This window comes from Ovis aries, chromosome 1 (genome assembly GCF_016772045.2).
Source record: "Ovis aries strain OAR_USU_Benz2616 breed Rambouillet chromosome 1, ARS-UI_Ramb_v3.0, whole genome shotgun sequence".
Taxonomy (NCBI): domain Eukaryota; kingdom Metazoa; phylum Chordata; class Mammalia; order Artiodactyla; family Bovidae; genus Ovis; species Ovis aries.
This window is the reverse complement of record NC_056054.1, coordinates 240069124-240141212: the sequence shown is the minus strand read 5'-3', so window position 1 is coordinate 240141212 and position 72089 is coordinate 240069124. Positions and strand designations below refer to the sequence as shown.

General features: G+C 39.3%; 1 protein-coding gene across 1 annotated transcript; it reads left to right on the top strand.

Moving 5' to 3' along the window:
• The first annotated feature begins 17996 nt into the window (after positions 1-17996).
• On the top strand, positions 17997-63687 carry CPB1 (carboxypeptidase B1). Its single transcript, XM_004003272.6, has 11 exons — positions 17997-18226; positions 18333-18408; positions 27692-27816; positions 36100-36199; positions 36288-36389; positions 37236-37337; positions 40195-40305; positions 40392-40482; positions 41635-41837; positions 55098-55182; positions 56901-63687. The coding sequence occupies exons 1-11, from the start codon at positions 18156-18158 to the stop codon at positions 57086-57088; spliced, it is 1254 nt and encodes a 417-aa protein (XP_004003321.1). The 5' UTR covers positions 17997-18155; the 3' UTR covers positions 57089-63687.
• Positions 63688-72089: the final 8402 nt, after the last annotated feature.

The following is a 72089-nucleotide window of genomic DNA, read 5'->3' as shown; positions in this document are numbered from 1 at the left end:
GTGCTTGTTCAGAAGAAACAAACACTAAGGAACTTGAAAGAACTCAAGGTATTTCTAGTGAAAAAAAGCATCTCGCTCAGTAATTGCCACCTTCTTTGTACTCAACTGCTGCTGCTTTCTAGTTTGTAATATCTCAGCTTCCACTTCTCAGGCCAAGTTTCAAGGTTTCTTTTGCCCTGGGTACAGTTGTTCTGGGGTTTCCCTGATGGCTCAGCAGAGAAGAACCTGCAATGCAGGAGACTTGGGAGATGCAGGCTCAATCCCTGGGTCTGAAAGATCCCCTGGAGGAGGGCATGGCAACCCACTGCAGTATTCTTGCTTGGAGAAGCCCAGAGAGAGAGGGGCTGGTGAGCCACAGTCCATAGGGTCACAAAGAGTCAGACACGACTGATGTGACTTACATGCATGCACAGTTGTTCCACTCACTTCACCTCACAAAACCACAGCTGCCTACAAAGCCACCAACCTCTCTGCACTGCTCAGTTCCAGAAAAATAATCTACTGGAGCAAGCATTGTGCTCCAGGGCTGGCATGTAATAATCTCACTATCACTGATATTGTCTTGTGACTGAATGCTCGAATGAGTTCTCACAGATGCTGATGGAACCATCAAAAAGTCATGACTGATGTCTAATCTAAACATATTACACGTATGCCTTCTTCCTGATTTGCCTCTTCATCTAGGTCTATAGTCTTACTAAAGCTCAGAAGCCTTAGCTTGACTTGGAAGCAAGCTCATCCATCAGTGGATCAGTGGTTCTCAACAGGGGAGGTTTAGTCCTGGATGGGGACATTTAGCAAAATCTGAAGACATTTTTAGCCGTCACAATGCAGAGGGCATAGGACGGGTTACTACTGACATCTAACTGGCAGAGTCCAGGAATGTTGCTAAACAGACTAAAATGCACAGGATAGTCCTCAAACAGAGAATGACAACCCCAATTAAAAAAAAAAAAACAGACTGGTTCTAAATAGGAAAAGGAGTACATCAAGGCTGTATATTGTCACCCTGCTTATTTAACTTATATGCAAAGTACATCATGAGAAACACTGGGCTGGAAGAAGCACAAGCTGGAATCAAGATTGCCGGAGAAATATCAATAACCTCAGATATGCAGATGACACCACCCTTATGGCAGAAAGTGAAGAAGAACTAAAAAGCCTCTTGATGAAAGTGAAAGAGGAGAGTGAGAAACTTGGCTTAAAGCTCAACATTCAGAAAACGAAGATCATGGCATCTGGTCCCATCACTTCATGGGAAATAGATGGGAAACAGTGGAAACAGTGTCAGATTTTATTTTGGGGGGTCCAAAATCACTGCAGACGGTGGTTGCAGCCATGAAATTAGAAGATGCTTATTGCCAACATCCACTGGATCATGGGAAAAGCAAGAGAGTTCCAGAAAAACATCTATTTCTGCTTTATTGACTATGCCAAAGCCTTTGACCGTGTGGATCACAATAAACTGTGGAAAATTCTTCAAGAGATGGGAATAACAGACCACCTAACCTGCCTCTTGAGCAATCTGCATGCAGGTCAGGAAGCAACAGTTAGAACTGGACATGGAACAACAGACTGGTTCCAAATAGGAAAAGCAGTACATCAAGGCTGTATATTGTCACCCTGCTTATTTAACTTATATGCAGAGTACATCATGAGAAACTCTGGACTGGAAGAAACACAAGCTGGAATCAAGATTGCTGGAGAAATATCAATAACCTCAGATATGCAGATAATACCACCCTTATGGCAGAAAGTGAAGAGGAGCTAAAAAGCCTCTTGAAGAAAGTGAAAGAGGAGAGTGAAAAGTTGGCTTAAAGCTCAACATTCAGAAAATGAAGATCATGGCATCTGGTCCCATCACTTCATGGGAAATAGATGGGGAAACAGTAGAAACAGTGTCAGACTTTATTTTTGTGGGGCTCCAAAATCACTACAGATGGTGACTGCAGCCATGAAATTAAAAGACGCTTACTCCTTGGAAGGAAAGCTATGATCAACCTAGATAGTATATTCAAAAGCAGAGACATTACTTTGCCAACTAAGGTCCGTCTAGTCAAGGCTATGGCTTTTCCTGTGGTCATGTATGGATGTGAGAGTTGGACTGTGAAGAAGGCTGAGAGCCAAAGAATTGATGCTTTCGAACTGTGGTGTTGGAGAAGACTCTTGAGAGTCCCTTGGACTGCAAGGAGATCCAACCAGTCCATTCTGAAGGAGATCAGCCCTGGGATTTCCTTGGAAGGAATGATACTAAAGCTGAAGCTCCAGTACTTTGGCCACCTCATGCGAAGAGTTGACTCATTGGAAGACTCTGATGCTGGAAGGGATTGGGGGCAGGAGGAGAAGGGGACGACTGAGGATGAGATGGCTGGATGGCATCACGGACTCGATGGACGTGAGTCTGAGTGAACTCCGGGAGATGGTGATGGACAGGGAGGCCTGGCGTGCTGCGATTCATGGGGTCACAAAGAGTCGGATATGACTGAGCCACTGAACTGAACTGAACTACTCCTTGGAAGGAAAGTTATGACCAACCTAGATAGCATATTCAAAAGCAGAGACATTACTTTGCCAACAAAGGTCCGTCTTGTCAAGGCTATGGTTTTTCCAGTGGTCATGTATGGATGTGAAAGTTGGACTGTGAAGAAAGCTGAGCACTGAAGAATTGATGCTTTTGAACTGTGGTGTTGGAGAAGACTCTTGAGAGTCCCTTGGACTGCAAGGAGATCCAACCAGTCCATCCTAAAGGAGATCAGTCCTGGGTGTTCTTTGGAAGGAATGATGCTAAAGCTGAAACTCCAGTACTTTGGCCACCTCATGAGAAGAGTTGACTCATTGGAAAGACTCTGATGCTGGGAGGGATTGGGGGTAGGAGGAGAAGGGGACTACAGAGGATGAGATGGCTGGATGGCATCACCAACTCGATGGATGTGAGTTTGAGTGAACTCCGGGAGATGGTGATGGACAGGGAGGCCTGGCGTGCTGCAGTTCATGGGGTCGCAAAGAGTCAAGCACGACTGAGTGACTGAACTGAACTGAATCAAAATGTCAATAATGCTAAGATTAAGAAACCTTGCAATAGTCCAACAAAATATCATTAATTCCATGACTCTATGCTCAGTTCTCATTTGTCATATATTTTTGATGTGTAGACTACAGTGTGTGTTAGTCATGTCCAACCCTTTGCAACTAATGGACTGTATGTAGTCCACCATGCTCCTCTGTCCATGGGATTCTGCAAGCAAGAATACTAGAGTGGGTTGTCATTTCCTCCTCCAGGGGTTCTTCCCAACCCAGGGATCAAACCCGCACCTCATGTGTTTCCTGCATTGCTGGCAGATTCTTTACCTGCTGAGCCATTGGGAAAGCCAGAGTTCCAGTACCTGCCTTTAAAGATTGAACAATAATATGAGCTAAAATATAAAACTGCTCAGTATACATACCATGCATACATTTAAACCATATTCAGAGATCACTGACATCAGATAAAATAATACATGCCAAAAACATTGCTCTTTTTTAATTCCCAGAATCCATGAAGCTATTAAGCTATGCATAAATCATTAACAATTCATTTAATAAGTGCATGAAAGAATAAAGTCCTGACAGCTTCCATAGTTTTCACCTATGAACCTGTCTCTAGACTCTTTCTCAGCCCCTTTAAAGTCTTATCTACATTAAACATAACATCCCCTCCCCTAACCAAGGTGAATATATGGAGTCACTCTTTCACATCACCAGATTTGAGCCACACACCAGACCCTGCATGGCAGGAATGGACACTGTATTCTGAATCTGCTTGATACCATTAAGGTAATCTCATGAGGGATTAATTTTTGTAAAATTTTCATTTGATGGACAAAAGGCTAATCTGAAATGAGGAAAAGAATGAGTTTTAAAATGGGTATGAGGGCTTCCTTGGAATTCCAGTAGTTAAGACTCTGCACTCCCAATGAAGGGCACACAGGTCTCATCCCTGGCCAGGGAACTAAGATCCTGCATGTTGCATGGGGCGGCCAAGAAAAAAATGTGGGTCGGTGACAGAGCTGATTCACTTTGCTGTACAGTAGAAACTAATGCAACATTGTAAAGAAATTACACTGCAATAAATAGGTTTTTTTAGAAAAGAAAGACTGGAAACAGAAAAAAAAGAGAAAAAGAGAGAGCTTTTTAAAAATCATCACCAAAAAAAAAAAAAATCATCTAGTCTTATGTCAAAAAATGTTAGGGAATAATTACTTCAACTATGCCCTTCTCTCAGCACCTGAAGCCCTGCCGTTGTCCACCATGTGTCACTTGGTCCTGTATCACTCTTGATCAACTTGTCAGTCGGTTACAATTTGCCATCAAACAAAACTTTTACCAACTGCTACCCTTATGCCCATTGGACTTAAACCAGCCACTCTTTCCCATATTTTATACTCTGGACTAAATTGTGCATGAAAATTACCTTTTATTGACTTTAGCAAGAGTCTTATATAAACAACCGAGGGCAGATTTCAACTGCCCACTGCCAAAACAGTCCTCTGTCCCATCTGTTGGATGCACATATCATTAAGACTTTTATTAGCCTCAGAAACAGAGAACTCATTTTATGTGTGAGCTAAAAATCTACAAAAGTCCTTGAAAAGCAGTTCTTACTCATCCTGGTAACCACTGCGTATGAACAAATGCTGCTAAAGAACAGGAAACAGGTATTAAAAGAATGATAGCGCCAAACTGTAATTTCAGGTCTATAAATTCCTACTTTATATTAACTGCTCAAAGATAATATACCTGTTGTCCTTACAAAATGGAGACTTTTTAAAATTTAGGGTTTGAAAAGAGATAAGAAAATTTCCTCAAAAACATTTGGAAAAACATCATTTCTTAAAGAAACCATGGTGAAGGAAAGACACGGTGTAAGACTCACCAGCAGAAGAAATCAAGAACTTTCTTGGAAATGGAAACGTTATAAGAGGCTTAACCATTGGGAGCCCAGGGAGAAGTAATGATCTTTCACCAGAAAAAGAGAATAAAATCATGAAAGCCTAATATGGCTTTTTACAGTTCTACTTACAATTACGCATTAAACAATTTACCCCTTGTGGATGAGTTCCTAAACCCTGCTGAGATGTTGCAGTTGGAGAAATGAGTACATGCTGTTTTTTCTTCTGTTGAGGGTTATTTTTATTAAAACAAAAAACTTACAACAACTGAAAACAATTCATTTTTGCTGAATCTTCCTCTTTCTAAGAAGACCAACAGCATGGATGAACATTTGTCCAATGTTTGTGGTAAGTCCAACAATAAAAGACAATGGCTTATACATTCATGCCCAGTCAATGTCCTATGGGCTGGAATTCATAAAATAAAGGCAGCAGATGGCATACCTAAATTTAATTTGCTATTTGATTCATCCTTGTGTTACCACTCTGAAATGCAGGCACTGAATGTTTATCTAACACTGTCAGAAAACACAAGACCATGCTTTGAGCAAGTTTATCATGTAATCTGATGTTGGATCATCAATCCTGAGAATGAAAACTGCAGCCCATCCACAGAAGCACTCTCTTCAGATTAAGAGGGACCTGTCAACAGCCAATACTCCGTGTATCAGAGATGGCATTTCATACGGTTTGGAATCACTACCAGAGACCATCAAAAGGAAGAATGTGCTTGGATTCTGTTGTTCTAATTTGACATTAAAGAGGATATTTTTGTGTGTTTCAGCCTTAGCTCCCAGTGCTCCATTAATGTGATCACTTTTCCTCATAGATTCTTCTCTTAAATACTGTGCTACTGCCCTGGATTGTCCATGAGTATGTATATACCAGACCAATATTCTACACCACCACAGTCTAAAATGAAAACCTCCTGAGTCTTATGTTACTGCTTCTGGCAGCTGTCAAAATAATTCCTGCTGACATCATGTTTAACAGACTTGCCTCCCAGTCAGATCAATGTTGGGGAGCAGCATGCAGTGCTGCAAAATTAGGTCATTAATTGTGAAGCCAGTTCACCCCTGCTTGCATTTGGAGACCAAAACACTCTGAGGTTAAAAAAAAAAAAAACTAAACAATCAAAGATTCTGGAATCTTCTTTTAAATCTCAACAAAGGTGTCAATTTAGCTATTCATAATTATTCTCAGAGTTCTTTGGAAGAATTTTATTATTTAAAAGTATGGTAATATAGAAAGGAATGAGTTTGAGTTGGCTCTAAGTGAGGTGGATGAACCTAGAGCCTGTTATACAGTGAAGTAAGTCAGAAAGAGAAAAACAAATATCACATATTAATGCGTACATATAGAATCTAGGAAAATGGTACTAATGAACCAATTTGCAGGGCAGGACTAGAGATGCAGACATAGAGAACAGACTTGCGGACACAGTAATGGAAGGAGAGAGGGTATGAATTGAAAGAGCAGCATTGAAACACGTACATTATCATATATAAAACACCTAATGACAGGGAGGGCTGGTGTGCTGCAACTCATGGGGTCGCAAAGAGTCGGACATGACTGAGCGACTGAACTGAACTAAACTGAAATGGGAAGTTACTATATAACACAGGGAGTTCAACCCAGTGCTCTGTGACAACATAGAGGGGTGGAAGGGAGGTTCAAGAAGAGAGGTTCAAGAGGGAGGAGACATGTATTCTTATGGCTGATTCATTTTGTTGTATGGAAGAAACCAGCGCAACACTGTAAAATAATGTAAAACATTGTAAAACAATTATCCTCCATTAGAAATTTTAAAAAGTGAAAAAAAAGATTTTTAAAAAGTATGGCAATATAATACCTAGTCCTCCAAAGGGGCTAGAAAATAAGCCAATATTAAAATATACACATTCCTAAAGGGTGAAAATCCAAGTACTAACATTCATTGGACTGATCATCTTTTTGAGAACTCAAATGTTGACTTTCTCAAATGACTACAAGAGAATCTGTTGTTAACTTTTTCTCTCAAGTGTCAACCTGAGTGGTTGGCATAGGATTTGCTTATAAAATTACCTCATAGTAATATAAAAGAAACACAAGAGTCTCAATGACTGAGAATCTGGGAGCAGGAAAAACCAACCTGGTAGTCAGAACCAGATTGCCAAATGACAGCATCGGCTGTATTATCTGTGTGCCTGGCGGCTGCCCTTCCAAACTAATTTTAAAAATAAATTGAAATTGAACTGAAGCCATACAAAGTAGAACACAAACCTTTTTGAAGATTCATATCAGGTAACAAGTAAACAGGTTGTCAGAGGATATTGACATTTTCTTTTTAGAATTGATTTTATGCTTTTATTTTTCTACCCATATAGCATTTCATATTATTAACATTTATTTACTAAAACCCTGCCCTTTCCTCCAAAGGTTTTAAGGAGTCTTAATGTTCTGTTACAGCATTTCAAGATAAAAACAGCTCTCCACTACTTTAAAAACTAGAATAAAACAAATATTTCTCATATTTGAATTAAAGGAATAATTGTACACCTTACAAGTTTGTTTCCTGTAAAGTAAACCTATTAATATCAAAATGCAAAAATTATTAATTAATGTAAAAATTCAAAATACCTGAGAATTTTCCCTAAAATCTATCAACAAATACACAAATCAAAGATCAAAATTTTAAGGTGGTCTATAAGAATTAACAAAGATAAAGGTAGATGGAAAAACAGGTTGATTTCTTTGGCATCATTCCAATTTATCTCCCCACTCTTCTGATTAATTGCCCTCAGCAAGGAGCTAGAACCCAGTTATGCTGTTTTCTTAATTCCTGTTGATGGGGTGTTGACATAGGATAAAAAGAGAACCAACTGCCTTTTAACGAACCCATTCTTCATGAGCTAATCAATCATAACTTGTCCATTTTAATTATCTCCCAAATTCCAAATAACGATATGCTTGCAGTTTCCAAATATTTTCATGATTAAAGATGTTTTCCTTGTTTCAATAGGAACTTTAATTTGATGAGTCAGCTGGTAAGATTTATGGGATGAAGTTGTCCTGTTTATCTCCCAGCTTTCAAAAATACTGGTCTGCAATTCAGTAACAAACAACACTCACATCAAATATGCAGACTATGCTCATTCACAATGATGAACATGTTTACATACATAGATAAATACACCAACAGCAGTAGATGCCAGAAAGAAAAGCCTCCGAGCAAATGTTTACTAGCCTCCCATTTCATATCTATAAAAAAGCAGTCTATTTGAATATTAAATATAATTACACAAAGCTAACAGGCCATTGGTACACCTGGATAACATTTTCATGTTTTACCCTCCTTGGATGGGGAAACAGTGGAAACAGTGTCAGACTTTATTTTGGGGGGCTCCAAAATCACTGCAGATGGTGATTGCAGCCATGAAATTAAAAGACACTTACTCCTTGGAAGGAAAGTTATGACCAACCTAGATAGCATATTCAAAAGCAGAGACATTACTTTGCCAACAAACGTCCATCTAGTCAAGGCTATGTTTTTTCCAGTGGTTATGTATGGATGTGAGAGCTGGACTGTGAAGAAAGCTGAGTGCCAAAGAACTGATGCTTTTGAACTGTGGTGTTGGAGAGACTCTTGACAGTCTCTTGGACTGCAAGGAGATCCAACCAGTCCATTCTGAAGGAGATCAGCTCTGGGATTTCTTTGGAGGGAATGATGCTGAAGCTGAAACTCCAGTACTTTGGCCACCTCATGCAAAGAGTTGACTCATTGGAAAAGACTCTGATGCTGGGAAGGATTGGAGGCAGGAGGAGAAGGGGATGACAGGGGATGAGATGGCTGGATGGCATCACTGACTCAATGGACATGAATCTGAGTGAACTCTGGGAGTTGGTGATGGACAGGGACGCCTGGCATGCTGTGATTCATGGGGTCGCAAAGAGTCAAGCACGATTGAATGACTTAACTGAACTGAACTGAACCCTCCTTGGAGCAATACCACAGACTGTCATCAATCAGTTATACTCCTCAAATTACAGGGAAATTCTGGCTGACTCAAACAACTGGACAGATCATTTAAGACAGAATTCTCACTGAATTGACTATTTTGATTGGGTGCAAACAGAAACAAAAGCTAACTCTTTTCAAAACTAGATTCCCATTTAGGGGCTTCCCTCTTCCATCACCTAAAATCCCACCACATTTGAAATGTCAGAATTGAAGCAATAATGTCCCTCTTTCATAGTAAATTGTCTAGCAACTGATGGCAGAATATGGGGAGATGATGGCAATGATGATGATACAGGGTTTCTGAGCGAATAATTTTTATATAAAAATTCTCATATTCAGTATCCAATAGACACTAATAAATGTACAAAAGTACTTGTACTCCTCCAAGTCATTAGAATTGTTTTCTCTGATTTAACAGAAATTGCACATTCCCTGATTTCTCTCTCTTCCCTTATATCATCTGGTCCTTTAACAGTGAAGAGTCCTCTATTTAATCCTCACCCATCAGTTTAAGGTAGCACTCAAGTTGAGACAATGGTTTGCCCAGAATAATCAACTGACCCAATTGTTAAACCTTGTTGTTGTTGTTTAGTCGCTCAGTTGTATCAGACTCTTTGCAACCCCCATAGACTGTGGGCCTGCCAGGCTCCTCTGTCCATGGGATTTCCTAGGCAAGAATACTGGAGTGGGTTGCCATTCCCTTCTTGAGGGCATCTTCCCAACCCAAGGATCAAACCTGTGCCTCCTACACTGGCAGGTGGATTCTTTACAACTGAGCCACCTGGGAAGCCTGCCTTGTGAAACCTGGGTGAGCCTAACATCCATGACAAAGTCATCCTGGAGGCAGGATACTATTCAGAAACCTAGAGAGTGCAGGTCCATCTCTCTTCTTCGTAGACCTATCTCTCCTTAACTGAAGTTTTATATAGCTCCAAAATCAGTTATACTTCAATATGAAATTATACAATCAAATGTATGTGTATATATATATATATATATATATATATATATATATATATATATTTGTATATATTCACTGACACTTAAAACTTCCATGTAAAGAATATAACTTATGATCGAAGGCGGGTGTTCAAAACATAGCTGTAAACACTCTTCTAAATACATACTTGTCATTGTTTAGTCGCTAGGTTGTGTCCAATTCTTTGCAACCCCATGGACTATAACCCGCCAGGCTTCTTAGTCCACGGGATTTCCCAAGCGAGAATACTTAAGCGGATTGCCATTTCCTTCTCCAGGGGATCTTCCTGAGCCATGAATTGAACCCACAGCTCCTGTATTGTAGCCAAATTCTTTACCACTGAGCAACCACGGAATTTTGTAATTACACTGATAACGCTTAGCCAGTGACCTTAACACTGAAGTCACAATAAACTTTTTAGCCTTGAACAAAAACAGACCATGAATCCACAAGTTAATGTGATTCTATTTGTGAACTTAGTCTGGAGTTTCCCAAACTGTGTTCCCTAAACCACTGGTCCTAAGTGATGCTTTTGAGGAAAATGTTCCACATCCGAACACAACGGAATGTGGCAATAGTCCTAAACCTTCTAACTTAGCTAGACTGAGCCAACCTGGCACTCTACTGTGAGATAAGTTTGGGAAATGCTGCATGTGAGTCCCTTTTTGATGATTTACAATGCATGTTAAAAACTCTAAAAAGCCCTACACTAAAAGAGTTTGTTTATTTTAGTTTAAAGCAAACACACTTAACCTTAGAGCCCTTCCCTATTTAACACCAAGGGGTATGCTTGGGGAAGTCATTCTCCAGAAAGCAAGACCTCACATAGGATGAATCATAACTCCACAGGGCAGTTAACAGAATCTCCAAAATCTCATGCTGTTAGATGAAACACAGACAGACACAAAGGTGTCTCTTGGCTTATTCATCACCAAAACTGTGTATAAAAAAGAATTTAAATATATAAACATGAGACAGGAAGCAGGAATTTTAGTATCTCTGAAAGTTATTACAACTAACAAAAACAAATTTTAATTACTAACTGAAAATCCTAACTGCCCTCCACTTGGATTCACAAAGCATCAATTGAAACAAATTCTCTAGTATGTTTATCAATCCACAAATGATTATATCATTCTTTTTTAGCCATCCAGATCCAAACCTCTAAGTTTGGAGGCAGCTCTAGCTAAGAAGCCAAGGGAGGCAGAGATCCTTCCCACTATCAAAGTTAAAAGGCAGACTTCCACTCACCGAGTCCTCTTTCGTAGCTAGGCACTGACCTATGACTTTGACTTGATATGGGATCTGTTGACAAACACAAATGACAACTGCCCAAGATCCATCCTGGAAAAGGCAGCAGCAGCAGCAGTGATAGTTTTATAAACATTTTAATTGGGCTTTATTCTAAGGTTCTGGAGGTGATCAAATGACTTAGCACATTGCATCATCCTGACCACAGAACTGCTTCAAGGATAGGGATGTACCAAGCTGGGCCACTGAGATTCATTCTGAAGATCTGTTAGATTTGGGGGGAAGAAGAAATTATCTTGCCATTAGCACTGTCAATCCATTAAGATGCTAACCTGGATCTATTTGAGGCATGGCCTTCCCTGGTGGCTCAGTCAGTAAAGAGTCTGTCTGCAATGCAGGAGACACAGGTTCAATCCCTGGTCAGGAAGATCCCCTGGGGAAGGAAATGGCAACCAACTCCAGTATTCTTGCCTGGAGAGTTTCATGGACAGAGGAGCCTGGCAGGCTCCATGGGGTCACAAGAGTTGGACATGACTGAAGCAACACACACATGCAGACTCCCTTCTTGGAGCCAATGGTGGAATTTACACAATAGCTAATATTTCCTGTTGTAACTGTACTATTGTCTCAGTGGAAGAGTCAATACTGAAATTTAAGAAAGCTACCTTACTTTCTAAAACAGACACTGATAGTTTATGGAATTTCTTCAGCTTGTTAGGCCTGTTATCCTAGGGAGGCATGGCTGAGGTCAATACTATAGACTGGTTTCATCATATTACTGGGAGTCCCATTGAAATTAACCTTAATTAAATGGCACATTAGGCAAACTGAATGGATTCGATCCCAGCCCCTGTCAATCAAATTAGTAAGAGTGACGAACAGAGTAGCATACTCATGGAAAAATTCAGCAGAAGTCAAGAGTGTATATAGGAATTGTTGAGAGACAAGTCTTCATGGATCCCTCTATTTCTGCATGTCCTGAAACAGCTTTTACTTTGGACTATCTTTTCAAAGATGTTTGTATAGCAAACAGCTTAAGAGACAGAATGACATCTCCCTCTAGGGCAAATGAGAGTTCTGCTTGCAATTCAGGATATTAATGCTAATGTGTCCTCTGGGGCAAAAGCTAGGCAGATTTGCCAGTGGTTCCCTCATAAGATTGAGAGTTTCCTAAATTTGGTATACCTCAATTGTGACACAGACCTGTGAACCCAACAGCCACCAGGGCCCATAGAGTAAAAGAAATGAAACAAACATAAAGCCTATGCTGCCTGCTGTGCTTGCATAATAAGGTCCTTTGATTCTGATCAAGGAGTTTATCTTCCACCAGCATCTATGAAACTGTAGCTGGATAATCTTTTATCTTGTAGGTAGGATAACATCTCAGACCCTTCACACTTTCTGACAAAGACCAAGATTAATAAACAGAGGTAACATGCTTGCAAATTGGAGGACTCAAAATTATATCAGCTCTTCCAAAATTGATCTATAGATCAATGCAGTACGAAGCAAAGTTCCACAAAATTTTTCATAGAAATTGACAAGTTGACACTGATAGCCAAAGCAATTTTGAAAAAGAACTAACTTGGAGGATTTGTACACTCTCTGATCTTAAGACTTACTATAATGTATAGTAACTAAAGACGTATTTCCATACAAATTGTGAAATTATTTGTTCTAGCTCTGTGAAAAATACCATTGGTAGCTTGATAGGGATTGCATTGAATCTATAGATTGCTTTAGGTAGTATACTCATTTTCACTATATTGATTTTTCTGATCCATGAACACAGTATGTTTCTCCATCTATTAGTGTCCTCTTTGATTTGTTTCACCAGTGTTTTATAGTTTTCTATATAAAGGTCTTTTATTCTTTTTGTTGCAGTGGTGAGTGGAATTGTTTCCTTAATTTCTCTTTCTATTTATTAGTGTCTCTAGTAATTTTCTGGTGGAGTCTTTAGGGTTTTCTATGTAGAAGATCATGTCATCTACAAACAGTGAGAGTTTTACTTCTTTTCCAATTTGGATTCCTTTTTTTTTTTCTTCTGCTCTGATTGCTGTGGCCAAACTTCCAAAACTATGTTGAATAGTAGTGGCGAGCGTGGGCATCCTTGTCTTGTTCCTGACTTTAGGGGAAATGCTTTCAATTTTTCACCTTTGAGGATAATGCTTGCTAGGGGGTTGTCATATATAGCTTTTATTATATATGCTGAGGTATGTTCCTTCTATTCCTGCTTTCTGGAGAGTTTTTTTTTTTTTATCATAAATGGATGTTGAATTTTGTCAAAGGCTTTCTCTGCATCTATTGAGATAATCATATGGCTTTTATTTTTCAATTTGTTAATGTGGTGTATTACATTGATTGATTTGCAGATATTGAAGAATCCATCCCTAGGATAAAGCCCACTTGGTCATGATGTATGATCTTTTTAATGTGTTGTTGGATTCTGATTGCTTGAATTTTGTTGAGGATTTTTGCATCTATGTTCATCAGTGATATTGGCCTGTAGTTTTCTTTCTTTGTGGCATCTTTGTCAGGTTTTGGTATTAGGGTGATGGTGGCCTCATAGAACGAGTTTGGAAGTTTACCTTCCTCTGCAATTTTCTGGAAGAGTCTGAGTAGGATAGGTGTTAGCTCTTCTCTAAATTTTTGGTAGAATTTAGCTGTGAAGCCATCTGGTCCTTGGCTTTTGTTTGCTGGAAGATTTCTGATTACAGTGTCAATTTCCATGCTTGTGATGGGTCTGTTAAGATTTTCTATTTCTTCTTGGTTCAGTTTTGGAAAGTTGTGCTTTTCTAAGAATTTGTCCATTTCTTCCAAGTTGTCAATTTTATCAGCATATAGTTGCTGATAGTAGCCTTTATGATCCTTTGTATTTCTGTGTTGTCTGTTGTGATCTCTCCATTTTCATTTCTAATTTTATTGATTTGATTTTTCTCTCTTTGCTTCTTGATGAGTCTGGCAAATGGTTTGTCAATTTTATTTATCTTCTCAAAGAACCACCTTTTGGCTTTGTTGATTTTTGCTATGGTCTCTTTTGTTTCTTTTGCATTTATTTCTGCCCTAATTTTTAAGATTTCTTTCCTTCTACTAACCCTGAGGTTCTTCATTTCTTCCTTTTCTAGTTGCTTTAGGTGTAGAGTTAGGTTATTTATTTGACTTTTTTCTTGTTTCTTGAGGTATGCCTGTATTGCTATGAACCTTCCCCATAGCACTGCTTTTACAGTGTCCCATAGGTTTGGGGTTGTTGTGTTTTCATTTTCATTTGTTTCTATGCATATTTTGATTTCTTTTTTTATTTCTTCTGTGATTTGTTGGTCATTCAGCAGCGTGTTGTTCAGCCTCCATATGTTGGAATTTTTAATAGTTTTTCTACTGTAATTGAGATCTAATTTTACTGCATTGTGGTCAGAAAAACAATCTTGAGAAAGAAGAGCAGAACTGGAGGAATCAACTTGCCTGACTTCAGGTTCTACTACAACCCACAGTCATCAAGGCAGTATGGTACTGGCACAAAGACAGAAATATAGTTCAATGGAACAAAATAGAAAGCCCAGAGATAAATCCATGCATCTATGGATACCTTATCTTTGACAAAGGAGGCAAGAATATACAATGGAGAAAAGACAATCTCTTTAACAAGTGGTGCTGGGAAAACTGGTCAACCACTTGTAAAAGAATGAAACTAGAACACTTTCTAACACCATACACGAAAATAAACTCAAAATGAATTAGAGATCTAAACATAAGACCAGAAACTATAAAACTCTTAGAGGAGAATATTGACAAAACACTCTCCGACATAAATCACAGCAGGATCCTCTATGACCCACCTCCCAGAATATTGGAAATAAAAGCAAAAATAAACAAATGGGACCTAATTAAAATTAAAAGCCTTTGCACAAAAAGGAAATTACAAGCAAGGTGAAAAGACAGCCTTCAGAATGGGAGAAAATAATAGCAAATGAAGCAACTGACAAAGAATTAACCTCAAAAATATACAAGCAATACCTGCAGCTCAATTCCAGAAAAATAAACAACCCAATCAAAAAACAGGCCAAAGAACTAAATAGACATTTCTCCAAAGAAAACATACAGATGGCTAACAAACACATGAAAAGATGCTCAACATCACTCTTTATCAGAGAAATGCAAATTAAAACACAATGAGGTATCATTTCATGCCAGTCAGAATGGGTGCTATCCAAAAGTCTACAAGCAATAAACGCTGGAGAGGGTGTGGAGAAAAGGGAACCCTCTTACACTGTTGGTGGGAACGTAAACTAGTACACCCACTATGGAGAACAGTGTGGAGATTCCTTTAAAAACTGGAAATAGAACTGCCATATGACCCAGCAATCCCACTACTGAGCATACGCACCAAGGAAACCAGAATTGAAAGAGATACATGTACCCCAATATTCATCGCAGCACTGTCTATAATAGCCAGGACATGGAAGCAACCTAGATGTCCATCAGCAGACGAATGGATAAGAAAGCTGTGGTACATATGCACAATGAAATATTACTCGGCCATTAAAAAGAATACATTTGAATCAGTTCTGATGAGGTGGATGAAACTGGAGCCTATTATACAGAGTGAAGTAAGCCAGAAAGAAAAACACCAATACAGTATACTAATGCATATATATGGAATTTAGAAAGATGGTAACTACAACACTGTATGTGAGACAGCAAAAGAGACACAGATGTATAGAACAGTCTTTTGGACTCTGTGGGAGAGAGCGAGGGTGGGATGATTTGGGAGAATGGCATTGAATCATGTATATTATCATATATGAAATGAATCACTAGTCCAGGTTTGATGCATGAGACAGGGTGCCAGGGCTGGTGCACTGGGATGATCCAGAGGGATGGGGAACACATGTACACCCATGGCAGATTCATGTCAATGTATGGTAAAACCAATACAATATTGTAAAGTAATTCACTTCCAATTAAAATAAATAAATTTATATTAAAATAAATAAATAAAAATTTTTTAAAAAATAAAAACATTGTGATGGTTGTATGAAATTAGAGAAATACATCAGTGGAACACAATATGAAGTCCAGAAATTACCCCACACATGTATGGCCAAATGAATTTGACAGACACCAACTGTAATTCAATGGGGAAAAAAAAGCCTTCTCAACAAACAGTACTGTATCTACTGGTTATCATATTTTCTTTAATGTGTTGATCCACACTTTACATCATGCATAATGATCTAAACCACAAAACTCCTATAAGAAAACACAGGCAAATATGTTTGAGGTCTTGGGATAGCCAAAGATTTCTTGGGAAAATGTAAAAAACACAAATTATAAAAAAAATAATAATAACAGTAAAAAGGAAAACAGCCCATTTCTTTTAAAATGCAAAAGATTTCAATAGATGCTTCACAAAGAGGATTTACAAATGGCCAAAAAAATTCATGACAAGATGTTTAACTTCATCAACATCAAGGAAATACAAATTAAAACCACAGTTAGATACCACTGCACACTCACTAAAATTATCAAAATTAAAGACTAATACTACCAAAACATTGGAGAGAATGCAGAGTAACTGGATACTGGTGGAAGCTTAAAATGATACAACCACTGAGGAAAAATGTTTGTCAGAATCTTAGAGTGTGAAACCATAACCTACATTATTATTTAGCAGTTCCATTCTTAAATTAGGGGCTTTAAACAGTGGCAAAGTATCCGCCTGCCAATGCAGGAGATGTAAGAGACATGGGTTCAATCCCGGAGTTAGGAAGATTCCCCTAAAGGAGGGCATGACAATCTACTCCAGTATTCTTGCCTGGAGAACCCCATGGACAGAGGAGCTTGTCCAGGGGGTCGCAAAAGAGTCAGACCCAAGGGAAGTGACTTTGCACACAGCACATTCTTCAATAGCTATGTAACCTATCCCCCGCAAAATGAAAACACATGCCTACAGAAAGACTTGCATACAAGGTTTATTGCAGATTAACTCATAATAATACAAAATTGGAAACAATACAAATATCCACCAACAGGAAAATAAACTGTGATGTACAATAAAATATAACTTGCTAATAGAAAGGAAGAAAACAATAATAAAAACAAAACACTAATCACTTTCAAAAACAATATCACGAATGAAAGAAACCAGACACAAAGAAATATATACCATATGATCTCATTTATATTGTTTTAGTATAGACAAAATTAATACATGAAGCTAGAAATAGGAACAGTGGTAGCCTGAGGGAAGTACAGAAATAGATTGAAAAGATGCTCAAAGGAACTTCTTAGGGTGATGAAAATATTCTATACCTTGACTGGGATACTGGGATATATATACATGGGTATATATATTTGTCAAAACTCACCAAACTTTATACTTAAATCTATAGAATTTGTTGTATGTACTTCTCAAATTTAAAAAAAAATTAAAGGCTACAAAATAAATTTTATTTAAAACTTCTTGGGACTTCCCTAATGGTTCAGTAGTAAACAAAAAATCCAATGAATTGAATTCATTCTGCCAATGAAGGGACATGGGTTGGATCCCTGGTCCAGGAAGATCCCACATGCTTCAGGGCAACCAAGCCTGTGCGCCACAACTGAAGCTGGAGTGCCTACAGCCCGTGCTCCACAACAAGAGAGTAGCTGCAACTCGCTGCAACTAGAGAAAGCCTGCACACAGCAACAAAGACCCAATGTATTCAGAAATAATAAAATTAAAATAGTATTTTATTAAAAAAAAAAAGTAAAAAGCCCCTTTTCCTCCAGATATTCAAGTTCTGACATCCAAATTAGATAGGCTGAACTTCATATTATTTGCTCTGTTTCCACAGGTGTTGGGAGAGATAGACTTCTCAACTTTACACAGCTACCAAGGCAACAACGCTAGGAAAACCATTAATCAAGATCTGACAGTGCCTATTTGCAATCAGAACACAGAGAACCCCCTGGATTATAAAAGCAGGTGAAACCTACCTAAAAGACCTAGTCAGGCACAATGCTGGCATTCTTGATTCTCGTGACCGTGACCCTAGCATCTGCTCATCATCCTGGTGAGCACTTTGAAGGGTAAGTAGCCTACAGCTTAAATTAGCAAGTCCTTCCTTGTTAACCAAAAAATTTGAACACATTACCCAATTTTAAATGTTCTCTTCTTCTGTATCTCATTGTTCAGTGACAAGGTGTTCCGTGTCCATGTTGAAGATGAAAATCACATCAGCTTACTCCATGAGTTGGCCAGCACCAGGCAGGTAAATGCCAATCTATGCTGATAGGTTTCCTATAACAATATTTTTAAAATCTTAGATTATTTTTTTAAAATCTTAAGATTGCATTGTGATTCCGTTAAGGGGAAAATGACATGAAATATTAACTACTGCACTTTTGTAGCAAGAAATAAAAACTTGAAAAACATTTAGTGCCACCATGCCTTCTTTGTCTGCCTAAGTTCGATTGCCATAAGCCCTACAGTATTATAAATCTAGGGTAACTTTTTAAAGAGCTGCCTGAGCATGACAACTGGATGAGTCAAAATTGTTGCAAAGGTCAAAGAACATCTAATGTATAGCAACTTCCCTTCTAAGTCAAAAGAGAAAAATGATCAACTTGGATATTGCAGAAAAACTGGGCTTTGGTCCAACTTGAAAGTCATTTCCACATCCCATGTATCATCTGTTCTCTTTGATTTTCTTTCATTCCAAATCAAACAGCTTGAGTTTTCACGACCTTGACTCAGGCCCTCTTAATGATAGGACTTGAAGGGGGTAAAAATGATAAAAAGTCATGAGTGATTTTTATTTTACTATTAAGAAACCAAAATCTCTAGGCTACTTTATTTTTTAAAAACTTACTGTATTATGGGATTAAAACTGACATTTTAAATTATATATATATATATCTCTAAGTATATGTGTGTATATGTATATTAGTGTATGTATATATATATATGTGTGTGTGTGTGTGTATATATATATATATATTAGTGGCAGGGAGCTATTGTAGACCATTAATAGTTTACTTGATCCAATGCTGTCTTTTCATTAATATAAAAATCAAAACATTCTACCAGCTCCTACGTATCTATCTATCCATCCATTATCTTTTTATAGTTATCGTTTTAGCTTTTAAAATGTGGAGGGGGAAAAAAAGGTAGAGAGTGTCATAAACTGAAACATTCAGAAGGTTAGATATGAAGGAGAATTTAAAGTCATCTATTGCATGCTTTTTAACTGTGGTGTTGGAGAAGACTCTTGAGAGTCCCTTGGACTGCAAGGAGATCCAACCAGTCCATTCTAAAGGAGATCATCCCTGGGTGTTCTTTGGAAGGAATGATACTTAGCTGAAACTCCAGTACTTTGGCCACCTCATGCGAAGAGTTGACTCATTGCAAAAGACTCATGCTGGGAGGGATTGGGGGCAGGAGGAAAAGGGGACGACGGAGGATGAGATGGCTGGATGGCATCACCAACTTGATGGACATGAGTTTGAGTGAACTCCGGGAGATGGTGAGGGACAGGGAGGCCTGGCGTGCTGCGATTCCTCGGGTCACAAGGAGTCGGACATGACTGAGAGACTGAACTGAACTGAACTGACTGACTGCAGGCTTCCACTTATATTTGAACTTCTTTGGTAGAAACAGCATCTCTTGTTGCTAGCCCTAATAAAACCTGTTTGAATACTTTCAAGGATAGTAGGAATACTTCTTTTTCAAAGTAGCATTTGCCTTACAGACCACTCAAACCATTACACCGAACTGAAAACTACCTTAACTGTGACCCATTGGACCTAGCTGAGTCAAACACTGTCTCACTTCTGAGATTTATCAATGCTCTTTCTGTCTATATTTCTTTCTTTTTTTTAATGTAGCTCTGAGAATGGACAATGGACCTCCAGGTGTACTCTGATTAATATATAGTGTAGGGCCAATGTCTGCTTCATTTGTAAAGCAGACACTTACTAATGGGATATAAGATTCTTTTTACAGCTTGAACAGTTAGAAGGCTCTTAGCTTATAGTAAACCTAATTCCGATCAAAGCAATCAGGGTATTTTTTTCTCACATGAATCACCCTCTCACATGAAGCAAGGTATTCTTCCTTCTATACTTGCCTAATTGATGTTTTAACCTAAAGGCACGATTTTATTATATATTTAGTCAGTTAAAAATTATCTTTATTGCATACTGAGACAGTTTTAAAAATGAATTTACTCAGGGAAATAATTTGCCCTAACCACATCACCAGCAAGCTTGATAAACCTGTCTTCTTGACTTTTACCTTTGTCATGGATAGAGTAAAAATATTAAGTAAAGGGTCAGTACAGAATTAGAGGCATCTCCCATGAGTCATTCTTTTAATATCTATTTATCAAGTCTCCAGTGTGCCAGATGCAGTGTTAAGTAAGCACTGAAAGTGACTGATAAATCAACGCATCTCAGATGAGTTTTCTCTCCTATCCATGTTACTGTGGTGTTACCTACAGCTAACACTGTGCTTTCCAGCTTATAAAGAAGAATGTAAATGTAGAGGCTTGGTCAAACATTTTGCTAAGATACAGATTCAGCACTCTGGCAAGCTAGTGTTTTCTTTCAATCATCACATGAAGTTAATTGGGCTTGACTTACTCTTGCTGTACACTGTGCTGGCTCCCAAGGATCACCGGCTCCCTTTTCTGAGCACTCACAACCCATCTGCTTCCAGTTAACTTTGCTAGTATCCATGCCAGGCCCTGGGAGATTCTGCTTCTGAGATTCACCTGTCTTCTTGTTTATGAAATCCAAGACATGCCCCCTCCACTATTCAGCGATCCCATCAAGCTCTGACTCCTCTAAGATTGCTGAGAAAAGTTTTCAGTCACATCCTCTGCCTTTTTAGTTCCCTAAAATTCAGCATTTTCTAGTAGTCAAGAGCAGAGAATCTGGACTCAGATTTCCTGGGTTCGATTCCTGACTCTACCACTCGCTAGCTGGACCTTGGATGCCTCTCTGGGTCTCAGCCACCTCAAGTGCCAAATAAGGAGACTAAGAGCATCTACCTTACAGAATTTTGTGAGATTTAAAAGAACTAATATAAGTAAAGCACTTGGAAAGAATTTATATAGTAAAAACTATGTGTTTGTTATAATGAGCACCATGAGATCCAGGATTCTGAATGTAATTTACATGACCAGTATAACCCCTTATCTCCTTATCTACCCTGGGCCTCAAAGTTCTCTTTCCAAAGAAGGTATTTCTGCTAAAATCTTAACATGTGAAAAATTATTTACTTAGAGTAATTTCATCTCTCAGTAGAAGTAGGAAAAAATAAGAGATAGTGTAACTCCTTAGAAAAGACAAAAGCCACACAAGTTAAATAAGGTTACTTAATTTTTCAGCTGCAAACATGGTTTAGCTCCAAGCCGTGAGACAGCATGTTTCTTCTTTATTCGTTCTATTTTCAATATGATTGAAAAAAAAGGTTTTACTCTTCTTAGTAATCTTGCAAGTATAGCATATTCTGGACTGTAGCCTTCCTGATAAGATCATTACAAGGGCATTTAGTCTTTGTATTCATCCTTGCCGATGTGTCCTTCCTCCCAGCTTTTGAACATGTCCTTTTAAAAGTTGAATGTATTGAAGAGACCTGTGACCACACTGGACTTTAGTAGCCTCCCTCTTTTCATATTTAATTGTATAATAAAGGTTTTATTTTACCTCCTTGTTTCTTTATTAGAGGCATTCACCACAAAACCTATCCCTTTCTCTCTATACTTTCCTGAACTCTGTTTCTCTAGCTTCAGGTATACAACCAAAGTAACATGGTTACAGTCTTCTAATGTTCCATCACTCCTATTATACTTGCAAGTTCCTCCCCACTGTCTGGAACTAGACCTAGAGTAGAAGTTATTGCCTCTTCCAACAAGAAAGGAAAATTCCATCAAGATAAATAAAGAGTTAATCCTATGCTGAATTTACAGTCAAACACAATGTGAAGAAACAAATATGTGTAAATATGTGAAGAATAGAAATTCTCCAACATAATTATTAATTTGTTTGCATGTCCTTCTTATTCCCAAAAGAATTTAAGGTGAATACACTACTTTATCTTGCTTTTGCGCTGGTTTTGTATCACATTTTAGGACGGACTCTTTGGTTATTAGCCAGATGGATGGTTTAGTTGACATTCTCACAGTGCTATCACTTAAAGTTATTCCTTTATCTTCCAACAAATATTCTTTATGGTTCTTTGTTACTCAGATATGCAGATTTATAAATTTATAACCTCAATCTGTGTGTCTGTGTGTGTGTATACGTGCTCAGTTGCTCAGCCATGTCTGACTGTTTGTGGCCCCACAGACTGCAGCCCACCAGACCACTCTGTCCACATAATTTTTTAGGCAAGAATACTGGAACGGGTTTCCATTTCCCACTCCAGCGTATCTTCCCAACCCAGGGATTGAACCTGTGTCTTTTATGTCTCCTGTATTGGCAGGTGAATTCTTTACCACTAGTGGCAACTCCTTAACTTATAATTCAATTCCCCACAGCTCAAATCATATATTTTGGTCTACCTCCATATTATAAACATAGATCTCACTCACAAAGTGTTGGTAATTATTAAAATTTATATATATATCTTTGTGCTAATGTTTTAAGTTTATTATTTGTAACCATACTTAATGCATTAAAAACCTTTTTGGGGCTATGATCTTCCTGTTTTTTGACTCCATGTCTCTTAAGAAGCATTGGTTACTAAGCCCAGGTTAGTAAGTCTCCATCATATTTATAGGACTCCATAGTGTTGGATGTCAGTATGTTTGCTGACCAATTTTCTCCTTATCAAACTGACGGTTTTAAGGGACCTCAGGTTAGGTCAGCAAGTCCTTTGTCAAACATGTTTATGAGATTTCTCTATCCCATTTGTAATATATATTTATTTACATTTATATTTATATATGTGTGTGTGTGTGTGTATCAGTTCAGTTCAGTTCAGTCACTCAGTTGTGTCCGACTCTTTGAGACCCCATGAATTGCAGCATGCCAGGCCTCCCTGTCCATTCCCAACTCCCAGAGTTCACTCAGACTCACGTCCATCAAGTCGGTGATGCCATCCAGCCACCTCATCCTCTGTTGTCCCCTTCTCCTCCTGCCCCCAATCCCTCCTAGCATCAGAGTCTTTTCCAATGAGTCAACTCTTCCCATGAAGTGGCCAAAGTACTGGAGTTTCAGCTTTAGCATCATTCCTTCCAAAGAACACCCAGGACCGATCTCCTTCAGAATGGACTGGTTGGATCTCCTTGCAGTCCAAGGGACTCTCAAGAATCTTCTCCAACACCACAGTTCAAAAGCATCGATTCTTCAGTGCTCAGCTTTCTTCACAGTCCAACCCTCACATCCGTACTATATATATACACACACCAATATTTGGCAGAGCCAAGACAGATGGACAAGAGGTTAAAAGTATAGGGAAGGCAACTTTCAATTTAATATCAAAAAGGAAACTATAAGGCAATTAGGGTGTTCTGAAGTACTACTAGATATATTCAAGATTGTATTAGAACCATCACCAAGGATGTTGTGCTACTCTAGGTGGAAAGCTAATGTCTTAACATAGATTCTTCCAGACCAGATCCTTAGACAAAGATTCAGTGGCAGACTTCACTTGGAAAGTATAGGGAGCCTGGGTAGAGAAGTGAGGAGTGATGCAGAGAAGGGAGGGCAGCCAACAGAAGGGACACTACAAAGTCGGCTAGCATAGAGGATGACTAGAGCTTCATCCTACAGAGAAACTCTAGGAAAGGGTGCAAACCACACACTTCAAAATGATCCCACCTGAGAAGTGAGAGAATTGGAATATTTAGACACCTACTTTCTAGGGTCATTGATTAAGCAACTCTCTGGAAAGTGCTTCTTTGGCAGCTTCTGCCTGCTGTGAGCTGTTAGGCCTTTTCCAGTTCTGAGAGAGCTTTCAAGCTCAGATATGTAGATCTTGGCAGTGAGGAGTCTCCTGAGCAACACTAAAAGATCCCAGGGTTGTGTGAGAAGGGCACTGTCTAATTGCCTTCATGTTCTTGGAGAACTTTATGTTCTTTACCAATTCTAAACCTCTGTGTCTGTAATCAAGACAGACACATCTCCCATCCCACCATAGAATGACGGATATTTATGAAGAACACACATTCATGGTTAACTTTTTTGGGGATTGTTGTTTATTTTATTTTGGCTGTATTGGGTCTTCATTGCCACATGGGCTTTCTCTAGTTGCAGTTAGTCGGGGCTACTCTCTAGTTGCAGTGCACGAGTTTCTTATTGCAGTGGCTTCTCTTGTTGAAGAGCACAGGCTCTAGGACACATGCGCTTCAGTAATTGTGGCTCGTGAGCTCAGTAGTTGAGGTTCCTGGGTTCTAGAGCACAGGCTCAGTAGTTGTGGTACATGAGCTTAGTTGCCCTGGGGCATGGGGGACCTTTGAGGATCAGGGATCGAACCCTCTGTTTCCTGAATTGGCAGGCAGATTCTCATTCTCCAGAGAAGCCCCAGAGTTAACTTCTAAAAACTTCCCCTATAATGTGCTTGTCTTGATGGCCCTTCTTTCTACAGTGCTGGCTAACTAGAATTCATCACCAGCTCTTGCTTTCTCTATCTTTATCATGATAAGCTTTTATCCTTCCTTCACTGTCTTTTAAACTCTCATCTTTATCTTCTCATCACATTCTGTAGCCAATCCTTATCAAATTAGCCATACTCTCTCCTTTCAGCAACTTAATGACAACCACACTCACTCTCTTTCTTCTGAAATCCCTCCTATGTAATCCTAATGTCCCATCTCCCACCGTGCTGACATTCCCTATGACCCTGACTCATGATTCAGCATCCTCTAGACATCTGCAGTAGCTGGAAAATTACCAGGACAGGAGATAGGCAACTGGGTTCTCCACAGGCATATCTAAAATTGAGTCATCTTAATATCTTACATCATCAGTTTCTATTTAACAACCTCTAAGTCTGCCCAAACTCCCAAGTTCCAAAGCAACAATCCTAAATATCACCACCTGCCACATCTCTAGCCTGAGATTAGCTCATAAATATCTGAACAGGTACCGGGGAGACAAAGAGCAGAGAATGATCCAATGTCAGGGTCACCTTAGGCTTCTAGGTCTTTATTCAGCTCAAGGAAAGAACAGAAAATCAGAGACCTGTTAGAGGCAGGATGTCCTTGGTTAATATTTTCCCAAGATAAAAAGGAGACTTGAAACCACAAATCCACAAGGAAAAATATCAGAATAATCAAATATGTCATCCTACCTTTGTGCATAATTGCCTCTAAAATCTCCCCACGTTTGATTTGCTTATGAGTGTGTTCCTAGTCTCAGGTGCACAGCCTAGCACGTAGTTGTCTTTATTGTTGTTTTTCAGTCACTCATTCACATCTGACTCTTTGCGACCCCATAAACAGCAACACATCAGACTTTTCTGTCCTTTACTACTTCCCAGAGTTTGCCCAAACTCATGTCCATTGGGTCAGTGACACCATCCAACCATCTCATTCTCTGTCATCCCCTTCTGCCCCTGCCTTCAATCTTTCCCAGCATCAGGCTCTTTTCCAATGAGTCAGTTCTTTGCATCAGGTGGCCAAAGTATTGGAGCTTCAGCTTCACCATCAGTCCTTCCAATGAATATTCAGGACTGATTTCCTTTAGGATAGACAGGTTGGATCTCCTTGCAGTCCAAGGGACTCTCAAGAGTCTTATGCAACACCACAGTTTGAAAGACTCAGTTCTTTGGTGCTCAGCCTTCTTTATACTATTCATGGGGTTCTCAAGGCAAGAATACTGAAATGGTTTGCCATTCCCTTCTCCAGTCAGATTGCCGGAGAAATATCAATAACCTCATATATGCAGATGACACCACACTTGTGGCAGAAAGTGAAGAACTAAAGAGTCTCTTGATGAAAGTGAAAGGAGAGTGAAAAAGTTGGCTTAAAGCTCAACATTCAGAAAACTAAGATCATGGCATCTAGTCCCATCACTTCATGGCAAATAAATGGGGAAACAATGGAAACAGTGGCTGACTTTATTTGGGGGGGGCTCTAAAATCACTGCAGATGGTGACAGCAGCCATGAAATTAAAAGACACTTGCTCCTTGGAAGGAAAGTTATGACCAACCCAGACAGAATATTAAAAAGCAGAGACATTACTTGCCAACAAAGGTTCATCTAGTCAAGGAAAGGCTATGGTTTCTCCAGTAGTCAAGTAAGGATGTGAGGGTTGGACTATAAAGAAAGCTGAGCACCAAAGAATTGATTCTTTTGAACTGTGGTGTTGGAGAACAGTCTTGAGAGTCCCCTGGACTGTAAGGAGATCCAACTGGTCCATCCTAAAGGAAATCAGTCCTGAATATTCATTGGAAGGACTGATGGTGAAGCTGAAACTCCAATACTTTGGCCACCTGATGCAAAGAGCTGACTCTTTGGAAAACACCCTGATGCTAGGAAAGATTGAAGGTGAGAGGAGAAGGGGATGACAGAGGATGAGATGGTTGGATGGCATCATCGACTCAATGGACATGAGTTTGAGTAAACTCCAGGAGTTGGTGATGGACAGGGAGGCCTGGCGTGCTGCAGTCCATGGGGTCTTCTATGGAGTTGGACATGACTGAGCCACTGAACTGAACTGAACTGAACTGAACTTTATGGTCCATCTCTCATATCCATATATGACTACTGGAAAAACCATAGCTTTGACTATATGGACCTTTGTGTAATGTCTCTGCTTTTTATTATGCTGTCTAAGTTGGTCATAGCTTTTCTTCCAAGGAGCAAGCATCTTTTAATTTCATGGCTGCTGTCACCATCCACAGCACATTTGGAGCCCAAGAAAATAAAATCTGTCACACAGTATGTCCTCAGTGATTGTTGACAAATAATTGAACAAATGAAAATGTCAGCACACTATTGGATTCTTGAGACTATCTTGTTTCTGTCCATGGTGCCAAGATGACCCCTGTGGAAAGTTACAATTTTCCTCCCTGATGGATCCTCCATAGGTCAGGGATGCTCTGGTTCCCACATTAGTGTGATCTGTGTGGCACTGAATTCCAAGAGAAACTCATAAAATGAATTCATCAAAAAGTAAAAAGGAAAGCTCCATTTCTCTCTATTAAATTTTGGGCTCCAGGTAATTCAGCATCATTCATTTATCACATATATCCATTACCATAAACACTGCAATCACCAATAAGCAATTGCTCTAGAAAATCAGTAAAAAGAAGAGAGCAGTTATAGAATACTGCAATTAACTACCATAATGGGAGATAATCATATGATCTTCATGCTTGTTGAGAATTAATGCTTATGTATGTATGTGTGTGTAAACACTTTTATTGACATCCAACTACTTGGTCCCAACTTTTGTCCACTCAAATAAAGGAGTGAGATATTTATAAGAGATTTCATGGATAATTTGATTCATAATAATTCACTGGGGTAGTGTGCTTGCTAGTGATGATTCACCCATTGAATTATTGGTGTCCAATACAATATGTCTTATTCCTTATTCAGATGGACTTCTGGAAACCAGATTCAGTCACACAAATCAAACCTCACAGTACAGTGGACTTCCATGTTAAAGCAGAAGATACTGTCGCTGTGGAAGACTTTCTGGGGCAGAACGGACTACGATATGAGTAAGCTTATGTTTTATGGTTGTGAAATTTCTCTGTCATGTATGCTCTCATCCCAGGAAGATAACAATAAGACCAAGACAATGGCCTCCTCAGGGCCCCACACAAAGGTCACGGCAAAGCTGGCCCTGAATTTCAAGTCTTATGACATTAGGCCTGAGAGACTTCGTGTTGAGTTATTGCTCTAATAAAAACAGGCTTGGCTCTAGAATCCCAAAATTTTAGCCAGATATTTGACCTGATCCTAGTTTACATTGTTCTCCTAAGTGAAGGCAGTTGTCCATCTGTTGATCCAACAAATAGATAGTGAGCATCAATCTATCATATAATAAATGCTGGAAAAAAAGATAGGACTCACTCCCTTCAGAGGAAAATGAACAAAGGATTGTAATACCTTTAATAGATGTCAAGAAGAGTGAAGAGCTAGAGATACAGGGGAATAGATAAAGTTGAAGGATCACAGGGGGCCATACTAGGGAAGGAGCCCTCAGCTGAGAATTAAAAGACTAATGAGTTAGCCAGACAAGACAAGGAAAAAAAATGACACTCTAGGCAGAGAACAGACTTGATGCTTAGATTTATAACTTCCCTCCATCTTCATTTGAGGGAAGGTGGAAATAACTAAATGACTAAAGTAGAAAAATTCAACTTTAGTCTTTAGTCTAAAGCAGAGTTTTTCCTCCAAAGAGTGGGTCAGCAAGGAGCAAAGAGACAGTCTCCAGCTCCAGTCCTGAACCACCAAATATTTATCCAGCAATCCCCAACCACAAACACAAATCTCCATTACATTTTGAGAAACTGACCTACATAATTTTAACAGAAATTTCTATTATTTTTTACATCTTAAAAATATAGACTAGTATTTATGCCAGTAAAGATATCAAAATTATCATCTATAAAATCTTCACCTCCATCAGGAGAAGTGGTGAAGCATAATGCAACAAGCAAATGCTTTGGGAAAAAAATACACAAGACTGAAATCCTGAATCTGCAACTTCCTGGCTGTGTGACATTGGATAATTTGCTTAGCCTTTCTGAGCTTCATTTTCTTTGTCTTTATAAAGAAAGGATCCTTAGAATCATATTTTCATGAAGTGAAGATAAATATAACACCACTTTCAAAGGGCTGTTGTGAAGATGAAACTAAACTATATATAAATAAATTTCAACTGACATTGTTATCGCTGTGAGTGCTGTTATTTTACTATTTGTACTACTGTATAAAAAGGGACATTATACATTTTTTTAAAGGTCAACAGAAACTGTTTTGTTTAATCCTATTATCATACTTCACACAGCTTAGCTATCTGCTTCGGCCTGAGGGAAGTGTCAAAATGTGACCATTAAGAATTGACTAGCTTTTTAAGACAAAGATTATAACACAGTGAGTTTTGAAATGTGATTGAGATTCATGTCTGTGAAATTTTGCTCTTTTCATTACACTAGGAAGGACTTCTAAAATTCTAGCTTTGGGGAGCCTTCAATAATATTCAAAAAGATGACAGTTTCTTTAAAAGTCTTCAAGAAAATCAAAAGGAAGATCAGCGACCATAAGCTAACCCTAGTGGCTTGAATTGATATCCTTATTCTACTCAGATCACAAAGTGGTAGAACAGCTTCTAATCAGGTATCAGTCTCTTTTTAGCAGGCAGAAAATTCATGCACTTTTATACCAGGTAAACTTTTGGGGAACTGTGTATGAATGCTGTCTCATGTAGAACACAGGATATTCCCTGAGGACTAAGATCTTGTTAATTTTTGCTTAGCACATTAGTGGCTTATAATTTTCTAAATATAAAGTAATAATAAGTCCCCAGAAATCCTGTAGAAGCACACCAGCATTATCTTTGCCAGGGCTGCAAGCAGTCCCTGGGCATCCCATTATTACCTTGTGTGGTAGCTAATGTGTATTTAGATGGTTTCCTGCCAGCAAGAACTTGCAGTTTTTCCATATAATGGGCTTCCCTGGTGGCTTAAACAGTAAAGAATCTACCTGAAGTGCAGGAGACCCAGGTTCAATCCCTGGGTTGAGAAGATCCTCTGTAGAAGGGAATGGCAACCCACTCCAGCATTCTAGCCTGGAGAATCCCATGGACAGAGGAGCCTGGCCAGCTACAGTCCATGGGGTCGCAGAGTCGGGCACAATTGAGCAACTAACACTTTCACTTTCTATGTAACAGAAACCATTTACTACACACGTTTCACCAAAACAGCTTTTCAGATTTTTCAGTGATTCCAGCTCTCTTCACCAAGATTTGCATCAGTTGGTAGTTTTAATCAGATTCTGAATTACCATGGGAAAAAATTCTAAATGTGTGCACCAAGAAAAATAACTATATTTTTAAATGCTTATGTTGTACCCTAGGTACACAAAGACTAAGAATTAGATGGTGTAAACCTCACACTTATGGTTCTGAATGCTGACAGAACATTTTGGTGGGTCTGTGTCCTACCCAATCCAGGAAGAGACTGATTGTTGCTCTCTATCTGTAACATGTTTCTGCATATTGCAAATCTGAATAGTAAAGTGTCCTTGGATAACAATGTGTGCACAGTAATGTTCTTCAGTGGCAATGGGTGTGTAGTCTGGGAAGTGACCAAATACTCCATTTTCAGGAATCTAAAAGGGAGAGAAAACTGTCATGTCTCTCCTTCTCAGACATTGTGTTTCTTGCTTTGTTGGGAGTCTGTTATCTAATTTTCATGCATACTTGAAAAAAAAGAAGTTGGATAGCACTACAAAAGAAACCTACAGAAGTATAAAATAGTGTACATGCCTCTGTACTTTGGAGCTGTAATACAGTCCCTGTTCCATTAAGAGGCATTGTTTTAATCTCCTGGAATAGAAGCTCATTATTTAGTAATAATATTTTGTAATATAGCTGAAGTAGTGCTTTATCCTAAATCTAATAAAATCAAATAATCATAGGGCTGGAAGGGTTCATTTAAGGTCAATCCTCTACCTTCAGGCAAAAGTCAGCACCACATTTCAACCTCATTCTGAAAATCTCTTGTAAGTTACTAGAGGACACTTTTACTCTTGGGTGTCATCTTAAATCTAATTGGTTTTATTATGCTTCTTTGTTTTGATTATTGATGAAAATGTTTAATATTTAACATAATAATAACTCTAACAGAATGTCTCCTTTTAGTACCAAACAAAACACCAACCTCCTAGTAGTCACTTATTCTCCCAACTAATTTGAATCTGAAGATTGGATTAAAAAGTAAAGATATTGCAACATGCTGTGAAAACCCTACTTCCTACTCCATTTAGAGCCGGTTCATGGTAGGTCAGAAATCACCATGGTTATGGTCTTAGATACAAATATCTATTGAATGTCCTGAGGCTGGGAGCAATTAATTTATGATTTCTTTTCTCTGGGCACCCATTAAGAAGCCATGTGACCTAGATGATTATTTTACTTGTTCACTGAAAATGGAAAATCTTGATAAAGGGAAAGTGGGTGTCATTGACCATTTCCTCTTGTATTTTTAGTTTTGCCATTCTGTTAGAGAAGCTTATACTTACCAGGCAGGATTTGTTCTTTCAAATTGATGATCTTGAAATATAGCTGTTTTCTTAAAGGTTTCTGCCTACTGATTTTTAGTTTTCTTCTTTTTTTTTTTTTCCCTGTATGAGTTACTTTTTTTTTTTTTTTTTACTTTATTTCACTTTACAATACTGTATTGGTTTTGCTATACATTGACATGAATCCGCCATGGGTGTACATGAATTCCCAATCCTGAACCCCCCTCCCACCTCCCACCCCATATCATCTCTCTGGATCATCCCCGTACACCAGCCCCAAGCATCCTGTATCCTGCCTCAAACATAGACTGGCGATTCATTTCTTACATGATAGTATATATGTTTCAGTGCCATTCTCCCAAATCATCCCACCCTCTCCCTCTCCCTCTGAGTCCAAAAGTCCATTCTATACATCTGTGTCTCTTTTGCTGTCTCACATACAGGGTTATCATTACCATCTTTCTAAAGTCCATATATATGTGTTAGTATACTGTATTGGTGTTTTTCTTTCTGGCTTACTTCACTCTGTATAATCGGCTCCAGTTTCATCCATCTCATTAGAACCGATTAAAATGTATTCTTTTTAATGGCTGAGTAATACTCCATTGTGTATATGTACCACAGCTGTCTTATCCATTCGTCTGCTGATGGACATCTAGGTTGCTTCCATGTCCTGGCTATTATAAACAGTGCTGCAATGAACATTGGGGTACATGTGTCTTTCAATTCTGGTTTCCTCAGTGTGTATGCCCAGCAGTGGGATTGCTGGGTCATAAGGCAGTTCTATTTGCAATTTTTTAAGGAATCTCCACACTGTTCTCCATGGTGGCTGTACTAGTTTGCATTCCCACCAACAGTGTAGGAGGGTTCCCTTTTCTCCACACCCTCTCCAGCATTTATTGCTTGCAGACTTTTGGATCGCAGCCATTCTGGCTGGTGTGAAATGGTACCTCATTGTGGTCTTGATTTGCACTCCACCAGAAAATTACTAGAGCTAATCAATGAATATAGTAAAGTTGCAGGATATAAAATTAACACACAGAAATCCCTTGCATTCCTATACACTAATAATGAGAAAGTAGAAAAAGAAATTAAGGAAACAATTCCATTCACCATTGCAATGAAAAGAATAAAATACTTAGGAATATACCTACCTAAAGAAACTAAAGACCTATATATAGAAAACTGTAAAACAGTGATGAAAGAAATCAAAGAGGACACTAATAGATGGAGAAATATACCATGTTCATGGATCGGAAGAATCAATATAGTGAAAATGAGTATACTACCCAAAGCAATCTACAGATTCAATGCAATCCCTATCAAGCTACCAGCGGTATTTTTCACAGAACTAGAACAAATAATTTCACAATTTGTATGGAAATACAGAAAACCTTGAATAGCCAAAGCAATCTTGAGAAAGAAGAATGGAACTGAAGGAATCAACTTGCCTGACTTCAGGCTCTACTACAACGCCACAGTCATCAAGACAGTATGGTACTGGCACAAAGACAGAAATATAGATCAATGGAACAAAATAGAAAGCCCAGAGATAAATCCACACACCTATGGACACCTTATCTTTGACAAAGGAGGCAAGAACATACAATGGATTAAAGACAATCTCTTTAACAAGTGGTGCTGGGAAAACTGGTCAACCACTTGTAAAAGAATGAAACTAGATCACTTTCTAACACCACATACAAAAATAAACTCAAAATGGATTAAAGATCTAAATGTAAGGCCAGAAACTATAAAACTCTTAGAGGAGAACATAGGCAAAACACCCTCCGACATAAATCATAGTAGGATCCTCTATGATCCACCTCCCAGAATACTGGAAATAAAAGCAAAAATAAACAAATGTGATCTAATTAAAATTAAAAGCTTCTGCACAACAAAGGAAACTATAAGCAAGGTGAAAAAATGGCCTTCAGAATGGGAGAAAATAATAGCAAATGAAGCAACTGACAAACAACTAATCTCAAAAATATACAAGCAACTTATGCAGCTCAATTCCCGAAAAATAAATGACCCAACCAAAAAATGGGCCAAAGAACTAAATAGACATTTCTCCAAAGAAGACATACAGATGATTTTTAGTTTTCAAGGTTTTTGTTTTGCTTGCTTTGGCTTTGCTTGTTTTTAGTTTTTAGTTACCTTTGAAAATCATTTTCCTAAACCATCTCTATTCTAGACGCTTGCTTCCCTGGAGGTTATGAAGATGGTGAAGTGAAAAAGTGAAAGTGTTAGTCGCTCAGTCATGTCTGACTCTGTGACCCCATGGACTGTAACTTGCCAGGCTCCTCTTTCCATGGAATTCTCCAGGCAAGAACACTGGAGTGGGTAGCCATTCCCTTCTCCAGGGGATCTTCCCAACCCAGGGATCAAACCTGGGTCTCCTGCATTGCAGGCAGATTCTTTACGGTATGAGTCACCAGGGAAGCTCATAACTGGCAACTTTACTATAGTTTAACTTTTTTTCATAAACCTTGAAAAAATCTATATGAATGACCAATACCTATGAATTTGAGTCAGGTCATTGCATTTTAGAACCAAAAAGGACACTGAATAACAGCTAACCAAATACCCCATTATAAAAATTATGAAAGTAAGGCCCAGAGATTAAATGACTTTGCTGAAACCAATCTACATATGAGGCAAAACCATGACCCTGATCTTTTGATTTCTAACTCTAGATTCTTTCTAATTCTACCTTATTTCCTAACAATCCAACTGGGTGCTATAATTAACTTAAATTATAACACTTATTATACTCATTGTTCTTAACCATAGCAGGCAGAATGACTTCCCCCCTCCCAAAAAAAAAGACTACATTCCAATCTCTAGAACATCTGAATGTGTTATGTTAATGGCAAAGAAAAGTTAAGAATGTAGATGGAATTAAGGTTGCTATGGAATTAAGGCTGCTAAGCAGCTGAACTTAAAATAGGTAGATTATTCTAAATAAATGGGATTCCCAGCTGGCATTGTAGTAAAGAATTCACCTGCCAATGCAGGAGACACAGGTTCGATCCCTGGGTGGGGAAGATCCCTTAGAACAGGAAGTGGCAACCTACTCCAGTCAGTATTCTTGCCTGGAAAATCCCATGGACAGAGGAGCTTGGTAGGCTACAGTCCTAGTAGCCTACAGACTCCTGGTAGGCTAGGAGAGTCACAAGAGTCAGGCAAGACTGAGCAACTGAGCACAGCACAGAGTGCAGCATTCTAGATGAGCCCAAAGTAATCACAGGGTCCTTACAAGAGGAAGAGAGAGGCAGAAGAGGAGGTCACAGTGATGAAACATGAGAAGGTCTCGAGCTGCTGTTTCTGGCTCTGAAGATGGAGCAGGGCAAACAGCCAAGGAATGTAGGCAGCTTCTAGAAGCTATGAAGGGCAAGGAATCAGATTCTCCCCTGGAGCTTCCAGAAAAGAGCATATTTCTGTGGACACATTGATTTTTACCCCAGCGAGACCTGTGCTGGACTTCTAAACCATAAAATAATAAATTCATGTTGTTTTAAGCCACTTAGTTTGTGCTAACTAACAGCAGCCATAGAAAGGAATATACTAACGAAGTACTGATGGCTGTGCTTAGTGGGAAATTTTCTTTCCACAGAATAAATTTTAAACTCTTCTCCTTTTCCATTTTATTTCTTTTTTTAATACTACTTAAGAGAGTTAAGACCTTATGACAGTGTTTCCTTCTTGCTAGGAAACCCATACCATTTAGTATTGATTTACTGCATTTTTTCATAAACAGATGCAAGTTCATGCCCAAGTTAACCAAATGAAGGAGACCAGGAGGGAGGTTCAGAGAATGTCCCTGACATACTTCATCAGAATGCCCTTGGGGCAGTCAGAGGAGAAGACTTTTGATGTGCGGCTACAATTCTCTGTGTGTCAGATAAAAACATTTCAAGGCTTGACTGTGGATAATAGAAGTTTCTGCAAGCTAGCTACTGCCCATAATGTTTACAGTGCTATGACTAAGGACATTAATGCTCATAAAATTTTGTCCCTTCGAAATACACTTTCCACTCAGAAGCTACAAAGTCAAAGTCACACATACCCACACCTTCACCCCTGCCTCTTATAATACACACTTCCACCTGAATAATCATTTTTAGGAAACAGCAGGCCTCAAAATTTCTGTCAGCAATTTTCATATTACCTTGCTACAGGACCACTCTTAGATTACTTTAAACATGCCAAAAGAAAGACAAGCAGAAGCTGGTACTTTAAACTCAGTGTTCTTTCGTCTAATAAAGCTTCATAAGCTTATTAATATTTCTGAATTTCCACGCATCAAGATATTTTTCTCAAAACCTAAAGAAAGGCCTCAGGTGACTGGATGTCCCAGTTTTCCTGGGAATGAATAGGTTGCTGGGATGTGGGACTTTTAGTGCTAAAATAAGGGAAGTCTTGAGCAAGAAAGACCATAGGCAAGCTTGAGGGCATGCTTTTGTGTGGCAGCCCAAGGCCCTGACCCAGAGCACCCCAGGTACCAAGGAAAGCATTTTTCAAATTTAACGTCCAAGAACAGCCAAACAAGTTTGGGCCAAAGAAGAGCCTGCCTTACTCATCCTCTTTGGTACCCTTCTCAATGATTTACTCACTTTCTGAGACAAGGAGCTCAAGTTGAAGAGCATAATCAGAGGACACATCTGACTAGCAGAGACTCTGGGTTGTTGCATATGTTCACTGGGAAGCATGCTTATTTTCACAGGAGCACTTCCTCTGGTTTATTACAGGGTATTGATAAGCAACCTGAGATCCATGCTGGAGGCTCAGTTTGATAGCAGAGTCCGCACTACTGGACACAGTTACGAGAAGTACAACAATTGGGAAACGGTATGAAGTATACATGATTTAGACAGACATTGCCTTGAGAACTGAACTGAGAATGTCACATTAATCCATCAATGGTTCCATTTGGTAGATAGAGGCATGGACTGAACAAGTCGCCACTGAAAATCCAGACCTCATCTCTCGCAGTGCCATCGGAACTACATTTTTAGGAAACACTATATACCTCCTCAAGGTAATCCTTTTTAACCATAACCTTGCCATGTCTGAGCACATTAAATCAATGAATTCTAACACAGAGAACATCTGTTTCACAGACATGTTCATCTCAAGCATTGTTATAACTCTTTCTCTGCCTACATCCCTCAGGGAATCAAACAGAGTACCCAGATTCTTTTATCATGTGTGAATTTTTAAATCATTATTTTGATTTATCCAAAAGGAAAAAATGCAGTAAAATAGAAGTCCTATAAATTTAACCACATTCCTGTAAGCAATGTAAATTGATCATCTACCTTGATGAAATTCTCCTCTCGCAGATGTTGTTTGCAAATCCATTTGCTAAAGAGGTTCATAAACTTCATGTCTATCAGACAACATTAAAAAGCATATCAACAATTTGTTACTGTCATCCTCTAATGCCATTTTTATCATGCAATTCTAATGAAGAAAATAAAAAGACAAGGAATGAGTGGGAGAAAAGAAAAAAACGTACAATATTAGCAACAATCATGATTACTTCTAATTACTTATCCAGTCATCTTGGTCATGTCACCTAATAATAGCAAAATAGAAAATAACCTCCATGTGCATACAATTAAGCAGAATAATCAAGCATCTTCTGAAAATATGAGCTTGTCAAGCTTAATAAAAATAACAAACAGCCATGTGAGCCTCCAGCTCAAACACTTGTCTACAGGCAAGAACACACTGTGCAAGTATTATGTTTTAATTTAATCATGGCATATATCTCTTGTTGCTGTCAAGTGTCACCAGTGGAGTCCAAAGCCCAGACAGATAGTGAATGTTAACCTCTGAATGTGGTGAATCAGGGTCTTCCTTTTCCTTTTGTTTGCAATAGGTTGGCAAACCTGGATCAAATAAGCCTGCCATTTTCATGGACTGCGGTTTCCATGCCAGAGAATGGATTTCCCCTGCATTTTGCCAGTGGTTTGTCAGAGAGGTCAGTATGTAGGATGGTTACTGACAGAGCAAAGTAGAAAGTATTTTTTTTATTTCAATCAATCCCTTATAAATTAGCTATAATAAAAGAGAATAGCAGCACAGAAAAAAATCATAGGTCCAAGTTCCAAGCCATAAAGGTCACCTAGAAAACTTGATAAGGCAAAATTTTAAAATAGTTAGCAAATTCTATTTATTTAAATTTCACTCATCTTAATTTTCTCACCCACCTTTGGGAAAAAGGCTAACAGGTAGTAAGTACAGTGAATAGGTCATTGAAAAGTTGTGATTGTGGATAATCCACTAACTTGACCATTATCTCCTAGATAATAATCAATGTATACTTCAGAATAAAAGAAAATAACACATAGGAGCCCCTACTGTAAATGATACTGTTTTTCACTCCTTTATAAAGGTCAAGGTAAGATATATGTGAAAATCCTTTTAAATATCCATTAGCACATAAATGATATAAAAAGATAATTCAGTCAAGAAAGAAAAGGAAGGAACAGTTCTTTCTTATAGAAGAATTACAGCTAATGGATGTACAAATGAGCAAAACAGCAAGCCATCATTAGAGCACCATAATAATAAACACTTCATGAAAACCTACAGATGGATACAAAAATTATGGGGTAAAAGTTTAAAGAGAAATAGGTTATTTGCAGCATCAAAGCATCTCCCAAAAAATGTATTATACTATATCACACAAGCAAAATTTACAGTAGAGAAACCTAGCGGTGACTACCTTAACCAAGTGATCAGGTTAACAATACTAGTAACATCACCAGTGTAAGATATAATCAATATCATGTAACCCCTGATATTGTGTACTAAGAAGATAAACCATCTTTTTTGTATTCTTTCCCAAAATGCACAACCTCCTTCTAATCATTAAAAAAATAAATAAACTCAAATCGAGGGACCTTCTGTAAAATACCTAGACCAGTACTCATTAACAATGCCAAAGTCATAATGAAAAGTCAAAGGAATTGTCACAGATAAGAAGAGACTAAAGAGATATGACAATCAAATACAATATGGGAGCCTAGATTGGATCCTAAAATAGAAAAGGGGCATTAGTGAAAAAAAATATAGTGAAATCTGAATTAAAGTCTATAGTTTATAGTGAAAGAAAGTGAAGTCGCTCAGTCGTGTCTGACTCTTTGCGACCCCACAGACTGTATTCTGTCTGGACTGTATTCTACCAGGCTCCTCCATCCATGGGATTTTCCAGGCAAGAATACTGGAGTGGGTTGCCGTTTCCTTCTCCAAGGGATCTTCCCGACCTAGGGATTGAACCCGGGTCTCCCGCATTGTAGGCAGATGCTTTACCGTCTGAGCCATTATTAATTGCTTCACTTTGATCATTGTACCATGGTTATGTAAGATGGTAACATTTGGGAACCTGGGTGAAGGGTATATGAGAACTCCCTATACTTGCAACTCTTCTATAACTTTCTAAAATTATCTCAAAAGTAAAGTTACATATAAAATATTGAAGTACTTTAAAAATATAAGAATATTATTATATACAATATACTTTCTTTTGTGTAAAGCATTTTCTGTATCTATTCATTAGGTTCTTGGTTTCTAGACATGTTATGTGTCTGATTGGCACCATTTAATTTCAGTGAGTTATTGCACCATCTACGGGACTTCCCAGGTGGCACTAGCAGCAAAGAATCTGCCTACCAATGCAGGAGATGCAAGAAACATGGGTTCAACCCCTGGGTTAGGAAGATCCCCCAGAGGAGGGCATGGCAACCCACCCCAGTATTCTTGCCTGAAGAATCTCATGGACAAAGGAACCTGGCAGACTACTGTCCACAGGGTTGCAAAGAGTCAGACACAACTGAAACAATTTAGCAGGCACACTCACCATCTGTTCTCTAGGAGAAAGAACTTTCATCATTACTTTGGTTACCTCCAATCATAGACTACCAACAAAACATTCTTTATACCTCCTCCAACCTAAAAAGCACATGCTTCATCATTATTTGAATAAACAGACATGCATAGAGCCACAAAGAATATTTAAAAACCATTATTACATAGAAGTCTTAAATGTTTTTAAATCTATTCAAGCAAGCCTAGGGAAGAGCTGAAGGTAAATTTCGTATGATCCTGGGGCTGAGGAACTGTGACTAAGAGAATATAATAAATCAGTATAAGCTCATTTATTCATACGTAAGTGTCCACATCACTTAGCAGGAAGAGCTAGACCCTTAACAGAGCTCCTTTCTCAAGAAAGTGGAGTAATAAGAAGACTTCCATCATCATGCAATTTGGAGACTTAGTGAGAGCCTCTCCGAAACCCATCAGAGTGATCTCTCTTCACAGTGGGAGGAGGCCTTTTCATTCTTCTTCCATTTCAGACGCTTCCTCTAGTGAGACCGTCTACAAGAAGTCTCATCAAAATCAAACAAATTTTTAGATGATAGTATAAGCAACATGCAAAGCCATCACAGACATTCCTTACTAGGAATAGGCCTTACTCTCATATCCTACAAACTTTGAAAAAAATTTATTACAGTTACTATTTCAAAGGAAATAAGCATTTATGTTCTTTAAAAGTTTTTATTTTATTACAATTTGTCCATCTTTAAAAAGTTGAAATAAAAATAATATCTAAATGAGTTATGTGTGGATAAAAGAGTACTTAGAGAATCTGAAACTTTTTTAAACAAAACTATTAGTAATACTTTGCTATTTTCTTTTTATTAATATTAATAATCTCTATCTCAAAAAGGGTAACCACTTTTGTTATCAGAGTCAACATTTGTCCAGTCTATGTAAATTTCAGTGCATAATGCATACCATTTTCCATAAAATTCTGCTTTGTAATTTGTACACAGGCTGTTCGGACCTATGGAAGGGAGATCCACATGACAGAATTTCTCGACAAGCTAGACTTTTATGTCTTGCCTGTGGTCAATATTGATGGCTACATCTACACCTGGACCACGGTATAAGAACCAATACTAAGAGGGGCTGATAAAATTTAAATTAGCCATTCTGTTGTACTTGTCCTAACCATACACTGCACTTTCAGAACCGAATGTGGAGAAAGACCCGCTCCACCAATGCTGGAACTACTTGCACTGGCACAGACCTCAACAGAAATTTTGATGCCGGTTGGTGCAGTAAGTATCAGGCTGACCATTTCACTTGCATCATGAAAAGCATAGGAAGTAAAATAACAGAAAAACACAACAGTGTCAAAAACAAGAAAAACTATAAAATTTTATACTTTCAAGTTCCAGGTTTCTAAAAGCACAGACAATAAACAGTTTATATATTCAGTGAATAAAGATGCATTGCCTATTCTATTGTGTTCCCAGCTGTGTTAGATGCTGGAAACATAAGACTGAACAAACCAGACATAATCCTACTATTTGTGGGATATACAACCTGGAGGAAATCATCATTAAATAATTATTTAAACAAAAATGTGATAGAATTATAATTTTGTGATTCAACTCTCAGTAAATGATTACAGTAACACAGAAACTTCTCATAGGTATTTGTCCCCTACTTATTAGTTTTCTTATACTCTACTGATTTCATCATTTAGTACTACACAGGGATATTAGCTGAAACTACAAAACTTTGGCCACCTCATGCGAAGAGTTGACTCATTGCAAAAGACTCAGATGCTGGGAGGGTTCGGGAGCAGGAGGAGAAGGGGACGACAGAGGATGAGATGGCTGGATGGCATCACCAACTTGATGGACTTGAGTTTGAGTGAACTCTGGGAGTTGGTGATGGACAGGGAGGCCTGGCATGCTGCAATTAATGGGGTCGCAAACTGAGCAACTGAACTGAACTGAGGGACATTAGGGTTTCCCAGGTGGCACCAGTGGTAAACAGTCTGCCTGTCAATGCAGGAGATGCAAGAGATGGGGTTTGATCCCTAACTGGAAGGTCCCAAGGAGGAAGAGCTAGCAACCCACTCCAGTATTCTTCCCTGGGAAATTCCATGGACAGAGGAGCCTGGTGGGCTACAGTCCACGGGTTCCAATCAGACAATACTGAGCGCACACACACATGCACACAGGGACATATTGGTGATTCCACATGCAACTTTTTACCCTGTTAGCTTAAAAGCACCATAATCTTGTGACTAAAAGTATATATACTTTATAATGTATACATATATGGGATGATTATAAAAACAGTTGTCAAAACAACTTATTTTTTTAACTCTCTAACACTGTAGTTTGAAATTTTGAAACACGCCCTGTAGGAACATCAGTGGATGACCACTTGCCATTAACAGCATCATGTTTTTCCAGGTATTGGAGCCTCTAACAACCCCTGTGCTGAAACTTACTGTGGATCTGCTGCAGAGTCTGAAAAAGAGACCAAGGCTGTGGCTAATTTCATCCGCAACCACCTCTCTTCCATCAAAGCATATCTGACAATCCACTCTTACTCTCAGATGATGCTCTATCCTTACTCCTATGCTTACAAACTCCCCAAGAACAACGTTGAGCTGGTAAGTCATCGTGGTGGTAGATCCAGTATTTTGCTATTGAGTTTTTTGGTTTTTTTTTTTTTTCTATTCCTGGGGGAAAAAATTATACAATTTCTGGAAGGTCCATGGTTGATCTTTGGTAACAAAAGCAAAACAGATTTACAAGGAATCTAAAATTGGCTAGATATACTGGCTAGAAGAAATATGATTCTCATGCAGAGAATGATCCCCAACATATGGTTCATTCACTAATCTTCCAAACAATAAGAGTTCCACTTCCTCCTGCTTCACCACAACGCTGACACATATGATGATTTCAGATGCATCTGGGGTAATCAACAAAGTTCCTTCACTTCATACATAATCTTCATCAGAAAGTTACTGTTATCAAGCTGTCTCGAACTGGATTTGACATGCATAGACAGAGTATGTGTGTGTGTGTTAGTCGCTAAGTCGTGCCCGACTCTTTGTGACCCCAAGGACTGCAATCCACCAGGTTGATCACTGGTTGATGTTGAGCTAAGTGATAAGATCCTAAAATGCCCATTTCACTGTTGGATTAGGTGAGACACAGATGTAAATCAATCAGTGAACAAATGATGTGAATAGGTCTTTACTAGATATGAGAAAAAATTAAGTATCCTTGCCTTAAAAATTAGCAATCTTGTTGGAGAGTCGAGATACAACCATGTGAAAAGTTAAATAATGAGTTTTATAATATTCATGTTAAATATAGTATATCCGCATAATTGTTTAAAAAAATAAGCATATGTGAATCCTTCAACAACTTTTTTTAAATTATGAACATCTGACTATTAGAAGTTGGAACCAATAATCTAAAAGAACAAGTATAAGATTTAAAGCATTTGACTTACGCCAAAAAATAAACTATTTCACTTAGAAAATAACATAGATATTTGGCTTACCTAAATGCAAAAATTCAAAGACCCAAAACTTAATCAACTGGAAATTATTGTTTTGTACTTTCAGATTTGGTCTTTCAGAGGCCAAATAAAATATGTAATGCTGTAAATATCTTGTGAAGAGGAACCAGAAAAATAACTCAACCTCTTAGAAAACTGATAGCTAATAGTTAGCCAGGTCCTTTTCTTTTTAAAAAAAAAAAGAAAGAAAGAAAGAAGTGCTATTTTTCAAAAAGCTTCCCATTTTCCCTATCTGTAGCCAAAAAACAAAGGAGAACATCATTAGTTGGAACCATTAAATATCTCAGTTTTCCAATAATGCTCAGTCTGTGAGTATTCTCAACAGTGGGTGCTCACAGGCCTGCTGTCCCAGAGATGACTGTGGTTAGCTCCTCATTTCAGTCCTAGATTTCTGGCCACCAGAGGAGAGGAAGTGGGGGTACGTTGCTTGTTTAATTCATGTGAATATGTTTAAACTGTACCACACCAAAAGAGAAAAAGGCAAAGCCATAAAAACTAAGCACTAATGAGTTACTAAATAAAATATTAAAATTAAAATTATAAACCACATTAAATGTAACAATAGCTAATATATCCAGTTTGCTTAATAACTAGTTTTAAATATATAAACACTGAAAGACTAATATTAACAGAAAAGCTTAAAGTGTTCTTTGGAATGGAACTGCTTCACAATGCTGCATACTTCTTATTTGAGGAGTAAGTTTAAACTCTTTTAGTGATGAAAACTTTCTTGCCCCACTGGCTCCATACAATAAAAACCTAGTGTCTGGACTGCTCTAAAAGTCTATAAATTGTCCTTTAGAAAAAGAATCAAGTTAGTTCTACCGTTAGAATCTCAAGAAAAATTCTTGCTACATCCCTCCAGAGATTGTGATCCACTGATACTTTTCTCTAAGAATCACTTCTCCGTTTAAAATCAAGGAAAGAGAGGCAATAAAAAAAAAAATACATACTAGAAATTATATCCCTCAAGATTGTTTTTAAATTCTACAGAAGTGAAACAGAACTATACAAAAGTAAAATATTCATAATGAATTCTCAAAAAGAAAACACAAACTACAAAATAATCTAACCTTGGATGGTTTATATGTATAGTCACAAATCTAATAAATTCAAGGAAAAGGACATGCTATTTCCTATATTTTTTAGAGCATGATAAGATATGTGATAAGATGCATGCATGCATGCATATTTAGCATGATAAGATACAAAACTTATTTGCACTTATATCACATAGATTGATTTAAAAGTAAATTTCCAACAGTTTTTTTTTTCTATGACTAAACTTCTGCCTAGCATCTTAAATCAGTTCAGTTCAGTTCAGTCACTCAATCATGTCCGATTCTTTGCAGCCCCACGGACTGCAGCATGCCAGGCCTCCCTGTCCCTCACCAACTCCTGGAGCTTACTTAAACTTACGTCCATAGTGTCGATGATGCCATCCAACCATCTCATGCTCTGTCGTCTCCTTCTCCTGCCTTCAATCTTTCCCAGCATCAGGGTGTTTTCCAGTGTGTCAGTTTTTCACATCAGGTGGCCAAATATTGGAGTTTCAGCTTCAGTATCAGTCCTTCTAATGAATATTCGGGGCTTATTTCCTTTAGGATGGACAGGTTGGATCTCCTTGCAGTCCAAGGGACTCTCAAGAGTCTTCTCCAACACCACAGTTCAAAAGCATCAATTCTTCAGGGCTTAGCTTTCTTTATGGTCCAACTCTCACATCCATACATGACCACTGGAAAAACCATAGCCTTGACTAGATGGACCTTTGTTAGTAAAGTAATGTCTCTGCTTTTTAATATTCTGTCTAGCTTGGTTGTAACTTTTCTTCCAAGGAATAAGCATCTTTTAATTTCATGGCTGTAGTCACCATTTGCAGTGATTTTGGAGCTCCAAAAAATAAAATCTGTCACTGTTTCCATTGTTTTCCCATCTATTTGCCATGAAGTGATGGGACCAGATGCCATGATCTTAGCTTTCTGAATGTTGAGTTTTAAGCCAACTTTTTCACTCTCCTCTTTCACTTTCATCAAGAGGCTCTTTAGTCCTTCTTCACTTTCTGCCATAGGGTGGTGTCATCTGCATATCTGAGGTTATTGATTTTTCTCCTAGCAATATTGATTTCAGCTTGTGCTTCATCCAGCCCAGCATTTCTCATGATGCACTCTGCATATAAGTTAAGTAAGGAGCGTAACAATGTACAGCCTTGTATATTGTCAATATACAATATATAGTATATTAGCAATATACTCCGTTACCATCAGTAAAATCTGAGATTCATATTATTTGATTATTTGATTCATTTGGGATCTGGCACCCCAAAATAATGTAAATCATTTTAATAGTTAATCAGAAATCCTTTCAGTCTTTTTCTTATTTTGTATCAATCCAATTTACTTACTTTCCAAGAACATTTTGCTAGAACAACTTATAACTACAGTGTTATTACAAACATATATATAGCCAAATGAGAATTAAAGTCTCTAAATAAGAAAGATACTGGCTTTTGCATTGTTTTTATTTATAATAAATATATCAATTTTTTTTAAGTAAAAGTCTTGACCTAGAAAGATGAATGTTCCACCCAAATCTAGTGCATCTGTATTAATTCTCAATTGGAAAAATATGACCCCACTATTAGAGAACAAAAGATCAGTTCAGTTCAGTTCAGTTCATTCGCTCAGTCATGTCCGACTCTTTGCAACCCCATGAATCGCAGCACGCCAGGCCTCCCTGTCCATCACCATCTCCCGGAGTTCCCTCAGATTCATGTCCATCGAGTCCGTGATGCCATCCAGCCGTCTCACCCTCGGTCGTCCCCTTCTCCTCCTGCCCCTAATCCCTCCCAGCAACAGAGTCTTTTCCAATGAGTTAACTCTTCGCATGAGGTGGCCAAAATACTGGAGTTTCAGCTTTAGCATCATTCCTTCCAAAGAAATCCCAGGGCTGATCTCCTTCAGAATGGACTGGTTGGATCTCCTTGCAGTCCAAGGGACTCTCAAGAGTCTTCTCCAACACCACATTTCAAAAGCATCTATTCTTCAGCATTCAGCTTTCTTCACAGTCCAACTCTCACATCCATACATGACCACAGGAAAAACCATAGCCTTGACTAGATGTAAAAGATTAATAAAATGAATTTTTGGTACCACACTACATTTTAGATAACTCAGATTTTCTTAAAGCAATGCAAAGCAGATTCTGTCATACAGATTTTAGCATATATATGATTCTTTTTCTTTATACATCTAAAACTTATAAGATCATATCTGTAGCAAAAAAAAAAAAAATGATTCAATGAAATAACCAGAAGGAAATTATTCTAGACAGAAACATTAGCAGTTTCAGTCCAAAGTTAGAACATACCATAAGCAGCAATCCCTTTATATACAGAGTTGTGATAAAAATGTATATGGCTGCGTTTCTGAAAGATCTTACATGGGGATTACATGACAGTTACTCATATCATAGAACAACCCTCGGGGGGGAAAAGGCAGAGATAAGAAAGCAAAAGACCAATGAAATAAAAGTACAGAAGTAACAGCATGGATTACAAAGGGTACCAAAAAATATATCTCCAGCAGAAGAATAAAAAGTTTGAGGAAACATAAGTGCATCTTACATGCATATGCTCTCCTTACAGCAAACTGCTTTTACACACACTATAATTTTTTTTTTTAATACAAGATGTACTGTGAGTTTTCAAGTGGCTTCGTAAACTGTCCAATCTCAGTATTGAGTTCAATATATATCTATCACTATTTTCAAGTGAAGTTTTAAGACTCAGAAAAGATTAGACTTACAGCTCCAAAATTCTAAAGGGTAATGAAATATTGAGTTATATGACCTTTTTATCATCAGAGAAAATAAAAACTAAGAGACATAATTTAAAAGGCTCCCAAACCAATCCATATCCTTCTATTTATTAAGCATAGAGAGTCTCACAATCTTTGGTCTACTTTCCTCTCAAACAGAGCTACATGGCACTGTTAACAATTATTACTATAATACTACTTCTAAATTCAAAAGCAGGAACAGAACTTCACAAGTGGGAATCTTGAAATGTCTCTGGTTCTGCTTTCTCATTTTCCAGCTTAGACAATAAAGGCTTAGCTGAGCTCAGACCAGTAATAGAGGCAGCCTTGGGCATGGCACTATCGGACACAGAAGAATTCTCTAGACTGTCCCAATTCCCAAACACACACACACACACACACACACACACAGATTTGTACTATGCTGGTGCTCCATAAAGCCAGTTTGTAAAAGACCTTTCATTAAATACAGTCTTTTATGCCACAAATAAACTATTGTTACTTCTAACCCTGGACACTGCTAAGTACACTGGCCAACTAAGAACCCCGGCTTCTCAGGGCCCAGTCTTTATGATCATGGCCTATCCCTTCATGGATATACATACATAAACCAGGAGAGATATGACAGGCTAATAATTTCTGGAAAATTATTGACCTTGACCAAAAGATGGAAATCCATTTCTAAACTCTAATACCATCTAGCCCAGTGACACCTCACTACCTCTTCATTAAAGTTTAAGTTAATGAGCCACCAAGATAGAAACCCACTGTTCCACTCAAGCATGTGACCATAAATCAAAACTATGATTAGAGATAAACATAAATATCAGAGGGAAGAAATATTGTGATTAGGAGATGGGCAATTACAGGGTCATGAGAATGCTCTATCACAGCTGTCACCATGTCCCTGCCTAACAGCAAGAGTAACAGGGTCAGAGCCCGTCTGTCAGGCCAGCTGCCAGCAGTCAAGGCAGATAGGACTTGAAGCACACATTTGCTTCAGGAGCTTTCTCAAAATTTCTAATCTCACTTATAAGACAAAAGAATTTTAAATGACAACTGCAGAATTTCTTTGACTGGGGAGACAACTGCTAAATTACCATCTTTAAAGTGGCTTCTTGGCCTGTTAAAATTCTCCTCCAGGGTCTGGTGACCCATAAGGCAACTGCCAGAAATTCTACTGAGCACCTATTAAGTACTCAGCAGAAACCATGGTTCCTGCCATAAAAAGGGAATAGACAGGGGTCAGCCTGTTATGAGTGTTTTCTGGAAAGAAGAGTGGGAGGGAGGTAACCAAACTATAGAGGGACCTAGATGTCAGAATGAACCCTGTGTCACACAGCAGGCCCTGGAGCTGGTGACCTGATAAACAGAACTGCCAGGTCAAATATAGGACTCCTAGTTAGATCTGATTTGAGATAAACAACAAATAATTTTTAAGTGTTTAAGTATGTTCCAAATAGTGCATGGGACAGACTTTACTGGAAACACATTCATTGTTTATCTGAAATTTAAATGTAACTGGGTAACATGCCTTTGGTTATAGCCACCCTGGAAGCAAAGTATTCTTCTAGCAGAAGTGACCTAACAGCAGTACTAAAAAGGCACTTGTACTATGGTCAGGAGAGGAAAACAAAATAAGGCATTCAGAGCATCTTGAAAACCAGTTGTCTTCTTTTTCATTCTTTTTCTCTATAATACTTTCTTCATTAACATAATTGCATCTTTTTTCTGACTTTAAGCTGATTTTTGCTTCCTTCCCTTTCCCCAGAAGACATCTGGCAATGTTGACTGGGTGGGTGGGGGCAGGGGGGAGGGGGAGGTTGAGTGTTTTAACTGTGGGAGCGCTCCTGGCATGCAGTGGAGAGAGGCCAGGGGAGGCTGATCAACCCCCTACAATGAACAAACAGTTCAGCCCCCACACACAGGATGACCCAGCCCACCTGTCAAAAGCACCAAGGTTGAGAAACTCCACTTTAAGCAAAGATGAGAAGTCTCATTCCTGGCCAAAGTCCCTGGCTTTCACAGGATCTTACACTCCACACACACAGTTCACAATTTTCTACAAAGCTCAAGTGCAAGACAGTACATCCCCATTATACAGCATTTATTTGGAAGAAGCACCACTGCCATCAAAAAGAAGAAAAATTCTGGGCTTTGCAGCTTCAGCTGACTCATGCTTCACATTTTACTTGAATTCTAAAGAGCTAAAAAACACATATTCAGATCAGCCACAGAAAGAATTTAGTTTACATCAGTGAAAGCATTGCCACGCTCCCCATGGGGTCTGCCAAGATAGACAGTCTCCTCTCTCCTAAAGCAAACCCTTTGCTACTCCTTATCTCCCCCCGCCCCCCGCCCCCGCCACCTCAAGGCTTTGCAGTCAGAGCCTGCACTTGTTTACGCTCTTCCTTTTTCTCAGAAACATATTTGTTTTTTCAAGTCCCATAGGCTTTCTCCTCAGTCCCTGCCTTAGTAGGCCCTGGGGGTTTCTCCCTTTGCACCAAAATTACAAAAGTTCAATTCCTCACTGGTCCTTTGGTGTAAGTTACCCAGGATCACAGCACAGAAGGAAGGAAACTGCAGCCACAGATCATTTTGATGTTTCCATTATCACACGTATTCACCCAGAGGGATGGTTAAACTCAGGACTTGAAGTTAGAAACAAAGTTCTGAAGCAAATCTCCTCTGCAATGGTGTATACCCCACTGCCAGGGCGGGGCTTTTGCTTTCTTGTACTGTAAGAACGGGCCAGGGCAAGATTAGAAGAGGCAGCCCCCGCTGCCAGGACACTGGCTGTGCACTAGAGGTTGCAGTAAGGACCAGGAGCACAGTCGTGAGACAGGGGCTTCCTGATCACGTGCAAGTCACTGAAAAAGATCACCCTCGCCTTGTTCATCTCACCAGCCTCCTGGAGCTCAGAGCCTCGGGAGATGTCACAGGAGCTGGCCCTTTGTCTCTTGGGCTTTGAGTTAGATGTGACATTTTAGACTCTCTGTCTTTTGCTCTATGACCAAGGCCTCTTTTTAAGAAGACAAGTGACAAAAGAAAGCATGCATAAGATGTGCTAGGAAACGCCTAACTAAGGTTTAATAAAGGCTGGCCGTGTTTGGCCTTGACTGAAAGCAAAGTTTTCTCTCAGACTGGTTTATATTTAGCTTCCTTCTGTTCTTTACAATTGGTAAAACCAGCTCGAGCAACACTTCTTTTGAAGTATTCCAAGGCCACAAGGAGAAGTGAAAAAGAGCACAGGATTTAAAGCAAGAAGAACCCAGCTCAAGTCAGCCACTTACAGGGCTGCGTGCCCTTGGGCAAGTTCTTTTATCCTCTCTGAGTTTCAGTTCTTTTATCTGTAAAATGGGGATAAAAATATCTAGCTCTTAGCAAGAGCTCTTTGTAAAGTCTAAGGTTTTATGTAAATGTTAGTTCTTATTTTGAACCCACTGAGGATGTAAGGTCTCTGTTAAATAACAGGTTATATAGAAAGTGTCACTAATTAGAGTTTCAAGATATGAGTCATGGTCTCTGATATACTATTGTTTCTGCTGGACTTCTGTCAGCTGTCTTAGTCCCTTTTTACAGAAACGTACAAGGAAAAGGAGTTACCTTCTCCAATATATTAGCAAATACAGGAATCACCTCTCTCTCTACCATTCCTGATAGGCAGGGGTCAGTCATCCAGTTTGGTTGGAACATTCTCACCAAGCATGCTGCCCCATATGGCATTCCATTCTGCTAGAAAATTCTGTGTTGATGAAATGTGGACAGATAATGTTGGGAAGATAAATGAATAACATTTGTGAAAGTATTTGAACTCTTCAAAAGAAAAGACTCACACTGATTCCAGAGATTTTTGTTACCATAGCTGGAATTTAAAATATGACATTTTGGTTGATTAATGTCTGTTCTGACTTTTTTGTCTCTTGGCCTTAGAGGGGCTGAAAGAAAGGGTCCACAGACTCTACTTGTTTTATGAAAGGCAATAAGCTAAGTGCATAGCAGAGGTCAATGTCTAAATATGCTAACCCATCAACCACCACTACATGGTACCACCACTCTCCCCACAAGCATCCTTAATCTCCACCCAGGTTGGGGGGAGGGGCAGGGGTCACAGTCCAGCCTCTGTAGAGCTCTCTCTGCACTCTGCACCCCCAATCAGACCATGCCCACCTGAAGCCCTGGGAAGAGAATCAATCAAGCAACCATGTGCTGGGTGTTATGCACTCTGCTAAGCATCTAAAACGAACAGCAAAGAATCCTCTCCCCCACCACCACCCCACCAAAAGCTCCACTAGAGGACAAACAGAGGTGAAAACAAATGATGACAGCACAGAGTGATAGGAACTCTGATGGACATGTGAGCCCTCACAAAGAAGAGGCGCAGCTTTGCAAAGAAGGTGACATTTAGACTAAATTTGGAAGAACAATAGCAATTCCCCTTGTGAACAAAAAGAGGATTCCTACAAGGGGAGAAGGACACCCAAAGTCATGGAGCTAAGGAGAGGCAGGAAACAGTATGAAAGCAGTTCAGGGTGACTCGGCTTGGAAAGAAGGTGGGGATGCATGGCAAGTGATACATGGACAGACTTCATGAGAGAAGATGAGAGAGCCATTCAAGGATGCGGTGATGAGGGGATGGTCAGAAGGTGAGTGAGGAGGTAGATATCAAGATGAGAGAGCAACTGAGGACAAGGAAAGCCAAGTCTGAGACACAAACTAAATGTTCCTTTAATGGGCACCAGTGACAAGAGCGAAATAACAGCTGTTTTAAGTTAACATCAATCTTAGGTATTGTTTCAGCATCGAAGGCAAAGCAACTGTTTGCAAATTTGTGTCTGACGGCTTAGATAGCACTTGGTTATTGCTTCGAGGAAAGGAAACCAAACATTTTTATGTGGTCCTAATGGTAGTTATGACTGGAGAAAGCAATGGCACCCCACTCCAATACTCTTGCCTGGGAAATCCCATGGATGGAGGAGCCTGGTAGGCTACAGACCGTGGGGTCATGAAAAGTCAGACGACTGAGCGACTTCACTTTCGTTTTTCACTTTCATGCATTGGAGAAGGAAATGGCAACCCACTCCAGTGTTCTTGCCTGGAGAATCCCAGGGACGGGGGAACCTGGTGGACTGCCGTCTATGGGGTCACACAGAGTCAGACACGACTGAATCAACTTAGCAGCAGCAATGGTAGTTATGACTAAATGGATAAGTTGATAAATCAAAAGAGATAACAGATCACAAGTAAGCCTCTTCGATTTTGCCAGATAACTCAAATATTACATTATACCAATAAAAATACAGAGAGACTTTGAAGGTCATCTGACATGCAGGAGGTCAAGAAATAATGACAATGATCTTGTCTTAAATCGCCTAAAGTTATCATAACTTTTCACATTTGGAACTAATCGTAAAGAATTTCCTTTATTCCAGATTTATGGAGATAAAATAAATTTAAGGTGTACAATGTGATCATTTGAAAATATAAATACTGCACAATGTTTAATTAATTTACATACTCTCTATCTCACATAATTGTCATTTTGTTGCTACAGTGAGAACACTAAAGCTCTGCTCTCATAGCCATCTTCATGTATTCAGTGAAGTCCTGCTATCTATAGTCACAATGCTGTACATTACATGCCTGCAACTTATTGGAATCTTATTTCTACTAACTAAAAGAATTCATGGCTTAAGGTGGGGTTGGAAAGCAGAAGAGAAGAAAAGCCTGAGGAAGGCAGCTAGAGAAGGAATAGGAGTTCTTTAAGATCAGAGGTTCTGCCTTACAGAAAAATAAATAATAGAAATTTCCTTGGTTGAATCAAAAGTTAAGGAAACTGTAGAATTGTAGGAAATATGCTATTTATCTAGGGCTTCCCTTGTAACTCATTCGGTAAAGAATCTGCCTACAATGTAGGAAAGTGAAGTCGCTCAGTCATGCCCGATTCTTTGCAACCCCATGGATAGTAGCCTGCACCAAGCTCCTCCATCCATGGAATTTTCAAGGCAAGAAGTACTGGAGTGGGTTGCCATTTCCTTCTCCAGGGAATCTTCCCAACCCAGGGATCAAACCCAGGTCTCTCACATTGTAAACAGACGCTTTAAAGTCTGAGCCACTAGGGAAGTCCACAATGTAGGAAACCCAGGTTCAGTGCCTGAGTTGGGAAGATCGCCTGGAGAAGAAAATGGCAGCCCACTCCAGTATTCTTGCCTGGAGAATCCCCATAGACAGAGGAGCCTGGCAGGCTACAGTCCATGGGGTCACAAGAGTCGGACACAACTTAGAGACTAACCCACCATATGCTGTTTATCTAGCAAAAAAAAACCTAGTACCTCACCATGTTTCACATCTCTAAAAGATGGTTTTCAATGTATTCTGAGTATTGTGCAATGTTTACAGAGTATTCCGATTTCAATTGGCAATAGACCCTATACTACGTGATGGAGAGAAGACCCAACCCTAGTATGCTAGTTAGAATAAGATTAAACAACAGAAACAGTACCTTTAGATCACAACAGGGAAGATTCCACACAGTATGAGAAAGCATATATTATTTTACCAGTTTGGAAAATGGGGAAGTGAAACCCTGAAATTCGAGTTCAAGTTTCTGTCTCAAAACTCTAAGAATAATATGTTAGTTCCAAGAAACTGATTGCATCATTTCAGTGGATCAGACCAGAAAATCAGGCTTGAGATCATGATTTATCATTCCTCGTAAATTTTCAAATTTACCACTTGGTTGGTGAAGCATGCATGCTTTGGGAGCTGAAATTCTTAAAGTCTTACAGTCATGCCCTCATCAATTTAACTTAAGACTTTACTAAACTGGTTTTAATATTAGAGCAAGGAGTAAGGGAAGTTCCTATTTTTAAAAAATGGAATTATTCTGATGTCATCAAAAACCTCACAGTTTTTCAGGCATATGTACAAGACAATTATGTTGCCAAAGTGTGAAATACAGCTAGTTTCATAGCCAGAATGAATAATGTCTAATTCTCCTGCAGTAAACAATCAGATTCACCAATCTGTATTCTCCAGACAGCCAAGTCAAGCCTTGCTTTTCAAGTGATTCAGTGCACACTGGAGACTTTAGAGCATAGGAAGGAGCTGCAGGCAGAGCCCTTCTCCCTGAGGAACTGAGTGTAGGGGCCAAGAGGGCAACTTAGGATGATGCTGCTTTTAAGAAGAAATAAATAAATTAGTACTTACTGCTGCTGCTGCTGCTGCTGCTGCTAAGTCGCTTCAGTCGTGTCCAACTCTGTGCAACCTCATAGACGGCAGCCCACAGGCTCCCCATCCCTGGGATTCTCCAGGCAAGAATACTGGAGTGGGTTGCCATTTCCTTCTCCAATGCATGAAAGAGAAAAGTGAAAGTGAAATCGCTCAGTCGTGTCTGATTCTTCACGACCCCATGGACTGTAGCCCACCAGGCTCCTCCGTCCATGGGATTTTCCAGGCAAGAGTACTGGAGTGGGGTGCCATCACCTTCTCCATAGTACTTACTACTTTTCTTAAATCTAGAACTGAAATGTTCTGCATTTTGAAATAAAATAAGGGTGCTCTAATTTTTCACTCTAAAAAAATCTCCAACGCTGGAACTACACTCCTCCTTGGAATTGTCCACTCTGGTGGCTCAGAGGTTAAAGCGTCTGCCTACAAGGCAGGAGACCCAGGTTTAATCCCTGGGTCGGGAAGATCCCCTGGAGAAGGAAATGGCAACCCACTCTAGTATTCTTGCCTGGAGAATCCCATGAACAGGGGAGCCTGGCAGGCTATACTCCATGGGGCCACAAAGAGTCAGACATGACTGAGCGACTAACACCCAAATTTTACTCCAACAATGATTTAAAATAAATGTAAGTACCTAATTCTCAAATAATGTGGTAGGAAGAGTGCTCATCATCCTCAGAGTTTCAAAAATATTGTTATTGAGTAACCACGAAGTGGGCTTCCCAGGTGGCACTAGTGGTAAAGAACCTGCCTGCCAATGCAGGAGGCATAAGAGACAAAGGTTCAATGTCTGGGTCAGGAAGATCCCTTGGAGGAGGGCACAGCAGCTGACTCTAGTATTCTTGCCTGGAGAATCCCATGAACAGAGGAGCCTATTGCGCTACAGTCCATAGGGTCAGATACGACTGAAGTGACTTAGCATGTACACACAGCCACTGAGTAACACAGCCTGCACTAGGCCCTGGGAACACTGAGATAAATAACAGGAAAAGTCACTGAGAACTTAGAGGGCAGCTAATGGTACTGACACAATATGACACACTCTGTGTATGAGACAAGGGAAGCTCAGCCTGGGTGCTTGGGGAGGGTGTTAGGGAAGACATCCTTCTACCAGAATCACTTGGATTGTGTGACTAAATTCACTGCAAAATGGGGCTGGGCACTGAATAAGATTAAGACACTAACCCGAATTATGACTTACATGTCTTCGACGTCTTAGAAATAAGGGACAGGGGTCTGATTGTCAGCATGCACTTTATTTCTTCACTCATATACCACTGGCTCTTTTGCAGAACACCCTAGCTAAAGGTGCTGTGAAAGAACTGGCCACACTGCATGGCACCGCGTACACCTATGGCCCAGGAGCTTCAACGATCTGTAAGTCTCAGCTTCAGAGCCATGCAAAGGCAACAGATGGTCCCCAGAGTCTTTCCTTTCTATCATTTAAAGCATGTGACTTTTGCCTGAGAGTGAATGTTTTATAACACATGTAATCAGTTTTCTGTTTAGAAGACAAAAGGGGGCAGGGAATATCCCTTTCAACTCATCTTCTCTCTGTAAACATCTACTGAGCATCTGCCCCCATGCCAAGTCCTCAAGAGGTGCCGGTGGAGAAAGGAAGGCAGGACAGAGAGAGGGCAAGAGGGAAGGAAAAGGGAAGGAGGGAGACCAGAGCCATCTTCCAAGAGCCCACAGCAGGGAAGCAGGAAGAGTTCATGGCCATACAGGTGCATAGTGCTGAGACAGAAGGATGTACGAGAACAGAGCACACCCCAAGACTAGCCAACCCACCCCACAGTATCAGGACGGTTTCCCAGGACGATGACACAGAAGCTTTATCTGGAAGGACAATTGGTGGGGAAAAGCAATAGGGGAAAGGTTTTCTTGGCTAAACAGACTGAAGTTTCAGGCTACTTCAGGCTTAAGCTGTTTTCATGGGGCGCAAGCAAATGGCAAAAGAGTTAGTTATAGGCTGGACCCCAGGGCCTTGGGTGCTACAGTTTGATTTCACTGAGAAGGAACATACTGCAGGTTCCATTTCCAATTTCTACATATATTTGCCTTTGCATGATTTTTTTCTGCCCCAGGCCTTAAGGGACCAGAAATATAAGGGAGAAAATGGCCAGCTTCACCATCCATGGCCTTCAATGCAGTTGGAGACGCTCCAATCATGAGCGGTGTTTTTTTTTTTTTTTAAGCGTCATGTAGAATACAGTTTTCTGTATTCTTGTCCTTCATTAAACTTCTCTGTGTCAGATGGGGTATACTATTTTCTTAAGGGAGTTCCATTAGAAATAACTCATCTATTCACATACTGTGAACTTCATAGAAGTTTTATTCAGGCCAGTTCAATGAGATTTCTTTTTCCGTTATACCATAAGCCCTTGGAGGGCAGGGGCCATGTTTTCCTTTGTCCTAGTATTTCCAAAGTTGAGCACATGGCCTGCTGCTCAATGAAAACTCTACAACTGTGGACTGAATGAATGAATGAACAAGTGACTGAATAAATGAATGACACCATAACTGTCACTGAATGAGTAATTGAGTGAATGTCCTATCCATGCCAAGCCATATGCTAGATGCCAAAGAAACAAAAATGAAGACCCAGCTCTGCCCTTGAGCTGCTCCAGTTCCATCGTTCAGTACAGTTTCAGTGAGGCTCAGAGTCCTCCCCTCTCACCAGTCATCATGCAGTTTCCCTTCTTTTTCTAGGAGATACACATTATTTTCCCAGGAACTATACATATGTTGTAAACAAGTCACAAACTATGTGAGAGTTTACCACAGCATAGAAGCACACTGAGTATATATATATATAACTGATTACATCCTGAAGTATTAAACACATCACTATTACCATGTAGAGCTAAGAGGTAGTCTTCCCAAGAGATAAGATTGGACTAATCTTTAAAACAGCCCCCATAGCTTTTGTGATCTTGGTGACTAGAAAATTTCCCTACCTGTACTATTTTGTGCAATGAAACATTTGTAATTATAAAAGAAAGCTGGCATGATTTTATTTTTTTTTTTGACATGATTTTAAATCTCCTTCCTAGATTTAAATTGTTTTCTCCCCTTTGATTTGCTCATTTCAGATCCAGCTGCTGGGGGCTCTGATGACTGGGCTTATGACCAAGGAATCAAATATTCCTTCACATTTGAACTCCGGGATAAAGGCAGATATGGCTTTGTCCTCCCTGAATCCCAGATCCAGCCAACCTGTGAGGAGACAATGCTGGCCATCAAATACGTTACCAGCTATGTCCTGGAACATCTGTACTGAGCTAGATTACTAACAGCTTGATTTTTGAATATTTGTTCTCTTTCTCTTCTATCCTGAATTCCTACTTTTGTGGGCCTGGATTTTTTTTTTTTTTCCAGATCCTCATCTTTCTTTTAAGCTTCTGGGTCTGTTAAGCTACTTGGATCTTTAATATTGATCATAATAAAAGTGAATCAGGATAACTGAAAAACCTGACAGACTGTCTGCTTCTTTGAGGGGAAAAGATATGAACAAAGGACTAAGCAAGCTGTGCACAACCAATGATGTAGGTCAGCCTACAAGGAGTCGAATTCGCTGGGGTACTGACAATCACGGCAGATTGCAGAGATGTCCAGGCTATAGTGGCAGGCTGATGAGGAAGAAGTAGGAGAAATTTAGGACTGTAAGATATGGTATAGATGAGATGGTCCCATCACAGTTTAGCTTTCACGTCAGCTCATTCAAGTTATTTTCTGAGCTGTTTACTACATGCCAGTACTTTGCTAAGCAACTGAGGACCAAGCAACGAAAAAGAAAGAACACATGTCTGCCCTCAATGGTTGTACAGGCCATTTGAGATGACAGACATGAAACAAATAATGATTTAACTTATTATGTAAACTAAGATCATGGTACTTCATGGCAAATAGACGGGGAAACAGTGGAAACAGTGTCACACTTTATTTTTCTGGGCTCCAAAATCACTGCAGATGGTGACTGCAGCCATGAAATTAAAAGACGCTTGCTCCTTGGAAGGAAAGTTATGACCAATCTAGAGAGCATATTAAAAAGCAGAGACATTACTTTGCCAACAAAGTTCCATCTAGTTAAGGCTATGGTTTTTCCAGTGGTCATGTATGGATGTGAGAGTTGGACTATAAAGAAAGCTGAGTGCCGAAGAATTGATGCTTTTGAACTGTGGTGTTGGAGAAGACTCTTAAGAGTCCCTTGGACTGCAAGGAGATTCAACCAGTCCATCCTAAAAGAGATCAGTCTTGGGTGTTCACTGGAAGGACAGATGTTGAAGCTGAAACTCCAATACTTTGGCCACCTGATGCAAAGAGCTGAATCTTTTGAAAAGACTCTGATACTGGGAAAGGTTGAGGGCAGGAGGAGAAGGGGATGACAGAGGATGAGATGGTTGGATGACATCACCAACTCAATGGACATGGGTTTGCGTGGACTCCAGGAATTGGTGATGGACAGGGAGGCCTGGAGTGCTGTGGTTCATGGGGTCGCAAAGAGTCAGAGACGACTGAACGACTGAACTGAACTATTATGTAATAGCTAGTGATTTAATTTATATCACTGATCTGAAGTAGAGGAGAAATCTCAGGAAGCGCTGAAAACTGAAGAACAATTATCTGGATGAACGGAGTACCACTTCCAGGCGCTATTAACTATGCAGAAGCTATAAGAAGAAAGCCACAAAAGGTGGAACTCAGAACTGAGGGAAGATGGGGCAGGTGTAAGGGCTGAGGAGGGAGTTGGGGATCATATCAGGCAGGTTCAGAGGTCAGGTTAAGGGTTTAGGACACTGGTCTAAGAATAAAGAAAAGCATTTTGGATCCTTAGAAGATGGATCCAAAAAATACTGCTGCAATTTGGTCAAAGAGTGCATCTATGATTTCCTCTAGGAGTTTTACAGCTTCCAGTCTTACACTTGGGTCTTTAATTCATCTTGAGTTTATTTTTGTATATGTTTTTAGAGAATGCTCAAATTTCATTCTTTTACAAGTAGCTGTCCAGTTCTCCCAGGACCATTTATTGAAAAGACTGTCTTTTCTGCATTGTATATTCTTGCCTCCTTTGCCATAGATAAATAAGTAAAGAAAAAAGGAACAAATGGGACCTAACTAAGCTTAAAAGCTTTTGCACAGCAAAGAAAACCATCATCAACAACAAAAAAAGACAACCCAATGAATGGGGGAAGATATTTGCACATCATTTGACTGATGAGGGACTAATACCAAATATATGTAAAACTCAACAACAAAAAAATGAACAAACGGGTTAAAAATGGGCAGAAGAATGAAACAGGCATTTCTCCAAAGAGGAAATGCAGACAGCCAAGAGAAACATTAAAAGATGCTCAACATCGCTAATCATCAGGGAAATGCAAATGAAAACAATGAGATATTACCTCACACGTATTAGAATGGCTAACATCAAAAAGAACACAAAAAACAAATGTTGGCAAGAATGTGGAGAATAGGGAACACTCCTCCACTGTTGGTGGGAATGCACGCTGGCGCAGCCACTGTGGAAAACAGTATGGACGTTTCTCAAAAAACTAAAAATTGAACTACCATATGACCCAGCAATTCCATCCCTGGGTACATATCCAAATATAAACACTAATGTGAAATGATACATGCCACCTCCGTGTTCACAGCAATACTATTTACAGTTGCCAATACACTGTAGCAACCTAAGTGTCCGTCAACAGACAGAAAAATAAAGATGTGGTTCATATATACAACAGAATAGAGCTCATTCATAAACATTAATGAAATGTTGCCATTTGTACCACATGGTAGATATGGAGGGCATTATGCTAAGTGAAATAAGTCAGACAGAGAAAGACAAATACTGTACAATATCACTTATATAAAAAATAAATGAAAAAATACAACAAACTAGTGAATAAAACAAAAAAGAAGGTAAGTTTGTTCTCACAACAGAGAACACACTAGTGGTTACTAGTGGGGAGAGGCAGAGAAGGCAATGGCACCCCACTCCAGCACTCTTGCTGGAAAATCCCATGGACAGAGGAGCCTGGTAGGCTGCAGTCCATGGGGTCGCTAGAGTCGGACACAACTGAGCGACTTCACTTTCCCTTTTCACTTTCATGCATTGGAGAAGGAAATGGCAACCCACTCCAGTGTTCTTGCCTGGAGAATCCCAGGGACAGGGAAGCCTAGTGGGCTGCCGTCTATGAGGTTGCACAGAGTCAGACACGACTGAAGTGACACGGCAGCAGCGGCAGCAGCAGCAGCAGGGAGAGGGGAGCGGGGAGGGGTAATATAAGTGTAGGAGGAAAAGGGGGTTATTATGGGATGATATGAAACCATGTGTGTGAAACTTCTGAAACCTGTAAAACAGTGTAGAATTTAAAGAATCTTTCATTCAATTAAAAAAGAGCAATAAGTGACTATCCTGGTGGTCCAGTGGTTGAATTCATGCTTCCAGTGCAGGTACGTGGGTTCAATCCCTGGTTGGAGCGCTAAGAACCCACATGCCACAGAGCATGGCCAAAAATTAAAAATATAAATAAAAATTTTAAGAGAACAATGAGAAGCCATTGAAGATGTTAAATTGTAAATGACATGATCAGAGTTTTGGGTTATTAAAAAACACCAGTCAGGCTACAGTGTGGAAAGTAAATTGGAAGTGAAATAAAAAGGTGCCAGGGACCCTGACTGAACCAGCTGGGCCTAAAATAAAAGAGGAAAAAATAACTCTTTGACTTGTACATCAAATATGACTTGAAATTTTCCAGAATTAAAACTGAACATGCTAATAATGCAGAGTATTGTTGTCATTGTTCAGTCACTCAGTCGTGTCTGACTATTTGCAACCCCATGGACTGCAGCACACCAGGCTTCCCTGTCCTTCACTATCTCTCAGAGTTTGCCCAAACTCATGTCCATTGAGTCAGTGATGCTATTCAACCATCTCATCCTCTGCTGCCCCCTTCTCTTGCCCTCAATCTTTCCTAGCAGCAAAGTCTTTTCCAGTGAATCAGCTTTTCTCATCAGGTGACCAAAATATTGGAACTTCAGCATCAATCCTTCCAATGAATATTCAGGGCTGATTTCTTTTAGGATTGACTGGTTTGAACTCCTTGCTGCCCAACGGACTCTCAAGAGTTTTCTCCAGCACCGCAATTCAAAAGTATCAATCCTTCATCACTCAGCCTTCTTTATAGTCTAATTCTCACATCCATATATGACTACTGGAAAAACCATGACTGGGACTACATGGACTTTTGTCAGCAAAGTGATGTCTCTACTTTTTAATACTCTGTCTAGGTTTGTCATAGGTTTTCGCCCAAGGAACAAGCATACTGTGCAAATTTCAAATTTTAAAATATAATAATGTAGGGAGGGAAAGATGGCGGAGGAATAGGACGGGAAGATCACGTTCTCCCTCACAAATTCCTCAAAAGAACATTTCAACGCCGAGCAAAATCCACAAAACAACTTCTGTAGGCTGGCAGAGGACATCAGGCAACCAAAAAAGCAGACCATTGTCTTCAAAAACAGGTAGGAAAAAATATAAAAGACGAAAAAGGAGACAAAGGAGGTGGGGAGGGAGCTCCGTCCCGGGAAGGGAAGCCCGTCCCGGGAAGGGAATTTTAAGAAGAGAGGTTTCCAAACACCAGGAAACACTCTCCCTGCCGAGTCTGTGGCGAGCCTTGGAAACACAGAGGGCAACATAACAGGAAGGAAAAATAGATAAATAATTAAAACCAAGAGATTACAAGCCCACCAGTAACTCCCCCAGCGGAAAAGCAGCACAGACGCCTGCATCCGCCATTGGGAAGTGGGGGCAGGGCAGGGACGCGCGGGAGGCGCGGGCTGCAGTGCTTTGTAAGAATCGGGCAGGAACGCCCCACGCTCCACCAGAACGATCTAACTTGGGCTAGCAAACCAGACTGTGGGATAGCTACCACGCGAAAAGCTCGAACATAAGACACCGCCAGGACCCAGCACAGAACAAAGGACGGAACGGAAAAAGCCGGCTGCAGACCATTCCCCGCCAGGGACAGGCAGCCAGAGCCGTAAGGACTGGAAAGGGGCAATTGCAGACCCGGAGAGACTTTACTTACCTAACTGCAAGCAGGCTCCTTTGCTAAGACTTCTGGGGGTGCTGGACAGTCACAGTCTGCCTCACGGGGTGCGCCAGCGGTCCACCCAGAGAGCTGAGCGGCAGCGGCGGAAAAGGTGACAAGCCGCGGCGGTTGCGCTCGCCAAACTCCTGAGCTACTCGGACCTGGGAAGGGCACAAAGCGCAGTCCCAGCCGCATTTGTGCCTCTGAGGGCTGCCTGAGGGCCGAACCTGAGCGGCTTGGACCGGGGAAGTGCACGCAGCCTAGGGCCGGCCCCAGACAGTTCCCGGCTGAGCATCGTAGAGCCGGAGCGGTTTGTGCGCCGCGAGGAAGGACAGGTCAAGCGGGGCAGAGATACTGTGTGCACACGACAGTGCTATTTGTTTGCAGCATCCCCCCTCCCCACAGCGCGACTGAACTAGTGAGCCTAAAAACCAGCAAACAGAAGAAGTTAAACAGAGGGAACCACCTTGGAAGTGAGCCCACAAGGCCCATAACATCAGAGAAAAGCAAGATATATTTTTAATTTTTTAATATTTTTAAAATCATTCTTTTTTTTGCCTTTTGCTTTTTTTTTGCTTTTTTTTCCGAGCTTTTTTTTAATTGTTAAGTCTTCTATTTCTCCTCTAATTTTTATTTCTATAACCTAGTATTACTATTTTTTTAAAAAAAAAAAAAAGACTTTTTTTTTTTTTTTTTTTAAGGCAAACACCATATATACTCTTTGGATGGTTGTTGGTGTTTTGTTTTGTTTTGTTTTTTTGTTTGTTTGTTTTTTAATAACTTTTTTTTTCTTTCTTCCTTTTTCCTTCTGCTTTTCTTTAATATTGTATCTTTGAAAATCCAACCTGTACTCCAGATTTTTAATCTTTGTTGTTAATTTTGTACATTTAAAAACCCAAACTTCACTACCCAAGTTTACCTGAGAGCGAGATTACTGGCTTGTCCACTCTCTCCTCCTCTGGCCTCTCCTTTTTCTCCACCAGGTGGCCTCTGTCTCTTTTCTCCCCCATCTCTTCTCTATCCAACTCTGTGAATCTATGTGTGTTCCAGACAGTAGAGAACACCTAAGGAACTGGTTACTGGCAGGATTTGTCTCTCTCCTACTCATTCCTCTCTCTTATCCTCCTGGTCACCTCTGTCTACTTTCTCCCTCTCCTCTTCCCCGTATAACTCTGTAAATTCCTCTGAGCGGTCCAGACTATAGAGCGCACATAAGGAAGTGACTACTGGCTAGCTTGCTCTCTCCTCTCTTGATCTCACCGCATCTCATTCCAGTTACCTCTAACTACCCCTCCATCTTCTCTTCTCCTTGTAACTTAGTGAACCTCTCTGAGTGTCCCTCAAGGTGGAGAAACTTTTCATCTTTAACCTAGATGTTTTATCATCGGTGCTGTATAGATGGAGAAGTCTAGAGGCTACTGTGAAAATAAAACTGAAAACCAGAAGCAGGAAGCTTAAACCCAAAGCCTGAAAACATTAGAGAACTCTTGAATTCAGGGAACATTAAGCAATAGGAGCTCATCAAAAGCCTTCATACCTACACTGAAACCAAGCTCCACCCAAGGGCCAACAAGTTCCAAAACAAGACATACCACGCAAATTCTCCAGCAACACAGGAACACTCCCCTGAGCCTCAATATACAGGCAGCTCAAAATTATCCCAAAACCTTTGATGTCTCATAACCCATTACGGGTCACTCCACTGCACTCCAGAGAGAAGAAACCCAGCTCCACCCACCAAAACTCCAACACAAGCCTCCCTAACCAGGAAACCTTGACAAGCCACTGATAGAACCCCACCCAAAGTGAGGAAGCTCCATAATAAAGAGAACTCCACAAATTATCAGAATATAAAAGGCCACCCCAAACGCAGCAATATAACCAAGATGAAGAGACAGAGGAATACTCAGCAGGTAAAGGAACAGGAGAGTTGCCCACCAAATCAAACAAAAGAGGAAGAAGTAGGGAATCTACCGGAGAAGGAATTCCGAATATTGATAGTGAAAATGATCCAAAATCTTGAAATCAAAATGGAAACACAGATAAACAGCCTAGAGACAAGGATTGAGAAGATGCAAGAAAGGTTTAACAAGGACCTAGAAGAAATAAAAAGAGTCAAAATATAACGAATAACACAATAAATGAGATCAGAAACACTCTGGAGGCAACAAATAGTAGAATAACGGAGGCAGAAGATAGGATTAGTGAAATAGAAGATAGAATGGTAGAAATAAATGAATCAGAGAGGAAACAAGAAAAACGAATTAAAAGAAACGAGGACAATCTCAGAGACCTCCAGGACAATATGAAACGCTCCAACATTCGAATTATAGGAGTCCCAGAAGAAGAAGACAGAAAGAAAGATCATGAGAAAATCCTTGAGGAGATAATAGTTGAAAACTTCCCTAAAATGGGGAAGGAAATAATCACCCAAGTCCAAGAAACACAGAGAGTCGCAAATAGGATAAACCCAAGGCGAAACACCCCAAGACACATATTAATCAAATTAACAAAGATCAAACACAAAGAACAAATATTAAAAGCAGCAAGGGAAAAACAACAAATAACACACAAGGGGATTCCCATAAGGATAACAGCTGATCTGTCAATAGAAACTCTTCAGGCCAGGAGGGAATGGCAAGACATACTTAAAGTGATGAAAGACAATAACCTACAGCCCAGATTACTGTACCCAGCAAGGATCTCATTCAAATACGAAGGAGAAATCAAAAGCTTTACAGACAAGCAAAAGCTGAGAGAATTCAGCACCACCAAACCAGCTCTCCAACAAATTCTAAAGGATATCCTCTAGACAGGAAACACGAAAGGGTGTATAAAACCGAACCCAAAACAATAAAGTAAATGGCAACGGGATCATACTTATCAATAATTACCATAAACGTAAATGGGTTGAACGCCCCAACCAAAAAGACAAAGACTGGCCGAATGGATACAAAACAAGACCCCTCTGTATGTTGCTTACAAGAGACCCACCTCAAAACAGGGGACACATACAGACTGAAAGTGAAGGGCTGGAAAAAGATATACCACGCGAATAGAGACCAAAAGAAAGCAGGAGTGGCAATACTCATATCCGATAAAATAGACTTTAAAACAAAGGCTGTGAAAAGAGACAAAGAAGGCCACTACATAATGATCAAAGGAACAATCCAAGAAGAAGATATAACAATTATAAATATATATGCACCCAATATAGGAGCACCACAATATGTAAGACAAATGCTAACAAGTATGAAAGGGGAAATCAACAATAACACAATAATAGTGGGAGACTTTAATACCCCACTCACACCTATGGACAGATCAACTAAACAGAAAATTAACAAAGAAACGCAAACTTTAAATGATACATTAGATCAGTTAGACCTAATTGATATCTATAGGACATTTCACCCCAAAACAATGAATTTCACCTTTTTTCAAGTGCTCATGGAACCTTCTCCAGGATAGATCACATCCTGGGCCATAAATCTAAACTTGATAAATTCAAAAAATCGAAATCATTCCAAGCATCTTTTCTGACCATAATGCATTAAGATTAGATCTCAATTACAGGAGAAAAACTATTAAAAATTCCAACATATGGAGGTTGAACAACACACTTCTGAATAACCAACAAATCACAGAAGAAATCAAAAAGAAATCAAAATATGCATAGAAACTAATGAAAATGAAAACACAACAACCCAAAACCTGTGGGACACTATAAAAGCAGTGCTAAGAGGAAAGTTCATAGCAATACAGGCATACCTCAAGAAACAAGAAAAAAGTCAAATAAATAACCTAACTCTACAACTAAAGCAACTAGAAAAGGAAGAGTTGGAGAACCCCAGAGTTAGTAGAAGGAAAGAAATCTTAAAAATTAGGGCAGAAATAAATGCAAAAGAAACAAAAGAGACCATAGCAAAAATCAACAAAGCCAAAAGCTGGTTCTTTGAAAGGATAAATAAAATTGACAAACCATTAGCCAGACTCATCAAGAAGCAAAGAGAGAAAAATCAAATCAATAAAATTAGAAATGAAAATGGAGAGATCACAACAGACAACACAGAAATACAAAGGATCATAAGAGACTACTATCAGCAGTTGTATGCCAATAAAATGGACAACGTGGAAGAAATGGACAAATTCTTAGAAAAGTACAATTTTCCAAAACTGAACCAGGAAGAAATCGAAAATCTTAACAGACCCATCACAAGCACGGAAATTGATACTGTAATCAGAAATCTTCCAGCAAACAAAAGCCCAGGTCCAGATGGCTTCACAGCTGAATTCTACCAAAAATTTCGAGAAGAGCTAACACCTATCCTACTCAAACTCTTCCAGAAAATTGCAGAGGAAGGTAAACTTCCAAACTCATTCTATGAGGCCACCATCACCCTAATACCAAAACCTGACAAAGATGTCACAAAAAAGAAAACTACAGGCCAATATCTCTGATGAACATAGATGCAAAAATCCTCAACAAAATTCTAGCAATCAGAATCCAACAACACATTAAAAAGATCATACACCATGACCAAGTGGGCTTTATCCCAGGGATGCAAGGATTCTTCAATATCCGCAAATCAATCAATGTAATTCACCACATTAACAAATTGAAAATAAAAACCATATGATTATCTCAATAGATGCAGAGAAGGCCTTTGACAAAATTCAACATCCATTTATGATAAAAACTCTACAGAAAGCAGGAATAGAAGGAACATATCTCAACATAATAAAAGCTATCTATGACAAACCCACAGCAAACATTATCCTCAATGGTGAAAAATTGAAAGCATTTCCCTAAAGTCAGGAACAAGACAAGGGTGTCCACTTTCACCGCTACTATTCAACATAGTTCTGGAAGTTTTGGCCACAGCAATCAGAGCAGAAAAAGAAATAAAAGGAATCCAAATTGGAAAGAAGAAGTAAAACTCTCACTGTTTGCAGATGACATGATCCTCTACATGGAAAACCCTAAAGACTCCACCAGAAAATTACTAGAACTAATCAATGAATATAGTAAAGTTGCAGGATATAAAATCAACACACAGAAATCCCTTGCATTCCTATACACGAATAATGAGAAAGTAGAAAAAGAAATTAAGGAAACAATTCCATTCACCATTGCAACGAAAAGAATAAAATACTTAGGAATATATCTACCTAAAGAAACTAAAGACCTATATATAGAAAACTATAAAACACTGATGAAAGAAATCAAAGAGGACACTAATAGATGGAGAAATATACCATGTTCATGGATTGGAAGAATCAATATAGTGAAAATGAGTATACTACCCAAAGCAATTTACAAATTCAATGCAATCCCTATCAAGCTACCAGCCACATTTTCACAGAACTAGAACAAATAATTTCAAGATTTGTATGGAAATACAAAAACCTCGAATAGCCAAAGCAATCTTGAGAAAGAAGAATGGAACTGGAGGAATCAACTTGCCTGACTTCAGGCTCTACTACAACGCCACAGTCATCAAGACAGTATGGTACTGGCACAAAGACAGACATATAGATCAATGGAACAAAATAGAAAGCCCAGAGATAAATCCACACACATATGGACACCTTATCTTTGACAAAGGAGGCAAGAATATACAATGGAGTAAAGACAATCTCTTTAACAAGTGGTGCTGGGAAAACTGGTCAACCACTTGTAAAAGAATGAAACTAGATCACTTTCTAACACCCCACACAAAAATAAACTCAAAATGGATTAAAGATCTAAATGTAAGATCAGAAACTATAAAACTCCTAGAGGAGAACATAGGCAAAACACTCTCAGACATAAATCACAGCAGGATCCTCTATGATCCACCTCCCAGAATGCTGGAAATAAAAGCAAAAATAAACAAATGGGATCTAATTAAAATTAAAAGCTTCTGCACAACAAAGGAAAATAGAAGCAAGGTGAAAAGACAGCCTTCTGAATGGGAGAAAATAATAGCAAATGAAGCAACTGACAAACAACTAATCTCAAAAATATACAAGCAACTTCTGCAGCTCAACTCCAGAAAATAAACGACCCAATCAAAAAATGGGCCAAAGAACTAAATAGACATTTCTCCAAAGAAGACATACGGATGGCTAACAAACACATGAAAAGATGCTCAACATCACTCATTATTAGAGAAATGCAAATCAAAACCACAATGAGGTACCACTTCACACCAGTCAGAATGGCTGCGATCCAAAAATCTGCAAGCAATAAATGCTGGAGAGGGTGTGGAGAAAAGGGAACCCTCCTACACTGTTGGTGGGAATGCAAACTAGTACAGCCACTATGGAGAACAGTGTGGAGATTCCTTAAAAATTGCAAATAGAACTACCTTATGACCCAGCAATCCCACTTCTGGGCATACACACCGAGGAAACCAGAATTGAAAGAGACACATGTACCCCAATGTTCATCGCAGCACTGTTTATAATAGCCAGGACATGGAAACAACCTAGATGTCCATCAGCAGATGAATGGATAAGAAAGCTTTGGTACATATACACAATGGAGTATTACTCAGCAGTTAAAAAGAATTCATTTGAATCAGTTCTGTTGAGATGGATGAAACTGGAGCCGATTATACAGAGTGAAGTAAGCCAGAAAGAAAAACACCAATACAGTATACTAACACATATATATGGAATTTAGGAAGATGGCAATGACGACCCTGTATGCAAGACAGGGAAAGAGACACAGATGTGTATAACGGACTTTTGGACTCAGAGGGAGAGGGAGAGGGTGGAATGATTTGGGAGAATGACATTCTAACATGTATACTATCATGTGAATTGAATCGCCAGTCTATGTCTGACGCAGGATGCAGCATGCTTGGGGCTAGTGCATGGGGATGACCCAGAAAGATGTTATGGGGAGGGAGGTGGGAGGGGGGTTCATGTTTGGGAATGCATGTAAGAATTAAAGATTTTAAAATTTAAAAAATTAAAAAATATATATAATAATGTGTAATTAGATTTTAATTTGGGGGGGGGCATTGCTTACTTTAAAATCATAAAGCAAAACATGACCTCATTGTTTTCCATGTGGAATCAAGGAAAACAGGATTCCATAGCTAGCATAATACATTAAAGTAGCTGTGACAGTGTTCTTTTCAAAAACAAAATCCACTAGTCGCTTGTTCAGTTGTCAAGCCAAAGAATGATTAATTGCATTAATTGTCCACTAGATGGTAGCAGTGCAGCTGCTATAATTTGTGAGGCAATCCTCTTCAAAATAATTTAGTAATATCAATATATCATTTATTTTTTTAAAAAAAATAAACATTTAAGTGGGCATAGAAAAGGAGAGACGCTTAAGTGCAAAAATAGAAGTTCCCACAAAGTTTTAAGCAGTACTGATGCTAACTTTAAAAATAGATGTAATTTAGCGAAATTATCTTTCCCCCATTCTATTTAAATTTTATCCATGTGAACTGCAAGGATAACTCAACCACAATTACTGGAGTGAAATTACCTTGATGGAGGTGTATCATTCGATTCATAGACAGCTCCACAGGACACTCCCTCACCCTATCTTTAGTAGGTAGCATCAACCTCTAAGGGATGCTGTGGCCCTAAGTTCAGTGCTTTAAAGTGGAAATAAGGAATCTAAATGGACTTTTCTAAAATTTCAAGGAATTTTTAAGAAGAATAAAGCATAGGAAAGCAAATAAAATCCATGTATCTGAGATTTCCTGCACTTGAGACATTTTGGCTCTGTCTCTTGCAACTATAAGTTAACAGCTGGCAGGTTAGCAATGTCACTTGCCTGAGCCTTGTAAAGAATAGTAAAGATTGAGAGAAAAAAAGAAAGAGAAATTTCTGCATTAAGCCTTCCCAGTGCAATGGTGCTGTATACCCTCCCGCCTGGCTGACCACAGACTACTGCTTTGGCAGACCGATGCTGCCCAGCTTTGCCTACACAGGAGCCCATGACTGTGAAGGCATCTCTCATTATCCTTCCTGTGACTTACTCCCACCCTGGGGACCTAAGACAGGCTCCAAGCTCTTCCTTCAGTCCCCAACTCTTACCTCTCCAAAGCAGCAATTAACCGACAGCATAGGAACAGCTCCCTGGCTCTTTCCTATCTCCAGTGGTATTGCCACAAGACTAGCAAGACTGGTTTTCCAGCCTGGAGAATGGGAGTTCTGCTAGAATCACATATCGTGTATTCATCTTCTTTGCCAGATAACCTATATGAATTGATCAAAGAGAGAATTTCAGGTATAGAAGGAAGACAGAAGGAACCGTGACAATTAATAAGGTTATTTGGTGGCTATATGGGGCTGTGATGAGCCTCTTAGGTCATCTCATTTGAGCAGGTAGTCACCCCCCTCTAGCCCTATCTGACACTGCCTGAATCACACATCCAGGTATCTGTCCAGAAACATCACCTTTCGTGCAACTAGTAAAGACATGTTTCTCTGCAGCACTCTACAGGGCACTCTCAGTTCCATGTTAAACATACAATATCCATAACTAAAGGTAGCAATTCGTTCTTTCTGACATTTCCTTTATGAGATATTTAAAGGTATTCCATCAGTTTACTATATTTGATTTACAGACAAAATTATTTGAAGAATTCTAGTAAATCACATGAGAATGTTCACTTCCATTTTCTAGGACATTTCCTTTACGGTAATAATGTTTGAAAAATATAAAGAAAAGCATACTTTAAAAAATAATGTTATATTTTTAACTGTGTCTAGACATACAAAAATCCTAGGAGTGCAAAGACCCAGAAAGATGGAAAATTACTGTTGTGTGAAGCATTCAATTTTAGATATCTTTTTAAAGAGCTTAATTTAACCTGTGAAACACCACACCATCTTACACAGTTAATTCTAAAATGATACAGTGTCCAACAACTACTCATCCTACTCCATAAATATGCCAAGACCTCTCATAAATCTCGATGTAGCAATATAAGGTTGTACTGAACTATGCCTGCCAAGAAATGAAACTGGTTTTGATAAAGAGCTCCAAAATATTCTTGAAATCCATAGATTGGGAAGGAATGGGAGGTCTTAAAGCATCACATACCTATGTCCTACTCCATAAACAAGGAATTGTCAATATGCAACAGAGGTTAAGAAGTCAAAGACTGTTTATCACCAAAGTCTTAAGAAAAACCAGGATCCTTCCAACCGTTACTTCAGTTCAGTTCAGTTCAGTCGCTCAGTTGTGTCCAATTCTTTGCGACCCCATGAATTGCAGCATGCCAGGCCTCCCTGTCCATCACCATCTCCAGGAGTTCACTCAGACTCACGTCCATCAAGTCCGTGATGCCATCCAGCCATCTCATCCTCAGTCGTCCCCTTCTCCTCCTGCCCCCAATCCCTCCCAGCATCAGAGTCTTTTCCAGTGAGTCAACACTTCGCATGAGGTGGCCAAAGTACTGGAGCTTCAGCTTTAGCATCATTCCTTCCAAAGAAATCCCAGAGTTGATCTCCTTCAGAATGGACTGGTTGGATCTCCTTGCAGTCCAAGGGACTCTCAAGAGTCTTCTCCAACACCACAGTTCAAAAGCATCAATTCTTCAGCGCTCAGCCTTCACTTAGATCCCCAAATAAGAGTGTTCTTCCTAGTTGACCTGAAAAAACAGACATAGAAGCCTTTTCTCTATAGTTTTGAAACAAACCAAACAGAAAAAGGCTTTAACACAGAAAATATATCAGAATGCTAGAATTAAGAATGACTTCTATTTTCTTCTTTCAACTTCTCTGTATTTTGATAAATTATTTTTCCATGTGTATTTATTACTTTTAGAATCCAAATAAAATTCCAAAAAGCAAAGCTATAACATAAAATATTTTTTACTTGAAGCAATACACATTAAAACAAATACAGAGATATTTTTGCCTTATTGGACATGGCCACCACTTTAACCTCCCACCTGATATATGTTGATACTCATCAGTCCTGAAGCCTGATAATGGCCAGTGTGTCTGTTTATAGAACTTGATGATTGTATTAATACTTAGAGGATGGGCTTCCCAAGTGGCACTAGTGGTAAAGAATCCACCTGCTGATGCGATGTGAGAGGTGTGAGTTTGATCTCTGGATCAAGAAAATCTGCTGGAGGAGGGCATGGCAACCCACTCCAGCATTCTTGCCTGGAGAATCCCATGGACAGAGCCTGGAGGGCTACAGTCCATGTGGTCACA

Coding starts and splice junctions, on each gene's coding strand:
- CPB1 (XM_004003272.6), top strand. CDS start 18,156: ATGCTGGCATTCTTGATTCTCGTGACCGTGACCCTAGCATCTGCTCAT. Junction 36,200..36,287: donor AGTACAACAATTGGGAAACG/GTATGAAGTATA, acceptor TCCATTTGGTAG/ATAGAGGCATGGACTGAACA. Junction 40,483..41,634: donor TTTTGATGCCGGTTGGTGCA/GTAAGTATCAGG, acceptor ATGTTTTTCCAG/GTATTGGAGCCTCTAACAAC.